The 69,917-nt window shown below is 55.9% G+C and overlaps 2 long non-coding RNA genes across 4 annotated transcripts; both read right to left on the reverse strand.

Annotated features, from left to right (window-relative positions):
• Window positions 1-9,761: 9,761 nt before the first annotated feature.
• LOC124965215 (uncharacterized) lies at window positions 9,762-16,892 on the reverse strand. The gene is made up of 3 exons (XR_007105121.1): window positions 16,711-16,892; window positions 15,976-16,301; window positions 9,762-14,651 (listed from the first exon to the last, which is right to left on the reverse strand). It is a non-coding gene; the product is annotated as an uncharacterized LOC124965215 (long non-coding RNA).
• A 4,329-nt stretch (window positions 16,893-21,221) lies between these two features.
• LOC124965214 (uncharacterized) lies at window positions 21,222-30,313 on the reverse strand. 3 transcript variants are annotated; one of them, XR_007105119.1, is made up of 5 exons: window positions 30,227-30,313; window positions 24,200-24,443; window positions 23,982-24,127; window positions 23,073-23,823; window positions 21,222-22,386 (listed from the first exon to the last, which is right to left on the reverse strand). It is a non-coding gene; the product is annotated as an uncharacterized LOC124965214 (long non-coding RNA). The 3 variants fall into 3 exon arrangements; XR_007105118.1 differs by lacking the exon at window positions 21,222-22,386 and having other exon boundaries at window positions 22,688-23,823; XR_007105120.1 differs by lacking the exons at window positions 21,222-22,386; window positions 24,200-24,443 and having other exon boundaries at window positions 22,688-23,823; window positions 30,227-30,306.
• Between the last annotated feature and the right edge of the window lie 39,604 nt (window positions 30,314-69,917).

Genomic DNA, 69,917 nt, shown 5'->3' on the forward strand with positions numbered 1-69,917 from the left:
CAGAATGGAAGGAGAGAACTGTCCAGAGCAGTTCTCAAGTGCTGCAGGACAGGAACGCCCTGTCCGGAAGTCACCGACCTCGCTCGTCAAGGCCAACCACAAGTGTGAAGGCTGGGAGGTCCTTGACTCGCCCAGGCCCACTGTGTACGTCAGGGGCGAGTGAGGGATGGGGACATAAGGTCTGATGGCCATCGCTACTGCGGAGTGGCCAGGGACCCTGCTGGCCGGACGCTGAGAGGTTTCCTGGTTAAGGGACTTTTCACTTTAAAAACAGGACTCCCGCCCAGGTTTCCTTGAATGAAATCCGTAACCCTGCCTTCAGCTAGCAGCTGCCACCGCCGCTGCCCACAGCCAGCGGCCCACAGCGCAGCATCCTGCAGCCACACAGAGGGCCTTCCTCAGCATGAACTCACTACGTCCTTGTCCTGCCCAGTCAGACTGTACACTGCGCTCTTCAGGGGCAGTCAAGCGGGCTCCTGCTCGTAGTGAGGAGCCTGAGATGGATACCCCCAGACTCGCAAAGCCAAAGACGTGGGGCATTTTCTGTCCACTAACCCACAGCCCCGCAGGCTCTGGACCCCGTACTAATACAATTAGCGTCTTCAAGTCGTTGCAGCATTAAATATCGAACAAACGCTGTCCTAAAAAGAAAACCCCAAAGCTTCCTTTTTACCAGTAACTCTCATCCCACAGAGCACGCATCAGACTGCTGCTCTGGCAGGAGCCACGGAAGCCCTCGCAGGACGTGGCTCTCAGGGAACTCCTGCCCACTTGCTCTCTGCCCCTCCGGACGTGGCTCCCGAGGGCTGTGTCTGGCATGTTTGTGGTTTCATCTTCAGTGCACATATGCTTGATGATGAAGCCACGTGTCTCTGCCAGGAAGTCGCAACAATCAAGACTCTGGGGACCAGGATGGGACACAAGGCCTGGTGTGGAATTCTGTGCACCGGCCTCCTAAGAGTGGGGTCGGCACTCAGGCGGTGGCCCTGCCCAGGCCCCGGCCCTCGGTGGACAGGAGCTGGCAGCTGGTGTGTGCTGACCAGGAGGTGGGCACTGTCATACCTCGTGGCTCTGAGAGCCCCACAGAGGTGGAGCAGGTATGAGTGACAGGTGGCTTCCCCTCTGCCTCACGGCAGCTCCAGAGCACGGGAGCTGACACAGTGTCTTCCTGCTCCTTCTGGGCTGGGCGACAGGACTCCTGCGCAGCGACGCATAGACTGCCTGAGGACGAGGAGCCAAGCCTGTGCCTCGGGATGCCTTGCCCTGCTGGGGAGCCAGACTGTGTGCCAGCGGGCACTGCCAGGTTGTCCTGGAGACCAGCTCTCGCGGCTAAGGCCACAGGAGCAGGGTCTCCACAGGCCCCCAGCTGGTGTTTAGAGATTGTGCCAATAACTTCCTCTTGCAGTCTCACCCGGAGGTGAGCCATAAGTCCTTCTGGAATGTTCCTTCTGTGGATTCTCAGCCCCACGGGGGATTTACGTGGAGACGCTCTTGACGTTCTTGGGAGAAGTCCCTCAGTGGTGGTGCCGCCTCTGGTGCATCATCTGCCCACATTTAGAGTATGTGAAATGGGGTCCTGAACCCAGAGAGCCGGAGGAACTCTGTCCTCCCGAATAGCACAGGAGCCAGGCCCAGCGGGTGCTGCAGGCCGGTTTACCTTCCTGCCTGCCGGCCTCTTCCCGCCCTGAGAGCTGTCTTCATACCCTGAGGAAATGGGTTCCCAAGGCACCGGCAGGACCAAGGACTGTAACCAGAAGCTCCTGCCAAGTGCGCGGTGGCGTCTCTCCTGCAATAGTAGGCAGAACTGCAAAGTGTGCGTATCGTTATCGTCTTGCCATGAACTAACCATTTCTGCGCTCCTCTGGGGCCTGTCTGGAGCGGCTGCGCTGGGGACTTTCCTCTCCACAGGGAGTGACGGATTCTCCCTGGACTGCTGGCAGCAGAGTGAGGACAGGCTTGTAGGGTTCCAGAGGAAGAATGGGAAGGCGGGTGGGGATGAGGGGAGAGGACGAGGGGGCTGTTAGGAGGAGGATGAGGGCAGAAATGTTTTGAGCATTGAGGCGGAGGCAGACAGAAGTGATGCGCACGGAATCCTGTTCAGTTTCATGAAAACCCCGATCTACAGCATTGGTCGGTGACCCCGACAGACAGTGGCCCTTTATCCGCCCTGGCAGAGACTCGGGGGCTGGGGACGATGCGTGGCACTAACCTGCCCCTGGGCTCTGGGCGTACCACTGGAGGACTCGGTGTGGGAGACTCACAGATCCCGTTCCGGTGACGCTCGGCAGTGGGAGGGTCTGGCCCCTGGGTGCGTTCCGAGCATTGTCTGTTGTGTCAGGGTCACCGGCGGGCAGGGTCCTGCCATGCAGGGGGCTTTCTCTTCTTTGCCTGTGGTTCTGCACAGGTACTGCAGGTGCGGTGCCTGGGGACCTGGGATGGCCAGGGCGTGGGGTTGGGGAGTCGTTCCCAGCTGTCGCTCAGACCTGCACGGTCCCAGGTGGACCGGGTGTGCCTGGCTCCCAGGCATGACAGCAGTGTGTTGGCTCTGGGTCAGAGGTGCCTCGGTCCTTTTCTGTCCCAGAGTTTGGGATGGCCTATGTGAAGATTCACGGACCCTCGCCTTGAAATTTTCCGCCTCCTCTGCATCCCAGCCAAAGAACAAATCAGGTCGTGGTCCCAGGCAGCGTAGCAGATCTAAATCATCCTGTTTATTTTGCTGAAAGTTCCAAGGGCTGGGAGCAGGAGCCTCAAGCCTTTCAAGCTTTGAGCTAGGTTTGGCCACACTCAGGACGACCTTGGCCAAGGTCCTGTGCTCCAGGCTGCACAGAGCACACGGCCCTATTCCCTTGAGGGTGGAGGGACACACTGTCCAGCTGGATGGCCAGCCCAGGACCTCTGTGGGCTTGGAGACCTTTCTTTCAATGTGGGCAAAGGATAGAGAAAGAGAGGAGGAGAAGGGGTAACAGGGAGGAGGGTGAAACCCTGGACGCTGATTCTCTGAACCCCAGTGAGAAGGAGCGCAGTTGAAGCAGTTAGCTCCTCCAGGGAGAGCACTCAGCTCTGAGAGGCAGCGGTCAGTGTGGACGGCACGTCATGGGAGGGACAGGAGCCCTGCCTGTGTGGCCTTCCTCTGCCCCCTCTGGCAGGAAGGGGTTGCCACTAGAGTGTCAAGTTGGCCCCAATGGGCTGGGCTTGGGGCCTGGCACTTTTAGCCCCGGTTTAGCTTCTGGTTATTCAACCGATGGAAATTCTACTAATAGAACCTCCCTGTTTTTCTGAGCACAGGTTAAACAAGTCTGCACATTTTCTAAAGGGAGAAAGTATGGAGCTGATGGGAAGTGAAGGGGGAAGAGACAGGGAATTCTGGCAGCTTCCTCCACGCCTCCGCCTCAGCCCTTAGTGCTGGCTGTAGAGAGAAAGGCCAGTCCTGAGCCCCAGACCCTCAGAGGTCAACCCGCCTGGTGGCATGAGTCCACTGCTGTGGTGTGCATCCCAGCCAGTGCAGCCTTGGGACCGCGTTAGTCAGCCTCCCGTTACTGTGACAGAGCACCTGAGAAAAGCCGACTGAAGGAGGAAAGATTGATTTCAGCTCAGTCTCAGAGGTTTGTCCGTGTTCCCCTTGTTCCTGGGCTGCAGGCCTGAGGCAGGGTAAAATGTCACAGCAGAAGGCAGAGAACAGCTCACTTGAGTCAGCCATGGTAGGAGAGAGAAGAGGAGGAGGACATGGGAGAGGAGGAAGAGAGGGGAAGAGAAAGAGGCAGGGAGAGAGAGACCCGCCAGGGTCAAGATGCAGTCCCCAAGGACATGCTCCCAAGGACCCCTCCCCAGGCGAAGTCCCACCCCCAGAGTTTCCAGCAGCTCTGGGCAGTCATCCAGCTGAATCCATCGATGGACTGGTCCACTGGTCAGGTCCCAGCCCTGCTGGTCCAATCGCTTCCCCAAGGTGCCACCTCTGGATACTACCATGTTGGGGACCAAGCCTTCAACACATGAGTCTCTGGGGACATTCCAGATCCGGACCATAACTGGACTAAACTTGTTCAAGGGTCTGTGGTGGCTCTCATGTGGACGGCAGCCCCCCAGTATGCCTGCTGGTGGCTCCTGTGGACAGTCAGGTCCTCAGTCTGCCAATAGTGGGCTTTCCTCCCAGATTAGACTGTGACTTGGCTCAGGCTGTGCTCACGGAGACGGGGACGGTGCTTGCTCACACCGAGACACCGCTTTCAGGCGGGCTGCTGTCCTGGGATTCCAGGTGCTGGGAACCCAGGGAAAAATCTAAAGCAAATAACTCTGAGCAATGACTTGGGCTCTAAGGAGGTTATGTAACTGAGAGTGACTCTGGGGGTAGGACCAAGTGGCGGCCGCCAGCTGGGCTGGGGTCTGCCCCTGAGAAGGACGCGGGAGCAGAGCCTGAGGGCAGGCACTGAGGCGAAGCCTCCGGGCTGGGAGGCCGCTGCAACTCAGCATGCAGGGCTCCAGCTGGGGAGGAGGCCAGGCTGGCCACGCCCCCCCATCGGTGCCGAGGCGGGGCTGGGCGGGGCTCAGGCGGAGCCTGAGGACTGGACACAACGGGATGGGCCAGAGCCGGGCAGCGACGCGGGGGCGGAGCGCGGGCAGAGTTGCGTCCTGCGGGCAGCACTGGTGGGCCGGGCTCAGGAGGCTTCTGGAGGAAGGGGTCTCAGGCCCAGAGTGGTGATGGCAGGGCCGTCGGAGCCCTAGGTCGTCAAACCCGTCTCTATCCTCGCCAGCTGTCCTCCTGGGCACTCGGAAGCAGACGCAGGCTGGTTTCTGGGGCCCCTGGTGGGGAGCGAGGGGTGAGGTCCAGGCAGGCGCCCCTCAGCTGGCTTCTAGGCTGCAGTCTGCAAGTCATGGGAGGCTGCACTGCAAGGAAGGAGGCTGGGTGCCCGGGTTCGCATCTCTCCTGTCCCCGCACTGAGTGAAGGGATGCGAGTGAGGGGCTCCTCTTCACCATCCAACGGCCAAGTCCAGATGCAGCAATACCGGGAGCTCAGAGGGTTCCGAATGCCCTCCAAGGGACAGAGACAACCGCGTGCGGTCAGCAGAGCACCATGCAAACGTGTGGACCAGCCGTCACAGGAGCCTGGAGGACCGAGCTCAACTCGCTGGCTCCTGTAGCTGTGGACGAGGCCACAGACAGCAGTGACTGACTCATCCTTGCCCCAGGGGACCTGGGCGTGTCCTCTCCGTCCCACAGACCTTCCCTCCAGGTCTGGCTGGCTGCCTCCACCCAAGGAGCAGGACGCACCTCCTATGCCTGGCGGTGGCCACCTGGGCCTCTGCCATGGCTGAGTATGTCACCCCACAGGCCGTGTGTCAGAATCTGCGTGCTCAGGTGTGCTGCTGGGAGTGGTGCAGCCTCCGAGGGGAGGTCCTGGGGCCACTGGGGCCCAGGAGCGGATGGAGGGACCCTGGCCCCGTCTGTCCTCTCTGCTCCCTGGTGGTGAGGTGCTGGGTCTGCCCCACCACCCGCCCCACTGTGACGAGCGACCTTGCCACGGCTCTAGGGCAACAGGCCAGTGACCGTGGGCGGAGCCTCCACCATCGGGAGCCACACTCGCCCTTCCCTCTTTACAAGTTGGTTGTCCAGGCATTTGTCACAGTCACGGAGCACTGACCAGCACAGTCGCCGTCACAGTCACGGAGAGCTGGCCAGCACGGTCGCCACCACTGTGTGGAGTCTGTGGAGTTCTTCAGGAGAGTCTCCCTGCAGGCTCAGAGGGGTCGTCCCCAAGACGCTGGGCATCTGTCACGCTGCTGGGTCCAAGGTGCTCTTCCCAGGGGCGCCTGTCCCTGCCGCACGCAGATCCACCGCTATCCTTCATCGAGGCCAGCGCTCAGGGTCCCGCTTGCCAACCCTTGCGCATTCCTGGCCCGAGACTGTGCCTCTGCTCTTGGCTGGGGCGGAATCGTGTGCCCCCGTCGCTCCCCATGGACAAGCTGGGGCTCTAACTGCGTCCCTGAGAACGTGATCTATTTGGAGACAGGGATCTTAAAGAGGTGATCACGTTACAGGGAGGCGCGTGGGTGGGCGTTAATGCAATGGGAATGGTGTCCTTAGAAGTAAAAATAGAGTTTAGCATGAGTCACCATGACGGCTGTTTTAATGGTTTAATTTCTAGGGAGTCAGACTTCTCTGGCTTCACTTTTTCTAGGCATCTACAAGACAGGAAAGGACATTGAGCGGGTTGGAGAATTCAGTGGGGAGAAACGAGGAGATTGGTTATAATTGGGTGTGAAAAGATGGATCAGGTCCTTTGCTCCCCGGGAGAGGACCGCTCCAGGTGTTTGTGAGCGTCTGGTCTGCTCCACGCTCAACCCTGAGGCCCATGAGCTTCCCCTGACCTGGGTGTGCAGCGGTGCCCAGGAACCTGCCTCCTGACGCCCATCAGGAAAAGCTGTCTTCTGCTGATGAACTTCCTTGTGATTCTGTGTCATTGACTGGGGATGTGTTTTCATTCTCCCACCACCAACCCTCTCGATGTGGCACTCTGGGAAATAGCATGATGCCACCGTATGGAGAGCTCTGGTTGTTTGGAGGCAGGCTGGAGACTCCCCTTGGCCTGCTCAGGGCCTCACCCCAGGAGGCTAAGCTGCAGGATGAGAGGTAGCTTAAGCCTGGGAGCTGTGCCCTAGAAGTGCTACCCACAGTGCTGGGATAAAGCACACGGTCATGAGGCGCTGTCGTGTCCCTGGGGTGGGCTTGGGTGGGCCTGAGAGCATGCAGAAGCCTGGGTCCCATCCCCAGAGGGACAGGATCTTCTTGGAGTTCGGGTGGTGACCTAGGGAGAAGCTGCCTCACAGGCCTGGCCACCTTGCTCCCTCCCTCTCTCCCCAGTCCCTTTCCTTCTGTCAAGTGCAGTGGCCAGCTTCTTCCGACTGGTTGCTGGTCCAGGCCAGCCCAGAGAGGGCCAGTGGAACCTGGCATCTCCTGCCCAGGGCCGACTTGCAGCTTCTAGGAGCATGTGACCCTCTGGCATCATGCCATCTGCTCTTCCCCCGAGGCTCCCAGACTGGTCACAAGCCTGGGCCCACGCTCAGGCTGCCCCGGGAGGGTGACCCGTGCAGTTTGCTCCACATCCTCTGAGTCTGGGGACCAGGGTGGCCCATCCTGTCTGCGAGAGGGATCCCCTGCCCTCCTTCACTTCAGCCTCTGTGCACCACGTGGCCTTTCTCTCCTCCCCTCTATGCTGGTGCCCAGAACTCTGCCAACCTCTGCCCGGCACGCTGTGTGCAGTTCTCCAGCCCCGGGCGCACGGCACTCAGGAGCTCTCACCCCGGCTCCACCCCCGTTTGGATGTCTGGCTGGGCTTCCTCCTGTGCTCTGCAAGGTCTCACCTGGAGCTCAGCTGCTCAGTGTTCTTAGACCCGGGGGCCAGGGCCGGCCTGCCTCCTCCACCCTGGGGCAGTCCTGAATTCGCAGAAGGCTCCCTGATTCTGTGCCCTCCAGTCCCACTGTGCTCAGCTCCCAGGGAAGCCGGGTTAGCCCTGAATGGTCAGGGTGTGTGTGGTAAGAGGGTTTCCCTCCATGTGTCCATCTGTTGTCAGAGGTTTTTATATTTCCCTGGTCATAGTGTGAGTCAGACAGTCAAGAATCCCTGGAACCAGCTGGTATGGTGGTGCAGGCCTCTAATCCCAGTCCCAGTGGCTCAGGAGGCTGAGGCAGGAGGATGGCAAGTTCAAAGCCAGCCTCAGCAACTTAGCAAGGCCCTCAGAAATTTAGCAGGATCCTATCTCTAAATAAAATGTCAAAGAGGGCCGGGAATGTGGCTTAGTGGTTAAGCGCCCCTTGGTTCAACCACTGGTGCCAAAAACCAGACCAGACCAAACCACACCAAAACAAAACCCTGAAATCAGGTTCTCCTTTTCAAGGGCACCTCATCCACAGGCTCTTCCTATGCCAGACTGCGTCTTGCCAAGTTGCTGATCCCCTTCTAGGCAGTGTATTGGAGCTAATCCTGCTTCGGTCGCCCCCTGAATAAAGTCAGTCCTAAGCTGGGTGTCAGTCATTTTCCATTGCTGGGACTAAATGCCTGAGAAGAACGACTTAGGGGGGGAAACGCTTACTTTGGCCCATGGTCTCAGAGGTTCAGTCCATGCACAGCTGGTTTTGTTGCTCTGGGCCTGGGCGAAGCAGAACAAGAGGGTGCGGAGGGTGTGGTGGAGCAAAGCTGCCCATCTCATGGCTGCTGAGAAGAAGGAGAGGGAGGAAGGGGCTGGGGACAAGATGCAGTCCCCAAGAGCATGCTTACAAGGACCCTCCCCTCGGACTAGGTCCCAGTGCCTGCGGTCTCCACCACCTCCCTGTCCACTCGGCTCTGAACCCGTCCACGGCTGAATGCATGGTGACTAGGTTCCAGTGCCTGTGGTCTCCCCCACCTTCCTGTGCACTAGGCTCTGAACCTGTCCACTACTGAATGCACGGCGACTAGGTCCCAGTGCCTGCGGTCTCCACCACCTCCCTGTCCACTCGGCTCTGAACCTGTCCACGGCTGAATGCACGGCGACTAGGTCCCAGTGCCTGCGGTCTCCACCACCTCCCTGTCCACTCGGCTCTGAACCCGTCCACAGCTGAATACAAGGCGACACCAGAGCACTCATGTCCCAAATGCCTCCCAGAAGCCCCGTCTCGGGAAGAGTCTGCGCCGGGGACCAAACCCTCAACACAGCAGCCTTTGAGCGACATCCCAGATCCAAACCCTGGCGTGTCGTTACTGAGCTGCCTGTGGCTAGAGCTGCCATTACTTCCTGGGTAGCACGCTAGCCTGGTTTTGGTTCCAGTACGGTCCTTGCTCTTCATGCCAGGGGCCGTCCTGGCATGGGGGGACTAGGCTAGCATGACCGGCTCAGACCTCAGCTACCCACCTGGTCAGTGCCAGCATCCTGGTCTGCACTTCCCTCCTTGGAGACCTAGCGTGCTGTTTCTCATACTGAATCTCAGATGTCTGCGGATACCATTGTCATTTATAGGAACAGGTCCACATAGATGGAGTGGGCCCGTGGGCTTTGTGGTCTAAATCTGGGTACCCTGGAGATGCAGCCCACTTCTGGAGGATGCAGCCGGGTTTGCTCTTCCAGGGGCCCCGGGCATGGAGAGGTGGGGAGCCCCGGCCTGGTCTTCTGAGACTCGCACATTTGGTGATGGCTACCACAGAGCTTGGGCGCCTCAGCCCTGGCCCCTTGACGGCCGTCCGTGCACAGGGACACTCTTCTGCTGCTATGTGGGGGATGTTTGGTGGCAAACGTTCCCTGCACTTACCCCTAAGGCTCTTGACCAAGCCTCCCTCGCACCTGACACAGGCACTCAGAGAATGGAGACTAAATAAGATGGCCTGGCCATCCTCCCGCCCACTCGTCCCCGCCTTCCGGGCCCCTGGGCAGAAGTGGCCTGGTGACGCCCACGCCTTCCTTCCCCTCCCTTGGCCTTGGCGCGGCTGGAATGGGGTGGGAGGTGGGCACGACCTCTGGCCCACTCCACCCAGGCTGCCTCTCGGGTTGCAGGACGTCACCCAGGCAGGCAGGTGGCTCTCTCTGGGTCAGAGTGAAACGTGACCTGTTTCCCTGCATTGCTCTCTAGTGTGCTTGCTGACCCCACCCGACCCGGGACCTCTCAGACCCCTGGGCCATTCTCATTCTGAATTTACTTTCATTTCAGCCAGGAGAGAATGGGCTTCCGGAACACATTTTCCCGTCTTGTTCTAGGTGTCTCGTGGACAATGATTCATGCCGGGCATTGAGGGGAGATGGGTGTCTCTGGGAAGCCCCACGTCTGTCAGCAGCGCCTGGGAAGCAGCTCACACCCCCTGTCAGTAACCACGAGAGGGAGAGAAGTGGGGGAGAGGTGATCTGGAGCCCGCCTGCGCCCCGAGGCTGAGCCGCCCGGCCTGCCTGCGATGTCCGGGGCCAGCCAACCGGCTAACACGCGTTCCTGACTTCCTTCGGGACCCATGGCTGCCTTTTCCCATGAACGAGGACTTCCTCTCAGTCCGTTTGGGCTCCCATGACACTAGAACCATAAATGGGGCAGCCGATGAACAAAGGAGGTTCGTTTCTCGCAGTTCCTGAGTTGGGGAGTCCAGGACCCAGGTGCCCGTGGAGTCAGTTCCCCACGAGGGTGGCTTCCTGGTCCACAGACGGCACCTCTGGCCATGGCCTCAGCTGGCCAGGACGGGCAGCTCTCAGGCACCAATCCCGTTTATGTGGGTCCCTTCCTGACCTGATCTTCTCCAAAGGACACAGCCTCATACCACGTCGTGGGCTTAGGACTCCAACTTATGAACTCAGGGGGAACAGGAGTTTCAGACCACAGCAGGCCCAGAATGGGAAACTCCAGCCAAAATTCCAGGCATGTCCTATTTCCAGTAACTTCTAAGGACATGACTTCCGTCACAGACGCTGACCGGTGGTGTGTTCCCAAGCAGTCCTCTGCTCTGGTTTTCAAGAAGCAGCACACGATGCACGTATATCCAACACATTCTAGTTTAGCTCGTACCATGTATGTGTGATCTGTAGGTATGGCCAGGAAGATACGTTAGCTATCAAAAGTTATGAAAACCCCAACATGATTTGGAGCTCATTGGGTAATTTATTCTAAAAAGGGATGAAACCGAGGCCCAGAGGAAGGTCAGAGCGAGCGATTCGTTAATCTGCTGCGTCCTGTGAAGCTTCCAACGACTCCAAGGAGAACACGGACAGGCGGTGAGCCCCTGCCGGGCGAGCAGGGCTCCGACGGCCACTTCTGAGAATCTGAAAGGTCGTGGCCTGGGACCGGCTCCTGCTTCCCGGGAAAGCGCAGCCTGTCACGTGAACGGCAGCATTTGCACAGCATTTGCTGCAGTTGGATAAGCGACCCCGAGGGCCACAGACTGCAGGCTGTCCCCGCCTGTGGCTCTACTGGGAGGTGGTGGTACCTTAGGCAGCTTTCTCTGCCTGCACGTCCAGCCCTGATGTCCTGCCTTTCCACAGGCCCAGAACCACAGGCCAGCCACCAAGGACGGCATCCTCCGGAACTCTGAGCTGGATAAAAACTGCTCCTCCTCCTCAGCTGACGGCCCGTGGATGTTTGCTAGTGATGGAAAGTTCCCTGGCCTTGTGTTTTAGGCCCTGGTTCCCAGCAGTGGGGAGAAGCCGGTGGCGCTTACCTAGAGAACAGAGGCTGCTCCTGGAAGCGTTCGTTCTCTAGAGAACCAGAGGAGTACCGGGAATGGTGGCAGAGCCGAATGAAGATGCGGACACAAACACGGTCATGATTTCTTGGACCTCAGGCAGAGCGAGGAAGCCCAGACTCACAGATATTGGCCATTTGTGGTGTGCTCCCAATAAATCAGCCAGTGCATTGTGTTTCGGATGGTGTGTTGTTTTCTTAGATGTCCTATAGCTGAGAAAGTGGTCAATACGAATAAGCAGTTTTCTTTTAGCTCAGTCATGGAAATGAGCCGGAAACTACTCCCCTCTCTTCTGACAATGTGTGCTGAACAGACAAGGCAGCTCTAAGCTCCACCACCTGGAAATTCCTCACCAGCCTGAGAGCTGAGCTGCAGAGCTTGTGGGGCTGAGGTCGGTAAGGGTGGGAAGGGGAGCAGGACCTGTTCCCACACTTCCAGGAAAGTCCCTCACTCTTCCCAGGGGACTTGTGGGTCTTTCTCCACCCTCAGCACCGTCTGCCAGTGAGCCCAAGGAACGTGGCTCAAACTTCCTGGGCTCGGGGTGGTTCTGGATGACCACTGAGCCAGGACAAGCCTGGAAACTTGGGGACACCTAAGGTTGGCCCCTCCCGTCTGCCCTCTGAGATTCTGTTCTCCCTCTCATTTTGGGAACAAATGTGATCACGTCTCTAGTCCTGGCCCAAAGATTCTTCCAACAATCCACAGCCTTAATGTGCCGCTTGATGCAAATATAAATGAAGGAGCCCCCAGTAGAAGTATCTGGGCCTTTGGGCCTGGGGAGGGGCCCAGCGCTGGGGAAGGAGAGAAAGAGACAGCGTGTCAGCCAGAGATCAAGGGGAAGCTTGCCTCTGCAGAGTTCCAGAAGAGTCCCTGCTCTGTGAGGAGAGGGGTCACAGCACTCCCGCCTCCTGCAGACTGGGGTCAGCCTCTACTCAGGCTGCCCTCGGACCCCTGGCTGCCTGCTCTTGGCTTCACACCTCCCTGTGGCTCTTGACCCCCAGGGAAGAGGACAGAGGCCTCAACTCTGAAGAGCGAGGCACAAATCCACCCAGAGAGGGTGTCAGACCCAGGGTGCTGCACCAGCCGGGTTCCGAGTGTGATGTCTTGCTTCTCTGGCTTCCTCCTCCACATTCCAGCACCGCAACAAAGTGGGCCTTTCCAGGGAGATTCAGAAGGATAGAAGGATAAGAGGACGAGGTGTCTTCTCTCTTCCACGGTGAGGTAAGGAGGCCATGCACATTTTCTTGTGTCTGGATACTGTAACCATGTTCTTGGGAAAACAAAAATGATCCACGCATGTTTTGATGCCCGCAAAGAGCAGTGAGCCCAAGAAAGGGCCCCACCATTCCAGAGCTCCGTGTGACAGAATTTGCTCAGGACTCTGTCTCCCCTTTGACCCAGCAGCGGCCTGAGTTTAGTTCATGAGCATCTCTTGAGTCCCAGCCAGGTCCAGGCACTGCGCTGGGGAAGCCAGCCTGAGCAGAGGTGGCTTGGGATCTCCTGTTGTACACCAACCACACGAGACTGGGATCCTGCGTCGATAAACAAACCACAGCTTTGCATTTTCGGTCAATCTGACTTTCTTATCCTGATGAGTCTAAAGTGATTCTCAGCGACTTCCTCAGGGGACAATGACAATCCACAGGTTGCTAAAAACTCAAGTGAATGAAATAAAGTTTTGGCGGGTCAAACGTCCATCTTCGGGGGCCAGGATGGTCACCTGCTCCAGTCAATCCGACTTCTCCCATGCAGAGTCCTTCAGACAAGAAAAGGAGTCCTTTGCCTGTGTGTTTGGCACCTGGAGACCTTCCTGGCTGCGTGGCGTGGCTCAGGAGGGTGCCCTCCAGAGGCTGCTCCGGATGGAGAGACTGAGGCCGGGCAGACGGAGGCTCACTCAGGCGCACGCTGCTCAGGCAGCCGACCTGGCAGGGCGCATTCACGCGGTGGAGCCCAAGCCACCCGGGGTGACGGGTGACCCAGTGCACCAACCTGAGTTCCGAGGAAAGTCGGAGGTTATGGATTTCAAGGTTGGAGCGAGACACCCAGGCTTCCTGCACACACGCCTGTATTTTACAAAGGAAGGGAAAGAAGAGCTGTCTGGACCTGCGACCTTGGAAGGGAAGGCAGGGTCATGCCCTAAGGTGACTTCAAGGATCTGAAATAGTAATTTCGCTTTCTTAAAATTACTCAAGTTCTTAAAGTGGAAATGGATTTAAAAGTCAGGTGGGACCAAAGAGGAAATGACCTACAGAGCCGTCTCTGCTTCCTGTGGGTCAAGGTCCCGCTGCCGTGGTCTGTTTTGTCTTTGGGTATCAGAGCCCTGGGGGTTTATTTTCTTTTCGGTTGCTGATTGACTTGTTTTTTGGCTGCGCCGGGTTCAGAGGCGCTCCGCTCGCCTGTGGGAAGGGCCCGGGAGAGGGTGGCTTGCTCTCTGGGTCTGAATGAACCTCTGCCAGAACTTTGCAGCCCCAACCAGCCAGCCGTTTCTTTTCAGAGTGTGATTATTATTCCTCTGACCACGTGGTCGCGGTCAGCCTGAGAGGCCTGTGGCTCTCCTCATCCACACAGTGGTTCCGCAGGTTCCGTGCCCTCAATGGCCTCTCTTCTGCTGGTCCCAGGTCTCTGGGCTGCTCCCGACCGGGCGATGGCAGTGGCCATAACTGAGCGCCCCTCTGGTTTCCACGGAAGGGCAGAAAGCGCGGGGACGTGCCTCCCAGAGAAGCTGTGCTCTGGGCTTGGTCCCCAGGACTAAGAAGTGAATCCCATCAGGACGTGCTCTGTCCCCGGACAGCCTTGCCAAGGTTAGCTTCGGAGTGTGGCTGAGCCCCTACCAAGTGGGGAGGGCTTATCTGCCTCCGCCTGGGCTCCCGGCCTTCAAATGGGAGTTAAAAGCAGCGCTCTAAGTGGATTAGGCCGTGAGATTAGCTGGAGCATCCTATGCTGAAAGGCCTGGATTTTACTCTCTCCAGAGACCTGAGGGTTTACTAAGGACCTGCATCTCCAAAACTTCCCGGCAGCTGCCACGCAGGCACTCCTGCTGCTGACAGCTGGAGGGGAAGAGAGGCCGTCCTTCCCCGCTGCCTGGCCCCTCCAGAGCCATCCCCTGCTCCCTGCCCATCGGTACACCCCAGAGGGTCGGCAGGGAGGGGGCTGGCACCCCACAGGCTGACTCCTGGCCTGCACCTTCCCAAGTCAGCACCTTCCCTACAAGATGACTGAGCCCCGAAATCCTGAAGGAGGTGCTACTCGCCTGTGGTGGCTGAGGAGCCAGAGGCTCTGCTGCTGGGATCGCTCGTGCCCCCAGCATTGGGCGGAAAGTTGGAGAGTCGCTTGACTTAGAACCTGGATAAGATGTGTAGCTCAGCCAGGGCCCTTCCTCACAGGTGGTGTGTAGAGGTGGGCTGGATGACAACAGGGGTCTGTCTCGTCCAGGGCTCCTCTGGCGAGGCTTCCTCGGGGGTCTCTTTCCTGGTGAAAATCAGAAGAGGAAAGAAGTGGCGTCTTGTCCCCAGGGAGGAAATGTGTCTGGGGACAGATGCCACCTGCCACTTGCCACTTGCTACGTGCTGAGGGTGGAAGAGCCCATTCTAGTTGCTTCCCCTCCACCATTCCTGCGTTAAGGGCGGGGCATGGACGCGCTCCTTGCATTCATCAGGGTCCGCTGTGATTTAGGCATTACAGGGACGTCCCATGCCATCAATCATGTGTCCTTGCAGCAACAGAGAGAAAGCTGACTCCATTTAACGGGATGATGGGCTCTGAACTGAGAATTCAGGGAACTTGCTTCGGATCACAGAAAACACGTGACAGAGCATCATTCGCACCCAGGACAGTCAGATCCCACCCTGGAGCGGCTGACTGCTGGGAGCCCCCACTGTGCACTCTGCAGACTCAGCAGAGGGTTTTCCACTTCACTGTGGAATCCACCTTTGGCTCAGGGGAAGCCTGGCCCCTCCGGCTCCCTGCCCTGCACATGGTGGCCAGCTGTGCTCCTGCCCGGAGTAGAGATGGAGCAGGGCCAAGAGCCCACATCAAAGGCCGGCGGGAAGTGTGCGCCGCTCCTTCCTGGCGCTGGCCGCCAGCGCCTGTTTTCTGGGCCGCATAAAATTAACCATGGAAAAAGGATTGGGGGATCTCATTGCAGAGACAAAAACTGTTTTCCCAGCTTAGTGCAATCCAATTACAACCGGTGGGTTAGGTGGGCAGGTCGTGCATGGGGGAAGCTGCAGAGGGTCCTTTACGGCAGGGTCAGATGGATTTCACAGGGAAATAAAGGAATCCCCGAGCAAGAGTTAAGACTGCCTGAAATAAAACTTTGCAGAGAGCAAAGTGCATGAATTCTGAGTCATTCAGCTGTGTCGCATGAAGGGATGACTTAACCAATTTTTCAAAAAATTATAATAACGTAAACTATAATTAAAAAATTTCTCCAGAGCCAGGTGTGGTGGCGCATGCCTGTGATCCCAGCAGCTTGGGAGGCTGAGGCAGGAGGATTGCAAGTTCAAAGCCAGCCTCAGCAACCTAGGCCCTAAGCAACTCAGTGAGGCTGTAAGCAACATACTGAGACTCTGTCTCTAAATAAAATATAAAAAGTGTTGAGGACGTGGCTCAGGGGTTAAGTGCCCCTGGGTTCAATCCCCAGCACAAAAAAGTAAATGAGTAAGTAAATAAATTCTAGGGCCTGCAATCATTCGGAAACAAAACCTGCTGGGTATCCACCTCGTGCTGTGCATGAGTGGGGCCCAGGTCCCCAGAGCTTCCAGTCCAGCACAGGGGAGGTGGAGACATTTACCCCGTCACAGTCTCAAACACGACCACGGCTGGAGAGCACATAAGTGCTGCTGAGATAAAGACAGGCAAGCTGGTCCTCCCCAGGGCCAGGATGTTTTAGCTGAATGCCACAGGATGCCCGGGTTGTCAGCAGGTGGAACAGAGGAGGGGGTGTTTCCAGCTGAGAGAGACGTGTGCAAAGTTGTGAAAGTAAGCGTGCTGGCGTGTTGGGAACTGGCTGAGGTGCCGTCCTGCGCAGGAGCCACCCCTGCTCACTCTGCACACTGTGCAGAATTCCAGCTTGTTAAATGACGCCACAAGGCTTCCTGAGGTCTTAGGATGCACAGCCTGTGGATTTAAACAAACCCGAGTTAGAATCGTAGCTCTGCCACACCATCCGTCACAGGCGTAGGAACAGCTCTGCTGAGAGGTGCTGGCAGGTCAGGCTGCAGCCGGGGGCTGGGGTGGGAGGGGGTGACACCCTCAGGCAGGGAAGCCTGTGGGCCTGCGCAGAACCTGCACTGGGGGGCGTTCCACCCTGGCCACCTGCTGGAGTCACCCCACGGGCTCTAAGGACTATTCATGTCCATGGCCACTGCACAGGGTGCTGACCAGTTGGGGAGCCGCTGGTTGTGCCCAGGTGCTGGTTTGCTTCCCACACTCGGGGGTGCTGGGGCGCACTCAGGGCTGAGAACCCAGTGGGTGCTGGCGAGCCCCGGGAGAGCCCCCGGGGAGGCACAGCCCGCTTGGGACCTACCTGAGTCCGTGGGGCTTGAAGTCTGGAGGAAGGGCTGAGTGCGGGGATTTGCAGCAGAAGAAGTGGGAGACAATTAGAAAACTACTGTCCATGCCGGAGATGCCGAGGGAGCTGCCCGGGCCCGGACCAGGGCAGCAGACCGGAAGGAGGCAGAGTCCACAGGAACTGAGCAGCTTCCAAGGAGGCGGAGGAGCCAGGGGCGGCTCCCAGCTTACTGCCTGCATCCCGGTAGGACGGCCAGATAAAAGGAGAGATGCAGTTAACTGGCATTTCAGACAGACGAGGATGATGTCTTTTCATATAAGTATATCCCACGCGATATTTAAACAAACTTACACAAATAAAATAAACCTCCCTAGATCTGATAATCCTAGCTCCTGGGTTTAAGGTGGGGACATAACTAAACAGAATGCAGGACCAGGCAGCTCTTCCAGGTTGGTCGAGGACGAACCCAGATCTGGACCTGTTTTCCCTGCAATCTGTGCTTGGAGGGATCCAGCGGGCGGCTGGGGACCCAAGTTGGAAGCCTGGCGGGGCTCTCCAGGCTGAAGCCATGGGTGTGTGTCCATAGGAGTTGGACCCAGGGAACGCGGAAGGATTTCCTCAGACCCACTCCGAGCAGGGAGGGAGAAAGGGTAGCGCGGGGACCCAGATCTCTAGGAGACTTTGGCCAAGTCATTTACATTCTCTGAGTTTGAGTTGCCCCTCTGTTAAAGGAAAATAATAAAACCCAAGTCCTGGGTTCAGGAGTCATGTTGGGCGAAGGACCTGGGTGTGGCCTGATTCTTAGGCCATGATGAGCACCACCCTGACTGTCATCAGTGTCATTAGACGTCACGCAAACCCTCAAGCAAAGACAAATCAGTGTGAAGAGGAACTCGTCAAAATATTAACAAAATGATATTCTTATTAAGAAATGAAGACAAGTGGCAATGAAAATAACCCCAAGCCTCAAAATGTAGATCACTTCCTACAGTTCCAATAGCGGGAGAAACCAGAGAAGTCTTCTATGACAATAATATCAGTTTTTATTAATTATATTCACCCGAAGATGAAGAAAGTTTTTTTTTTTTTTTTAACATCCCCAATGTCGCCCCATGGTAATCTTGAGTTTACTTTCTTTCTCTTTCACCTTTGGGAAACAGCTGTTTGAAGCTGCAACATTGACTTTGCACAGCAGGAGACAGAGGTCTGTTGCTCAAACGCCCGTGATGTGCGGTTCACAAGCTGGACACGCATGCACACACCTGACCCCTTCAGATTGTGCCTGGACATGTTCACCTTGCGGTGAGTCACCGCTGTGTACACACGGAAAGAAGCGGGGCTGCTTGGGCTTTTCCATCTTCTCCAGCAGGGTTAGAAAAACCCATATTTGCTCATCTCAAACAAGTATTTCAAACTTCTACTTGAGCTGTATTTTCCGTCTGTACCCTGAACAGGTGACTTCCCTCACCCATCCTATCTGTCAGTCATCTTGCTGAAATTTATTAAATAACCTCAATGTACCCAATTATCTAGCACCACTGTGATAGATGAATTCCTATCAGGAAATACTAAAGGAAATACCAGACTCAGATCCAGGATTGACAGAGGGGGGTGGATGGAGGAAAGAGGCTGATTTTAATGTGTGAAAACAGTGTCAGGACCCTTCCTCGGGAGAATCCCGGGGAGACTGGTGGTGGCTTCTCCACTCCCTGGTCATCTGATACTCGTTCAGTACCCGCTGGCTTTGAAGACCCAGCAGGCCTTCGGGTCTGGGAGGCAGAGAAGGGGGTAGTCAGGTAGAGAAGCAGCTTCCTGCGACGCAGCGGATGGGGCCCAACTTAACGGAAAGAACAAAGTGCTCAGAGGAGACCCTGGATTTATTCTGCCTGGGTGGGACCAGAAGGCTTATCCTGAATTTTCCAGTTGGTTGCTCAGATAGTCTTGAATTAAGAGGATTTGGGGGCACAGTGTGCGCACACACACGCACACACACACACACACACACACACACAGGAACCCAGGAAGCCATTCTGTTGCCTGGTTATAGGGTCCAGGGCTCCCTGGCAGAGGGAGCCGTGCAGCCCCCGGTGCCAGCTCCGAGTTTGGCTGGCCCCGGGACCTGTCAGCAAGGATGCTGCCTGCAGCAGGCGCTCTGTCGGCTCCCAGCCAGAGGGGCCCCTGGGCATCGGCTGGCCCCGGGACAGGAATTCCTCCTCCGGGTTCTGCCCCCGCCCTCACCTGCTCATTGCTAATGAGGGTCAGCTGGGGCACCCGGAAGTCTTCGGGGCAGAATATTTGATGCCACTAGGTGCTGGTGTCCTGTCTTCTGGGAGAGGCAGAGCCCGGCATATCCCACCACAGAACAGCGGCCGCGGGGCCAGGCGAGCTCTGCAGGCAGGTCTGCTCTCCAGCTAGGGAGCACCACCCCTAGGATCACCACTAGGAGACTCGGCCCAAGGCCCAGTCCTCAGCCCAGTCACCTCAGGAAGTGACGGAAGCTGAGAGGGCCTGTGGTCACTCCTCTGCTCTCACTCTGTGGCCTCTTCCTCTACATATTTTATTTATTTATTTTTTTGAACAGGACAAACAAGCAAACAAAGGCAGTCAGGGCAAAAGGCTCTGAGCCTGCAGCCCCGGGGAACCTGAGCCGTGGATCTTTTTGGAGACCGGAGTTAGGATCATGCACAAAAGGAAAACGTCTCTGTTTTCGGTGGAGAGGCAGGTGGGCAGCCCCAGCGTGCAAGTTCCAGACTTCGGGGTCAGGCTCCCCTCCCTGGACATGGCGGCCCCTGCAGGGCCTGCAGGCCATCCTGCTCAGTCCTCCCCCACGGCGTCTGGGAGGTGCCAGTGTGGGATGGACCCAGGCTCGTCCCTGTCCCTGGCGTGGCCAGCTACACCTTTGCTGCTCTCTGACACCAGCTGGCACTCCGGCCTCTCCGGTGCCATTTTCTCTTTGTCACAGGGAAGCAGTTTTCCTTTGGGGGTGACTTGCCTTAGGACAGACCCTGCCCCTGTTCACCTGGTCGAGAAACCCGGCCAGCGCGACGGGAAGCAGGGGACGGCAGAGGGGCGGGCAGACGGAAGAGTCGGGCCGAGTTCTGCCCCAGACCCCTGTTCCTGCTTCCGTGAGCCAGGTTCCACCCCTGCATCTCTGATGCTGCACACTGTCCCCGGCTGTCTGTGGGGGGCTGGTTCCAGGACCCTCAGGTGGAATCCAGATCCAAGAAGCTGAGTGCCCTGCAGCGGTGGGTGCCAGGCGCGTGTGGACCCTGGCCCTCCCCCCGGCGCGTGGCTCTCCAGGTGACTCGCTTCCTGACACTCAGGTGCCCTGGAGGAGGAAGGCTGCAGATGTGGTGCTTTCCACATGCTCTCGGTCCTCGTTGGTTGACTCCGCAGACAGAAGCTGCAGATATGGAGGGCCCAGTGACATGGCAGCTCCAGCAGCCTTCCCCTGGCCAGGCTGCTCACCAAGCCTCAGCATCCCTGGGCCCACCTGCTAAAGGCTTGGCCCCGCCTGGTGGTGCCGGCAGAGGTTTCAGGCTTGGGCATTTGCCTTCAAAGGGGGTTCTGAGACTCTGGTCTCCCCTTCCTTCTCTCTTTCATTTCTGGCCATGAGGTGAGCAGTGTCCCCTGCCACAGACTCTTTCTGTGATGTGCTGCCTCTCTACAGGCCCAAAACAGTCAGACCAACCAACCAGGGACTGATTCCTCTAGCTGTGAGTAGAAAGAAACCTTTCTTCTTTGTAAGTTGACCAATCTCATACATTTTGTTACAGTAACAAAAAGCTGCCCAACCACTCTCCCAGGCAGATGCTATAGAACCTGCCCTGAAGCATGTTTAATTCTCTTCCTTCCTACTTGGCCTCTGACCACAGGGAATTGTACAGAAAGCTTTTGGATTTGGATGCTATGGTTGCCCTAGAAATGCATCTAGCTCTGACTATCCTGGAAAGGGCAACAGAACAGCCCTCATTTGCTCCATTGAGGTTGAAGCCAGTTAATAGATTTCCTGCCTTAAGGGTTAAAAAGTATTGGCACACCAAGTACAATTAAACTGAATTCATGCCCAGCACCCGTGCGTGGTTTGTGTCCTGCTGGGAACGGAGGGTTGTTTCATTGAAAGGTGGGGGAGGTTCTCCCCGAAGTCTCCCACTTGGTCTCCTGCACAGTTTTCCATGGAAGAGCTGACTCTCGGAACCACCTCTGAGGGGCCGGGCTGCCCGAACCCCAGTCCTTTTCTTATAAGCTGAGGGATTCCAGATTTTAGGGGGTACAGGTAGTTTGGCAAGTCTTTCCAACTCTTCCAGAATTCTGTCCACTGTTGACACAGACTTGGTTTTCAGACTTGTTAAGTCACGGGGACACCCTGTGCACCTGATCCCCGAGGTGAACAAACGCGCGTTCTTACAGTAATACTTACAGTATTTCAGACCATCAGACTTCAGGCCTGTCTTTTTCTTACTTTGCTCATTTATTTTAATGAACAGATAACATTGCACACACTCGTGTGCACATGTCGTGTGCTTGGAAGTGTGCACACTGAGAGGGCTCACTGAGTCAAAGCACACTTGCCTCGCTGCCTGGGTCATTCTTTGGCAGTGATTTTCTCAAAATGTACTCTTAGCGATTTTTAAAAATACAACACATTGTGATTAACTGCAGCCACCACGTTGTACATAAAGTATTTGTCTTGTGCTTCTGTTGAACATTCCCTTCTTCAAATTTTACTCTCTGATTTTTGCTGGAAATAAAAAGTCAATCTATTCATGTAAACTAGACATATAAACAAACCCACGTCTATAATAAAGAAAAAAAATACATGGAAGTCAGGTGATCTGGAGAGGCAGGGGGAAATGGGCAGTAAGTGGAGATGTGTGGGTTAACAAAAGCAAAGGATAAAAAGTCGACCTGAATGGAGAAGGGTGTGGGGCAGAGGCGGGAGTAAGGATTGAAGGGGGTATGCTGGTGTATACTCTATGCATGGATGGAAATGTCACACTGAACCCCATCAGTGTGTGCAGCTAATACATATCAGTGAAAAATGGCACCAGAGTTGACACCTGAAAATTTAGGATTGAAGAAGATAAGATGAGGACTCTGTATCAGTCAGGACAGGTTAGGTTATGCTGCAATGACAAACAACTCCCCATCTTAGTGGATCAGAAATGTGGAAATTTATTTCTCATTCCAGGAGACCGCAGTGTGGTCTGGGTGACCCTCCTGAGCAGTCATCTCTTATGTCAGGAATCAGCAACGGGCCCAGGGGCTCTCTGTTTTATAAGTACGGTTTCTCAACAGACGAGCTCATCTATTTATGCATAGTCTATGGCAGCCTTTGTGCTACCAAAGCCTGAGGCTCATCTCACTCCAGGGTGGCTCAGATCACCCTGAGGAGGCTCAGCCCACCCCAGGGAGGCTCAGATCACCCCAGGGAGGCTCAGATCAATCAGAGGAGGCTCAGATTGCCCTGAGGAGGCTCAGCTCATCCCAGGGAGGAAGGAGTGGTGAAAAGTCACACGAGGTCTGGTGACGGAAGAGGAGTTTTCCTACCAATGTGGATTCTGACAACGGCCTCAGGTGGTCCTGGTGCAGGCAGAGCCCTGAGGCCGCCACGCCGCTGCCATAGAGGCAGGCGCAGCCCCAGGAGGCCAGCGGGAGGTCTGTCTGGGGGGAGGGCTGCCGCAGGGCCTTCTGTTGGGGGGGGGGGAAGGAATGCAGTCTGCAGAGGCCAGCGTGCCGCCCTAGGGAGACGCCTGCCAGGGAGGCCGAGCCCCTGAGCAGGACGCATCCCTCTCCTCCCGGGTCCCTCCAGGCTGCTCCACCTGAACCAGGCAGGGACAGGGGACAGGGGATGGGGACAGGGGCCTGTGCAGCCACCTTCTCCTCCCAGGTCCCTTCAGGATGCTCCACCTTGGCAGGGTGGGGACGGGAACAGGGGACAGGGGACAGGGGCCTGTGCAGCCACCTTCTCCCCTTGGATGCTCCACCTTGGCAGGGTGGGGACGGGAACAGGGGACAGGGGACAGGGGCCTGTGCAGCCACCTTCTCCCCCAAGGTTCCTTTAGGATGCTCCACCTTGGCAGGGTGGGGACAGGGGACAGGGGACAGGGTCCTGTGCTGCCAAGGGAGAGAGAAAGAAGCAGGTGAGACACAGACTCAGAAGGCTCAGGAGAGCAGAGAGCCAGAGCCAGAGGGAAGATCTTCAGAAAAGAAGACAAGGAGGAGGAATGGGAGGGACAGACAGAGGGACCCAATGGGGCCAGGGAGAGACAGACAGAGACGGAGGGAGGGAGGGACACCCTGCCTGGGGACCCCGGCCGCCCTTAAACTGGTGGCGGAGCCCTGGCTGGCTGGGTGCCTGGGGGCCCGTGGTTCACCTGCTGGTCCCGCGTGTCCCCAGGCACGGCCTGCGTGCTCTGCCCAGGTCTGAGCGTGACGTGGTGGGGGGCCCCTGCTCGAGGGCCAGGAAGGCGAGAGCAGGACGCCCCCTTCTGGACCCCTGGGCTGGGCGCAGGGGAGGTGGGCCTCCTGGTGCCGCCTCGCGTGAAGGTTCCGCAGCTTGGCGGCCAGGAGCAGCTCCTGGGGCTCCGGTCATGCTCCACCATGAGCTTTAGGAAGATGGCGGGCTTTCGTTTGAAGAGGAATCTCCTCAGCCACGGAAAGTCAAGCATTTTCCCAAAGACCAGCCGGAAGCACGGGGAAATCTTTTGCTCTGATTCTGGGTTTGGCGCCGTTCACTGGGAACGTAACCCGCAGCGGGGTGTGGCTTTCCTGGGGGCCTTGCTCAGCCCAGTTCTCCCACGCTCCCGCCCGTGTGCTCTTCGGGCGGTGAGCAGAGGGCACCTTCGAGGTGGCCGCAGCTTGGGGAGGCTGCTGTGCTCAGGAACCCCAGCGACGGTCCCAGCCTGGATGCAGCACCAGGGACAGGTTGGGCCAGGACGCCTCCTGGCCATGTTTGAACCCAGAGACCAGTCACCCCGGGCGATAGCTTGGGGGTGATAGGAGGACAGGGCTGACCCCGCGCCCTGGCTCTCCCCTTCCCTGTCCCTTAAGAGAGGCAGGAGTTCTCCCTCAGTCGGAAGGTCCGCAGGCCCTGGGTCATTGCAGAAAACCTGGCTGTGCTCTGTTCTGTGGCGGGAAGAGAAGTGCAGACCTGTTCTAGAAACATCCCCCACCTGGGGGCCGGGAACCACGGGGCTTTCTGGTTAAAACACCCCTGAATCCAAGCAACCCTATCACACCTACTACAGGAAGAGGAGAGAAGACTCCACCTACTGACGTCTTACCAGGAGGCAGGGCCCACGGGTCCACGTGGTCTGTAAGTCTCACGGTCCTCACGGCCCTGACGGTCCAGGGTCGATGGTGCAGCTGAGGATGGCACAGTCCACAGTGGAGATGGCCACAGCCAGGCAGTCTGGGGGTGCAGGACCCCCTGGGAGAGAAGGAGAGCAAGAGGCTTGTCCACACACACACACACACACACACACACACACACACCCCTTACCTCTGGCCATGGGATGCCCTCTCTGCCCTGGGTCTCGGCCAGCAGGAAGGCCTCTCCAGATGCAGGCCCTTGACCTCTGATCTCCGAAGAGAAATCCCAGCCAAAGCCAACCCCTGGCTTTCATGCCAGTTTGTGGTGGTGTTATCAGCAGCAGAAGATGGAGTAGCGAGGGCGGGTCCTGGCCCTTCCGCGGGGTGGGGCCGGAGGCCTTGGAGGGCAGCCCAGCCTCTATCCTGCCTCGGACCTGTTGGAGAAGCCGCTGTTCAGACTGCCCAGGAGTAGAGTGAAGGGCGGTCCTCTGCAGGGGTCAGCCTCTTCAGACGGGGTGGGTTTCAAAGAGGCGGAGAGCGGGTCTTAATCCTGGCTAAGTGGAGGGAGGTGGTCCTGACCATTTTCAGCCCAACTTTTTATCAATAGTAAAATAACTTGCAGAAAAATCGGCAGCCTGCGTGAGGAGCTGGGGCCGCGGGGTACGGTGTGGGAGGCCAAGGGGTACGGTGTGGGAGGCCGAGGGGTACGGTGTGGGAGGCCGAGGGGTACGGTGTGGGAGGCCGAGGGGTACGGTGTGGGAGGCCAAGGGGTACGGTGTGGGAGGCCGAGGGCTCGGCTCCCCGCCTCCCTCCTCCTGCTCCCAGCTGAGGCAGCGTCCTGCATGTCAGTCTGTGAGACGCCCACACGGCAGGGGACACGGCCAGTCGCCCTCACTTTCTAGACCAGAGGCTGGGTTTAAAGGACGATGGTGAGTCGCCAGACCAAGAACAGAGGTGGCAGGGAGTAGAAAATGGCCCCCAGCCATGACCAGCAGCCAGGGCAGGCGTGTCTACAGCCAGAGCTGCGCCAGGTGAGTGAGGACCGTCCTCCTCCCTGGGGCACAGAGCCCTCAGGCGCTCCCGGCACCAGGGCTCCAACTCGAGGCTCCCTCCTGGGTCTCCCCCTGCTCCTGTGTGCCTGGCCCGCCTGCTGAGCCAGGCCGGGGACCCGCCCTTCTCGGCCCCACGCGTGGGTGGCCACTTCTGCCGGCCACTTCCATGGGAAGGACACTTGACCGAACCAGCTGGGTGGTGGGTGCCTGAGAAGAGGTGGCCTCTGCTGTCCCCAAAGCCCCCCACACTGTGCTCCAGCAAGGGACTGTCCCAAGCCAGGTCCTGGCTTCCTTTGCCCACGCCTCCCAGATGAGACCCAGATGCGAAGCGAGCCTGGGGTGGACCCGGGCAAGCCTGGGACCAGCTCACCGGAATGCGGGAAGGAGGGGACGCCCAGCGCCCGCCCTGCTACAGCGCTGGGGCGGGTCCCACTTGCCCGACTGTGAAGCGAGCGCTCCTCTGCCCTCCTCTGTCCTTCCGCCAGGCTCTTTGTGGCACTGTGATCTCGCCACAGGAGAAGAGAGGCTTGAATCAGCAAAGAGCCCTCTGGGCGACAGGAATGCTCCCCACCCCCCGTGCTGGGCCTCACGTCCTCCCCTCCCCCATTCCTGGGCCTCAGAGTCCCCGTCCCCAGGGGCCTCTGACGTGGGGGACGCGACCTGGGCGACGGATGCGAGGCAGATCCTCGGGGCCACTTCCATTTCAACTTCTGGCAGCCCGAGGGAAACACCTGCGGTGTGTAGGCCACACGCGAACACGCCACCACACGTCCCGTGGGAGTCCCAGGTGGGCGTGGGGCCGGTGAGGAGGGCTTCCAGCGCGCTTCTCAGGCTCCTCTCAAGTGCCCACGTCGGGCAGAGGAGCCCTGTGGAAGCTGGCCTGGCCACACCTGGCCAGTCACGGTGCCGGTCAGTCATCCCCCGAGGCTCACGGCTGGGGCCCAGGGCCGGGCGGGCCCACTGCCACGCGGTGCCTGGCCAGCAGGGTGCTATGGAGGGGCTCCCCTGCGCAGACCCTCCAGGCTCCTTCCTGCCTGAACTGAGGTTGAGCTTGCCTGATTCAGAGCCAGGTTGAAATGGGCTTCCTCCCGCCTCTGAAAGGGCTGCAGAGGCGCCGGCCCTTCCTACGCCTGCGGCTCAGGTCTCCCTAAGGGCTCCTTCCCCACCAGCCTCCCCTGCCCCGTCGGCCCTGCCAGTCACTTCTGCCTGCTTCTGCTCTTAGGCCGAACTCGCGGTGCCTGGACCACAGGGCGCTGGGGTTGGACCTTCCCAGCCAGCACTCGCCTGGCCCAGGCTCTGCCTTTCAGGCCCACCCAGCTGGCTGAGGAAACCGCCTCCTTTCCCTAGAGGAACCAGTGAGGAAGAGGAGTCACCAGAGCATCCGGAGCCATCTCACGCGCGCCACAGCCAGCCGTGGCATTCTGGAGTGTGACCCGGCCGGCCGCTCCAGTGCGGTCAGGGACGGGCCTGGGGCCTCCTCAGCACCAGCCCCGAAGCACCTGGTACGATCTGGCTCTGTCCTAAAGCCCAGTCGGTTCCTGTGGGGTCAGCAGGACTCCGGCTGCTGCTCAGATGCTGGCTCCCGCAGGGTCCTCTGGACGTCTCTGCGTGCAGGCGCGCTTCGTAAATCCCGGCCAGGGCTTTGGCTTCCTTCTTCCCATGGGAGGGGAGAGGGAGGCGGAGGGAGAGCGCGCTGGGCGGCTCTTCCCAGGGCTGATCTCAGGCTTGCCTTGTGGCCGCTGCCTCAGGAGGGGTCCCTGCCATGCCTTCCCTGCTGGCTTTATTTCCTGAGAAGCAGGTGGGGAACCAGACGGAGGCGCTCCCTCTGTGGGCCCAGCACCCCGCGGCATGTGTAGGCGGGGTGTGGTTTGACTGTGCCCCTCCAGTAGGGGTGGGCCTCAGGGTGATGACGTGGGGCCTCCAAGAGGTGGGGCCTGGTTCCCAGGGGACACTTCCCTGGGGAGGCGGTAACACTGTGTCCTGGAGCAGAGGAGATGGTTGTTTTAAAGTAGGCCACCCGTGCTCTTGGCACATCTCTGCCCTGTTTTTCACAGCCAGGGGACCCTGCTGGAGGCTGACCAGATAGGACGAAACAAACCTCTTTTCTTTATAAACTACAGAACCTCAAGTATTTTGTTATAGCCACAGAAAATAAGAACAGCAGGTTAACAGATGTCACCTGGACTGGAGGCAGGGAGGCTAAAGGTGTTCTCTGCAAAACTGACCATTTCTCCATTTTTCTGGGATGTTGGATTATGGCAATCTCTTAACAATTGATTTCGATTTAACTTTGCACCTAGGAATCTTGGCATCTTGGCTATGGAAAAGCTCCGAGGGACACTTTTGTAAGATTCAGGAGGAGCACAGCCTGGCACACCATGTGTGCTGAGCCCGTTCTCCTTGAGAACAGCGAGGCTGGGCCAGGTGAGCTGGGAGGCTGGTATGAGGACCCGGCAATGACCTCAAATCCTCTCTCCTGCTGGTCTAAGCCAGGCACCATCTAGAAGCAGCATGTGTTCTGTCTTGTTTCTCTCCTGCCTCTGAGAAGAGAAACCCTGTGCTGTGGTAGGCCAACCCCAATCTGGGTCTCCTCTGCAGTTGGGCACTACCAGCCTTTGGAGGAGTTGGAGCAGACACAACATCGAGGCAAAGTAGCCAGGGATCAGGCTTCCGGTGAGCTGGAACTGGGCTGGACTCATGGCCCTGCCATCCATCAGCTGTGGGATCCTCGTCAAGCCTAAGCCTGTTTCCTCATTTGTAAAAGGGACCTAATAGTACTTTGCATCACAGTACCTATGAGGACCCACGGATTTGCAAAGAAAAAATCATTCAGTGCAATGCGTGGCCAAGAATAGGTCCTTGGTAAGAGAGGGTAAAGCTCTTCGTATTAAGGGTGAAGTTAATAATAATATCTATATTATTACTCATGTGAAGGAGCGGCTTCTCCCACCGTATACCATAGCAAATAAGAGGGAATCCAGTTAATCAGTCATTAAAATCTCGCCGTTTCTAACACTGACTCGCAGGCCTCCACCTCACCTGCAGAATCTTGGAGATGTGCCTGACCCACAGAAAGGGCTCTGGGCAGAGCAGACCCTGCAGAGCGTGCCAGGGAGCGCGGACGGAAAGCCAGAGCTCTGCCTGGCCAGCGTCTTCCAGAGGGAGCCCAGGGTGCTGGCAGGGTGCGGCTGCCCGGAACAGGACCAGAAAACGCAGGGATGGCCATGCCCGTCTGATGGCCCTGGGTCTGGGGAGTCCTCTGCTCCGTGTGGAAAGGCTTCCCCTCAAGGCGGAGGGGAGGGAGCGAGAGCCGCCACGGAGCCACCACGGAGCTGCAGGGCTGCTCAGCAGAGACTCCTGCAGACCTCAGCGTGAGCCTTCCCTGCAGCTTTGAGGGATGGTGATAGAAGGTTCCTACTGTCCAAAAGCAGCCCTGAGCCGCTCCGACCTCCAGTGTGACGCCGACGGGGGAGACGGGCACGTTCCTTCTCAGCTCAGTGATCTCCAGGTGCTCCAGTGAACACTGACGCAGGCCTTCGGGTCGCCTGGTGAAGGCTCCCAGGTCCTCCATGGCTGCGGCGGAGGGGCAGCTGCAGCTCAGAGGCTGAGATTGACTTAGCCTGCCTCTGTCCGCAGTGCTGTGGCCACGGCCTTGGGGGTGCTGCCTGGCCTGGCCTCTTCCTGGGGACTGTGGACACACACCTCCTCCTCCATATCCAACCGTATTGCAAAGTATATTTTAATGGGTGCTTTGTGATTACTTGTAATGGTGGGATTTGTTCTTAGGTTCCTTAGGTGCTCACGATGCAGCCATCTGGTTTGGGCAATACCAACGGCGTAACATTTAGTGAGACTTGATCAGAAGGTGGTGTGAGCAGCAGAAAATTCAAGCACGGAGAAGCCTGTGAGCTGCCTCGGGGACGGGCAGCATCCTCCCTGAACAAGGAGCCCAAGGACAACCACCTCAAAGCAGTACAAACAGCTCCAAATGTGGAGTGGTCCAACCCCCGCGGCCCAACCCAGCTGTGCCTGCGGGGCGAGTGGAGATGGGGAGGGACACGGGCGCGGCCCGCAGTCTGCACGTCAGCCCAAACCAAGAGGAGGAATTAAAAAGGTAGGACCCCTTTGCCACCAGGGGCTATGTGAAAACCCTTGCCAGCCTGTTCGGGGTCCAGGAGACAGTGGCCGGTGGCATTATCTCTGCTCTCAGAGGCAGCTCAGTCGACTGGAAAACCCAGTGCGGCCACCGCTGGATTCTCGAGCCTACACAATAGAGCTTCAGTCTTGGCCTGCCAGGCCCGCAGAGATCTATTTCACTAATTAGTGAGTCTGAGGAAGGCCTGGGAAATGCGAGCAGAAAGTATTTTCCAAACAAAGCAAGCAAATTGCCTTAAGTCCATGCAAAGGGGTTGGACGGATTTGAGCTTTTCATCATTTGTGCTTTTGTGAAGTGAGAAAGTGTGGCAGAAACTGCCAATTATCCAGGCGTCCATTCTCCTTTACTCTCTGAGTAACTGAGCCTCCTAGGTCTTTTCTGGGCTCCTGGTCTCCAGAGAGAGATCACATTTTCCAGCATCCCATGGAGCTGTGTGGCCAATAGGAGGGGCGTGGAATTGAAATCGCACTCCCTGGAGGAACCAACCCATGTCCCCGTCCCTTCCCTCGTTAGGGAGGGTGCAGCTGGGTCAGCCAGCTGGGGGTGTCAAACAAGCCCGGGTCTGCATCCCTCTGGGGCCTCGTGAACGTGGCTGGGCAGTGCACACCTGCACTGTCACTCATCTCTGGGAAGCTTGGCCGTCCCCTGACTCTCGGATGTGGGCCACAGATCACGCCAAGGCAGCAGGGCCCAGACTTCTACCAATACTGTTCGGTCACCTGGTGCAACTTGGTTATTGCAAGCGTCCTGAAAAATTGCCTACCCACCTCACATCTTCAAAATCTCAATTGTCACACCTGCGGTGACACTTTGTTATTTAAGACGCTGGTAGAGAAGCAGGTAGAATCAGACACATATGATCACACAGGAAATCAGTCTCACTGAAATACAAGTATCGATATCATTGGTTTCCTGTGGAATTTTATGAATTGATTTTTTTGCACTTAAAAATGTTGTTTTGAAATGGAGCCACACACACACACACACACACACACACACACACACCTACTTTGCCCAGGAGACTGGCGAGTCGGGTGAGAAAGAAGGCCTGGGTCCTGAGGAACATCACGATGGGCCGCTCTGGAGACTAGCAAAAGGGAAAGTAAAACTGCCATTTGGAGGAGTTTCTTAACCTGTGTCCTCATATTGCAAGCATTAACCTCAGCCTCAGGAAGTCTGGGAAATGTAGTTTTTGGCTTCTGAAGGTCTTCAATTAGAGCAAGGTTTGCATGAATCCTGAGGAGACTAAGGGTGGCTGCTGGCGACTGGTTTGCCTGCCATGGTTCCCTCTTCCTTCTGGCTGGTGAGGGTGAAAGCACCCTGAGCTTCGAGGCCATTGTGTCTTGCAGCTAAGGGCTGGAAGTGAGTCTGGGGCAGAAGCAAGGCGGAGCTCTTTCCTGGCTGTTTGCAGCAAGCCAAGTCTCCAGAGTGGGTTCCCTCTGCTCCCCGCTCCTGGGCACCTGCTCTGCTGCCCGGGCAGCATCTCAGACTTCCTGAGCACCTTGTGGGGGAAGCAGCGGAGCCCTGGGGGACCTCGGGCTGAAGCTGCCCTGCTGTGTCCAGCCTGCTGTGTTCTGGAAGCTGCCCCAGCACCCGGCCAGGACCAGCCCGTCCGACAGCTGGGATTCTGCTGTGTAAGTCCTTGCTTGAAGTATAAAGCGTGCTCCTGTCTCTCTCGGTCTGTCTCTCTCTCCCCCCGTGCTGGGGTGGGTTGCCTGGACACAGGTCCCTCTGCATCCCGCTGATGAGGTTAGCAATTGTCCACACAGGGAGAAGTGCCACCGTGCAGACCCACAGAGCCTGGCCTTCACTGCGCCTCGGTGTTTATGAACCTGCCCGTGTGTCTCACAGGGCAATTTCATTCTAGCGGGTGAGGATGTGGGGCACCCCAGGTGAACCACGTGCTGATGTCACCCGCAGGTGACGGAGGGCGGGGGCATTCTGAGTGGACTGAGCCTATGGACTCCCCAGGGCAGGCCCAGTCAAAGTTCTCCATCCAGGCGGCTCGGCAGCAGGACGGCACTCTGCCGTGTTGCTCCTGCCACCTGGGGCTAATTGTTTAGGTATCAATTCTGCTTTTTTAATTTTTCAAGAAGGTCCCTCGTGATGCAGCAGGAGCTGTTAGGAGCAGTTAGGCCACGTTGGAAGGTCAGACTCCGGTGAATGCCCTGTGGGGCACGCTCTGAGGTGAGCGGGCCTCCCTCCTCTGGCCTCGGGCCTCCTGGAGGCACAGGACACAGAGGATCCTGGAGAAGTGCCGCCCTGGCTGATGCTCCTGTTTAATTTCGGTTGACTGGTTTAGCCCTCAGGGAAGCTGCCAAACACTGTTTTCCCCAAATCCTTTTTTCCATGAACTTGGAGGACACCTCCCAACCAACCGGGAGCTGTCAGCTGGGGAATTCCAGAATCCCTCTGGGCTGCGGGCCACTGGCGCGCGGTCCTGCTACCTGGGCTGACGCAACCTGGTGCCACTGTGGCTGCCCGGCCTCAGGGCTCTGTCCTCCTGGCTACTTCCAGGCGTCGCTGGAGACCATCACAGGACACTTAAGGGTTGGGAGAGGGTCACCTGAGCAGGGCAGAGCGGCTGGGCAGGGCTCTCAGCTGCGGTTTCTGCAGACCTTGGTGTCTCTTCCTCAGGACTCAACATGAAGCACTCACTGTGTGTGTGGAGTGTGGAAGACCCAGGGACCTTGTGGGGACACGCTAGGAGAGACCCAGGGGGACCCTGTGTCAATACCAAGAATAAGGATGGAACAGAGGGGGACCAGCCAAGGCAGGCACAACAGGAGGGGGTCCAGAGAGAGGCCTGAGAGGGTCCTCACACCTCCGTGCCTGCAGCTGGACGCAGAGGCCTTTCTGTGAGATGGCAGGGCCGGCTGGCGTGGGGCCTGAGCCCCTTCTGTCCCTCAACTGAGCCATGTCCCAGGAAAAGGCAGCGTCCAGACAGAAGACACAGGCACACGGGCCAGAGGTAAAAAAATTAAATTTTCAGCTTTTCCTCTCGAATAAAAGTCATCAGTAAATTCAGGAGCAGCTGGTGCTGGGGACCAGAGACCATTGCCAACCATCCTAAGAGAAGCCATAGTCCTAAGGAGGCTGGCTTTGCAGAGGACACTTCAGGACTGCCGGAGCACAGCCCTGGGCTGGCTCAGTCCAGAAAACTGGGCACCCTTCTCTGCCCCAAATCCTATTTTCCGGGTAAGGCTGTGGCCCTGCCTGTGACACCTGCCACTCACTTACAGGTTGGTAAAGGGACCCATCACCAGACACTAGATGGTGCTGGGAAGGAGGTAACTCAGGGTGGGAGGGAGCCCTGGCTAAGGACAAGGGACAGGTGGTCACCCAGAGCTGCCGCACAGACGGTGCTGACCAGTCCCCAGAGAGCTGGCCGAGGACTTGGCCTCACCCTGAGGACCAGGGGTCCAGTCCCTTCCTGTTTTGATGATAATGCTGTTTTATTTGCTGGTGTGTGTGTGTGTTTAAGAATTCACATTTCCTGTACCCAGGGTTTCCAAAACCCCTTGGCACGTGCGCTGTCTGGGCGGAAAGTCCCTGGAAGGGTCTTCCTGCCCACCTCGCCTGCGTTGCCACTCTTGCCGTGCAGTGGCTGGGAGGTCTCTGGTGGGAGTGCAGTCGTCCCTCCACCTTGTGTTCCAAAAGCCAGAGACCAACCGGAGGCAAAGAGCGAGTCCTTCAGGGTGAAATTCCGGGAATTCTGAGATCAAGTGAGAAGGAAGAGTCCGGGCGCCCCTGCAGGAAGCAGCACACGCCGGCCAGGCGACATGACGTCCCAGCACAGAGCGCACGCCCAGCACGCTCTGCGCCCCAGGGTGAGAGGGGAGCTCTGCCCGCAGGTCATCGGGAACTCTTCATTGGCTTGGTGAATGGCTGCCGGGCAGGAAGCCCCGGACATGAAGGTTGGCCATCCGGCGGAGCCAGGGGCTTGCTCAGCTTCAGTGCCTGGTTTATCCAGCGCCTTATCAGACCACGCCTCCTGGGCGGGTGTAGAGGGAAGGCTCCCCGCTGGGTTCTGGCCCTGCTCCTTGGCCCTCCTACCCCGCCCCGTCCCATCAGCACCTGGCAGGCTGCATCCTGCTCTCCAGCGGCGCCCACGCCCACCCTCTCTGTCCAGCTTATCAGGCCGGCTGACCTTGCAGACCTCCCGCAAGCCCGGGAGGAACCTGAGACAGAGGGAAGGGGTGGGGAGGAAGCAGCCCGCTGACCAACGCCTCCTGGAACCGTCTGTCAAACTTTGAAAGCACCATCGTGCGAGGATGGGAGATTGTAAGAACATTCCGAAGATGAATTTTCTCCACCCGAGTTTCCCTTTGCTGGGGGAAGTAGGGCGGGTGGAGCCGAAGGAGAAAGAATAATGTTAAGAGTTGAAAAAAAAACAACCCACCACCTCCTGGGCGTGTCAAGTGCGGGACTGACTTCAGAGCCCAGCACAGCGAGCAGCGCCTCGCCAGCCAGAGGTCCTCTTGGCAGGCCTGCTGCTGGCCAGGCCCATGGTCACTGAGCTCCCGCCTTGACCTGGTCCAGGGCCTGGGGTGGGGGGTGTCTTCCGTCGGCCCAGAAGGGTGTTCGGACCTTGCCCACCTGGACCTGGAAGAGGTAGGAGGCTCTGCCAAACTCACCTGCTGTGGTTGGGAGTGCACTGGGGGACCCTGGAGCATCCTCTGTGATTAACGTCTCGGTCTGCAGGGTGGCCCCTGGGGAGGTGCTGGGATCTTTGGAGGGGGGTCTTGTGGGAGGCCCTTAGCTCACTGAGGGACTGCGGGCCCAGTCTCTCTCTGACTCCTGGCTGGCAATGTAAGTCCTTCCACACAATCAGGCTTCTGCCAGGAAGCGACTGCAGCCAGGAGACCTTTATCCCATCATGCTACTGACTCTCAAATGCAGTGAGCTAAGTAAACCTTTTCTCTTTGTAAGTTATCTGCCTTAGGCACTTCATTGTAGTAAAACAAGGCTGACTTACATCTGCCCAGAAAGCTCTTGTATTCTGGGCCATGTGGCTCCCCTGGAGACCATGGAGTCTGAAATCCTGTGAACTGTGCTGTCTCAGGTACGCACCCCCAGACGGTCCCACTAAGACTTCCCGTGAAGAGGGAGAGTTGATCCCTAGCCCTAAGTTGGTTTCCAGTCTCACTAGTTCCTAATTTCTGGGAGCTCTGGTCTTGCTGAACTGGAGGGAATATTTTGGCAATGTGCAGGGAAGGTAGATTTGGAAAGGAAATGGAGTCAGTTGATTTGAGTTTCAGGCCAAGATCTGCAGCACTGTCTTTTGGCTCTGCCTCTTCTAGTGACTTCTTAGGAAAGCTATGCTGGTTTCCTCCTCCTGCGAGGAGGGAGCCTGTCTCAGTCTACTTGAATGACAGTCGCCTCTTGGAAAGGCAGTCCTTAAAATCGCTGTGTCCATTCAGACAACTCCAGGACATCTCGTGTCTGCCCAGTCCTCCACGCCCCCAAAGACTCTGGGGTTTCCTGTAGCCATGCCATGGCCACAGCTGTTTGAATCAGCCTCCCTCTAGTTTTCCTTTCCTCATTCAAGCGAATCCTAAAATCTGGGCAGAATGGAGAAGCGAAAGAAGGGCCCATACGATATAGAATTTCTCCTTTCCATTCATGATTCTGCAGCTCCAGCTACCACAGAATACCCACCTGGCTCTCAGACAACCCATGAGCACTTTCCCACCCGAACATCTAGAGGGCCCAGCCTCAGCCCGAGAAATTCTGGAGTAGGTGGTAGAATTCCACAAGTCTATGAAATAAAGTCAGCAGGCTCCATGTGAAATTTCTACTCCCAAAAAAGTTTTACAACAGCCTCTCTGGAAACATTCTTTGGGGAGTATGTCATTTACTAGGAAGCCCATTCTGGATAATGCCATAAAAAGGCTTACCTTAGCTCACACGCCAAATCCTTAATCAAATAACAATGTATAGCTGGAGTCTGCCAAGACGTGCTGGATTGAGGCCACCACGATTTCTCCCTGCAGGACTGTAAGAAGATGGAATCCAGTGTATTCCATACGATATGAATGAATGAATTAGGGAGGGAAGAAACTCAGCCAGAGTCTGCTGTGAGTACCCAAGATGATAAAAAGGCTGCTTCTTCATATTAATATTTTATTGCAAAGGGGTCATTGCCAATTGGCTCGTCTTGCTGTGTGAATGAACCAAATGCTGTCATTCTAACCTCAAATGTTGCTGCTTTTAAGAAAGCCCCAGCACATGCTCTCCAAACCAATCATGGACCAGTTGTAAATGGTGCTCAGCAGGCAATTTTTACAGGCTGGGATAGGCCTGGCACAATGCCTGTACTAGAAGGGAGAAAATGAAGAAAAATGGTATCTTCCGTGCAAATGCTCTTGCAAACTCAAGATGTGGTAAACCTAATGGAACTCGACTTCAAACTAGAATTCTAAGGTTTTCTAAATGGAAGAGGCAAGTGTTGCGTAAGAATGTCCATGCTGTGATTTTTCCACTAGTTCCATATTTATGAGAAAATGGTTTAAATGGTCTAACTCCTGCCTGTGTAGTTTAAATTTCTCAATATGGCTTTTGGAATGTTGGCAGGGGAGTGTGGTTTACTATTTGGAGGGACATTTGACCGAGATTCTAAACTCTTGAGACATAACCACCAGGGTCCCACAGAGATTCTGAGGTTTCTTGGGTTCTGATTAATAGGTGAAGAGGCTGCTGAAGATCAGACTTCATCTATCCAGCCATCTACCCACCACTATCCATCCACCATCTGTCCACTACCCATCCGTCTATCTAGTCACTATTCATCCAGCTATCCACTCTCCACCCATCCATCCACTCTCCATCCACTCTCCACCCATTCATTCACTCTCCATCCACTCTCCACCCATTCATTCACTCTCCATTCACTCTCCACCCATTCATTCACTCTCCATCCACTCTCCTCCCATCCATCCACTCTCCATCCACTCTCCACCCATTCATTCACTCTCCATTCACTCTCCACCCATTCATTCACTCTCCATCCACTCTCCACCCATTCATTCACTCTCCATTCACTCTCCACCCATCCATTCACTCTCCATTCACTCTCCACCCATTCACTCACTCTCCATCCACTCTTCACCCATCCATCCACTCTCCATTCACTCTCCACCCATTCATTCACTCTCCATTCACTCTCCACCCATTCACTCACTCTCCATCCACTCTCCACCCATCCATCCACTCTCCATTCACTCTCCACCCATTCATTCACTCTCCATCCACTCTCCACCCATCCATCCACTCTCCATCCACTCTCCACCCATTCATTCACTCTCCATCCACTCTCCACCCATCCATCCACTCTCCATCCACTCTCCACCCATCCATCCACTCTCCATCCACTCTCCACCCATTCATTCACTCTCCATCCACTCTCCACCCATCCATCCACTCTCCATTCACTCTCCACCCATTCATTCACTCTCCATTCACTCTCCACCCATTCACTCACTCTCCATCCACTCTCCACCCATCCATCCACTCTCCATCCACTCTCCACCCATTCATTCACTCTCCATCCACTCTCCACCCATCCATCCACTCTCCATCCACTCTCCACCCATTCATTCACTCTCCATCCACTCTCCACCCATCCATCCACTCTCCATCCACTCTCCACCCATTCATTCACTCTCCATTCACTCTCCACCCATTCATTCACTCTCCATTCACTCTCCACCCATCCATCCACTCTCCATCCACTCTCCACCCATCCATTCACTCTCCATTCACTCTCCACCCATTCATTCACTCTCCATCCACTCTCCACCCATCCATCCACTCTCCATTCACTCTCCACCCATCCATTCACTCTCCATTCACTCTCCACCCATTCACTCACTCTCCATCCACTCTCCACCCATCCATCCACTCTCCATTCACTCTCCACCCATTCATTCACTCTCCATCCACTCTCCACCCATCCATCCACTCTCCATTCACTCTCCACCCATTCATTCACTCTCCATCCACTCTCCACCCATCCATCCACTCTCCATCCACTCTCCACCCATTCATTCACTCTCCATTCACTCTCCACCCATTCATTCACTCTCCATTCACTCTCCACCCATTCATCCACTCTCCATTCATCTATCCATCCATCCATTCAGCCAACATCCATCCATCTGTTCAGCTACCCACCAATCATCCACCCATATATCCACCCACTACCCATCCCTCTCTATAGCCTCCATTCTCCCATCCGTCCAGTGACTCACCTATCATCCACACATCCACCATCTATCTCAACATTCAATTGTTCATTTATTCATCATTAAGAGAAAGTTTGAGGAAAGGATGCTTAGGACTTGATCTGAGAAAGATGTGTTCCAAAGGAAGTTAAATGTGACTCTTAAGGAAATTGAGCATGACACATTCACAAAAGAGATGGGCTTCAAGGGATGAGGACCACAATTCCCCAGCTCAGCAGACTTCCTGGCGTATGGTTCACGTGTTGAACATGAAGCCAGAAGTTGGCTTAACACCGAAATGGACCAAGGCCTGTGACGTGCAGACCAATTGAGGATCAAGAGGGCGGCCACGTGAGTGGGAAGAAGACCTGTGACAGAGGCCACGAGTCCAGAAGAAAGGTCTTCTGATTGTTTTCACCACCGATTGAGGAGTGGTAAAATCTCAAAGGATCAGGAATGTGATCACCAGGCAGAAGGAAGCTTGCAGCTTCATCTACCAACCTCGTGTCAATGTTGACATGAATTGCTTCACATTAATTAAGTAACCAAGTCCTGCACCCAAAGATTTCATAAGAAATGTACACAACAGCAATCCTATCTAATTCAACTGATTGCTTAAAACCAGTAAAATATGTAGCAAACAGGATGGATTATTCATAAGATATCAATCATAGCCTTTCATATCAATCGGAGTTGGTCTGAAGGTTATTAACTCATTCAGCAAACATTTACACACAGTGGAAATTTTCTCTGTATTGCACGGGGCACCTCGTGCTGCTTCACCTAGGGGAAAGCCCTGGGAAAAATGGCCAGTGGTTTCCAAGGTCGCTCTGGAGTGTGGGAAGGACGAGGAGTCATGTCACATTAACAAAGTCACTGTGATGGCTTGGATAGGAGATGTCTTTTCAAGCTCCTATGGCAAAGCAGGAATGGTCAGAGGTGACCTGATTAGATTGTGAGAGCCATGGTCCAGCCCGTAGATCAATGGATTAGGGGTGGTGACTGTAGGCAGCGCCCGTGCCTCAGGACCCCGCCACGCCAGCAGAGGCCTGTGTGCGTCACGGAGGGAGAGGGAACGTGCATGGGGGTGGCCGGCTCTGAAGGTGGCCCTGAAGGTGGCGTTTGTGAACCCTAGCACATGTCATGCAGGTTTGATGCTCACGGTTCACGGAGAGCAAAGCCACTTGTCCCAGGTTCGCAGCTAAAGAGCACAGGACTCGGGAGAATCAGGTACGCTGGTTCCCAGCAGCGTTTCAGCCCACGCGGTACCCGATCTGCACTCCAGCCATGGGAACGTGCAGGGGCTGCTCGCCCAGGAAGAGCTGAGCTGGAGACAGCCCCGGGTCAGTGGCGGGGACCAGGAGGTCCTGGTGCCTGGCTGAGGGTCTCCTCTGACCATAGGCGCATGTGGACCCAGACACAGTTGGGGACAGCTACTGAAGAGAAGTCAAACCCCTCCTTAGAGATGGCAGGAGGAGCCAGGCCACAGTCCTCTTTAACGGCGTCTTTGTCTGTAACCAGACTAATGAGGAATCTCCTCTTTTTGCTCCTGCTTCATGTTGCAGCTTAAGTTCTCCTTCTGCTTCACCATGACTGAGAACAGCTGGTCCCTTTCCAGTTCATTAGACATCGCACAAGATTCACTTTTATTTACTTTCTCCCTTTTATTCTTTTCCAGGTTAAAACTCTTTCAGTTTCTTGGCCTCCAAGCAAAACCTGTGGCCACTTTGAGGGTGCTCCCGGAGTCCCTCCTGATGTTGCCAGAGGAGCCGGAGTTGAGCCTGGGGTGACCGGCTGGGTCCTCCGGTCACTCTGCCTCTAACTGGGTGGCCCTGGGCGAGCAACTCTAAGTTTCTGAACTTGAATTTTCTGATCTGCAAGAGAGGCGAGCAGGGTAATGATGTCTAAGTTGCTTTGACTCCGGTTTCTTATGGAGCCTAATGATTCTCTTCCTCGCTGTCCTTGACTCTTGGCTTAGAGCAGAGCACCTTAGCCCGAAGAACGTTCCTTGTAAAGTTCTGAAGGACCACTGATGACTTTGTTTTACACTTCCTGGGCACCGAGTTCTTGACTCTAATCTTCAAGTCAAGAAAAACTCATCTGGTTTAGATATCCGTGCTCGCTCTGTGTGTCCGTGTTTAGCTCAGGATCTTTCTCTCTCAGTTGCAGGTCTTGAAAGGGGTAATAGAGTCGTATGACTCAAAAGTCAGATATAAATAGTACAGATGGGGAAATCTGCCTCCACTCTCCCTCCCTTCCCCACCATGCTGTCCACAACCCAGCTGTGCCAGGGCAGTGGGGCAGGTTGCAGACAAACCAAAGAAAGTGCCTAGGACTGGGGAGATAGCTCAGTCGGTAGAGCGCTTGCCTTGCAAGCACAAGGCCCGGGTTCGATCCCCAGCACCGCAAAAAAAAAAAAAAAAAAAAAAAGAAAGTTTCTGGAGACAGCATGGGAGACACAGTTTACTGGGGCAGCAGAAGAGATCACGGTTGTCCAGTGGTGAGGGTTGGCAGCGCCCCGTCCCTCACGTGCTTTCCGGGCAGGAGTGCCTCTTCTCCACCACGGTGTCTTGTCCAGGGGCGGCTGTCGGGAAGAGTGAGCGTCTCCTTCCTCGGTGCCCTGGGACCGTGCCTGTCCCCCTCAGAGAGGGGTGCTGTCCGTCAGGCGCAGCAGCAGTGCCATGGTCAGCGTTAGCTGGTGAGCTTGAGTGACCAGCACCGAGCAGCAGCCTCTGCTGTGGGCAGAAGGCAGCTTCTCCAGGAGACGGTGGCCTACCTGGTTCCCAGGTGTCCCAGGGAAAGCCAGCATCCTCCAGGACAAGTTGTGTCTGGACTGTCCGTTCAGCTCGCTCTCATCGCTCCCTTACCTTGTGAAGCTTTGGGGTCGGAAGGGGCAGCCAGGGACGTGGTGCCTTACTGGCACCCTTGGCTTTGGGTGATGGTACAAAGTCTCCCCATGACTTCCTCTTTATGCCTCACTGCTTCTTTGTGTTTCTTCAGTATCAAGCCAGCGTTGGTGAGAATGAGCGAATGTATGGTCACCCTTCATGCGGACTTCCGCCTCACCTTCCCTTCCCCGCTGAAGCCTTTGACATCTTTCCACAGCGGTACTTACACCATGTCTTCCTAATTTTCACAGCTGTCTAGTATTCCATTGCACAGGGGTACCATGATTTATTCAACCAGTCCCCTACATGGGGACACCTGCCTTGCTTCTGATCTTGTTACCGCAAACAATGCTGCAATGACGGTGCGTCAGTGTGTCACCTGGTGTGTGCAGTGGTTTCTGTGGGCCTCTTCCAGAAGCACAGCTGCCTGGTCAAAGACCAAATTGCGCCTGAAATCTCTCTAGGAGTTGCCAAGTTGCCTTCTCCCACTGTACCCGGGGTTCGGGGAGAGCCTGCTTCTCTACAACCCTCCCCGGGGTGTTGTCGAATCTCAGAACTTTGGCCAAACTGGTAAGCCAGGAATCCGAAAGAACGCGGTACATTTGGGATTTTATTTTTTTTTGTTAAGAGTGAAGAACGTGACTCTTTGAAGGTCGCCAAAGGACTCGCTGGAATGGCTAAGTCTTAAGATCATCTTTGCTGGACGTGCTCTCTGAACCCCAGGTGCTCACCCCCGTGGTGCCTGGGAATCACAGGAGCCTGGATGCCCCCGGCTGAGGGAAGTGGAGCCCGGAATCAGCTCCTGGTCTGACGGCTGCTCTCTGGGCTTTTCCTTTTACCAGCCATTCTCTCTTTGGCACCGGAAACCAGCTTCCTGTATGAGCTGCAGCCCAAGAGAGAGTTGGAGTCTCTTTTGCAGGAGTCACGGCTTCCTGCTTGGAGACAAAGTGGCACACAGATTTGTCTCGTTGTGGTTGGTCCCAGCAGGTCCCCCGGAGGACCTTCATGCTAGGGATCCACCACCTGCCACCTGCTACGGCCATGCCTGCTGGCTCCACGGCCCTCCTACCACACCTCCAGCCTCACTAGGGCTGAACCGCTGCGGGTTTTCAGGGCCTACAGAATGCACCAATCATAAGTGACACAGGGATAACGGACATATTCCTTAAGGTGTCTGTCTACTCATAGAAATAAGCCCGTGAAACCTGTCCCCCACAACCTCAGAGACCTCTAGCACAACCGAGAACTATAGCTCAGGACCTTAGCAAAGCCATGGAACTTCTGCTGTGGCTCTGACCCAGCTTCCAAAACCGCGGGTGGCGGGAGGAGCTAAGACTCCCCCCCCCCGCCTGGGGCACTTTAGGATTCTATCCAAGTGGTACACAGGCTCTCGGGGAAATGCATGTGCTGCTCAACCTGAAGAAAAAGCGACTTAGCTCTTCCTCTTTTAGGCAGGGGACGGGAACTGGTCTCAGCATGTGGGGTCCTTGCAGGGGACCAGGAGAGGGGTGGGGAGGGGCCGTCTTAGGGTAGAGGTGGCTCCATCCCACAGCCCTGGAGCTGCAGCTTCCTAGCAGCTGCGGAGTTGCCTGGAGAGGGCACAAGGGGGTAACAGGCTGCAGTCCTGCGGCCCTGTGACCAGGACACACCCTCCCTGCCCCAGGGATGTAGCAGTGGGCACGTCCTCTGCACAGACCTGGTGCCACCTGGCTTCAGCCACCCGGAAGAGGAGTGTTCTTTGATGGCAAGGACTCGTGATCATCTGCTCATTGGTGGCCCCGTGATGTCCCCTGGGCCAAGCAAGCAGCACAAATTGTGATCCTTTTCCATTCTCTTTCTATTGTGTTAGTGACTTTAAGCTCTGTTCTGACCACTTCTAAGACTTGGAAAGTGAGGTGGAGAATGTTCAAAGAGCAAAGCTCTCAGCTTCACTGTCTGGGATTGCAGGCTTCAGTCACGTGAGCAGCCGGAGAGGAGAGGCCCTCTCCCTCTCCTTCACCCTGGAGGAATCGTGGTCTTCCACAGATGACACGAAGCAGCTCAAGTAAGCCGTGGAGACCCTGGGAAAGCAAGAGCCACAGTGCGGAGGCCGCTGAGAACCACTGTCCCAAAGCCGGGCCGCCCCTGCTGTGCTGGGCGGGGCTGCTTTCCCTGTCACCCACCCCCGCCCACGAGTGAGGACCACAGGCTTCAAATGACAGTCCTGCGAACTCAGGAGTTGCTTTAAGAGCACGCGCTATGTGACGTTGCATCTGGGAACAACACCAAAACAGGGAGTTTGTGAAGCCCGTGTTCTAGAAGCCTGGGGCGTGATTCCCTCTCCACCCCCAGACTCCAAAGAGAGGTCGTTGCAGAAATCCTCGCTTTACGGCTTTGCACTCTGTGAAGTTCTTTGTGGGGAATGAAAGTTACCAGACGAGTTGGTCATTCAGCATCACAAATCCAAAATAGCCGCATTCTCCGGTTTTATTTATTTTTTTACCTGATTGTTTGGGTTCCCGCGATGAGAAAATCAAGCACTTTCTGGTGTTTCCTGGCAGTGGCTGGAGAAGCGCAGGCCCCGTCTTGTCCCCTCTTGACCTGTCTTGACCTCCCTCTTCGGCGCTGCTCGGAGACAGCCTTCCCTTCCGAGCGGCTCCTTGGCGGCCAGACGAGCTCTTCCTGTGGCACCGCCACCTTCCTCTGGGGTCACGACAGATGAGCGCTCTGGAAAGAGCTGGAGAACCAGGTGTGGAGGGCTGGGGGGCCGGGCTCCCTGCCTGCCTCGCGGGGGAGCCACTGAGGCCATCCCGCCTCGCATTCATCCAGGCTCACCACCAAACCTCAGCACGCACAGCTGATCATCTCAGAGGAAGCAGGGGGAAGCCTGATCCCCAGCTGAGTGGAGGAGTGGACCCGGCTGAGCCACCTCCATTACAGCCAGGGCAAATGGCGGCCCGAGGCCGGCTGGCCCTCAGCACCGCGGGGCCCTGCGCCCAGCACATTCCGCATGGCCTCCCTGGGGAGCCCCTTCTCTTTCCCCAGCAGTCCTGGTGGGAAGCAGAAGGGTGTGGACACTCTCCAGAAGTTGGCCACGCCCTGGTTTCTCAGGGTCTCTCTGAGGAAAGCAGAGTATCTGGCATTTGCAGCATGGCTCCAGGGCTCTGACCACCCAGCTAGCTATCCAGGGCTTCAGTTAGAGAGGAATTTCACACAACTAGGGCACGGCGGGTTTTAAGTACGGTTTCTTTCTGGAGAGAGCTGGCCGTCCTTGTGGAGAGACATGCCTGAGCTTTCCCAGGGAGGAGCCAGCCCTGGACCCAGCCCAGCGGAGCCCCAGCTGGAGTCCCTGCAGAGGTGAAGGCTGAGCCTCCCCATGGTCGGTTCCAGAATTGACCAGCTGCCTAACAGGAGCCTGTTGGTCCAGCAGTGTCTCCGTCCCTGGCATTCGCATTGCAGGGCGCTAGACCTCGTTTGCTCGCTGTCGTTAGAAGCCTCCCTCCCCGAGGGGTCAGTTGGTGGGAAAGAGACAGAGTCCAGACTCGGGAGCCGCAGCTGGTGACTGATTGGCTTGGTCTGCCCGGCCAAGGCGCAGGTCCATGGGGAGCGTGAGGACCGTGACCTTGCACAGGTGTGGAGTGCTGGAGAGGGCAGGCCCCAGGCCCCCGCCGGAGCTGCCTCCAGTGGCCCCAGGGGAACCGGAGGCTGGCGAGCACCGGGCCCCGAGAGACCACTCAGCCAGGGCCCCGGGACGTGGGGAACACAGGTGGCTCTCAACAGAGGGCGAGGGCATGAGGGTCCTCGGGACATTTCTGACGAATTTGGATTTATTTTATATCACTGACATGAGAGGAGCAGAAGTTTTCATTATGGATTAAAATTCATAAACACACAGAGAGCAACAAAAAATTCATAAGGACTAGAAACAGTGCTGAGGACACAGCCTACCTCGTAGGGCACTTGCCTAGCACACGGAAGGACTGGGGTTCGAATCCCCAGCACCCTGGGGTGGAAAAAAAAAAAAAAAAAAAAAGAGAGAAGACTAGAAACACCATATGGAGTAGTTAAAATGTCTCCAGCTTGGTTAAGGTACATGTGACAAAAATTGTAAGCATGTAAGATGTACAACCTGAAGCGGTGAAGTGATTGACACGGTCAGGCTGATTGACATTTCCATTACCTGTACGGCTGTGGCTATATTCCTCTTCAGCGGTGAGAACATTTAAGAGAGACTCAGCCAATATCAAGTTAAATATGGCATGTCACCATGCTGTACAGTAGGTCTCCAGAGCTCTCTGTCCCTGCATGAGTAAAACTCTGTATCCTTTCCCATCATCTCCCCATCTCCCCCGACCCCAGCCCTTGGGTGATTACTGCATGAATCTCCACCTCCGTGGATTTGATTTCATTAGATCCCACGTGTAAGTGAGGTCAGGTGGTATTTGTCTTTCTGTGTCTGACTGATTTCACTCGTAGTCATCTGGGTTTTTCAGTGTCATTGGAAACGACAGGCTTTCCTTATTTCTTAAGGTGTTGTTAAGGTTTGGATGTGAGGTATCACTCAAAAGCTCATGGATGAGACACACAAGAAGGTTCAGAGGAAAAATGAAGGGGTTGTGAGCGTCTTAACCCAATCCGTGAATCAATCACCTCACAGGATTGACTGAGTGGCGACTGAAGTGGGCAGGTGGCTGGGGGAGGTGGGAATTGGGGTGTGGCTTCGGAGTGTGTGTTTCCTATCTGGAGAGTGGAGTCTCTCTCTGCTTGCAGATCATCATGCGAGCTGCTTCCCTCCGCCACACTCTCCCCACACGCTGTTCAGCCTCATCTTGAGCCCGAGGAATGGGTCTAGCCTTCCATGGACTGAGACCTCGGAAACCGTGAGCCCTCAAATGGACTTTTCCCTCTCTACAATTGTTCTGGTCTGATCCTTTAGTGAGAAAGCTGCCTAAAACAGGTGGGGTAGTGTTTCACCTGCACGTCTAGACCACATGGTCTCTAGCCATTGGTCCCTTGGTAGACACTGTTCCGCGGCTTGGCCATTGGGGTTAGTGCTGCGGCGAACCCTGGTGTGCAGGTACCTCTTTGAGATGCTGATTCCTTTTCCTTGGCTATCCACCCGGCAGAGGGATTGCTGAAGCACGTGGTAGCTCTGTGTCTACATTTTGAGGAAACTCTCCTTTTTCATAATGGGTATATCAATTTACACCCCCACCAAGACTGCACAGGCTTCCCTTCTCTCTACATCCTCACCCCACCAACAGTTTATATTTTATCCCATTGACAATGGTCGTTCTGACAGCTGTCTCCGCGTCCGGGTGTGCTCTCGGCATCCTGTAGCTCTGTGGGTCACTCCTGGGCGCTTTGCTCTGCTTCCTTGGTCCTTAGGGACTGGATTTGCATTTCCCTGCAGACCTGCGAAGTTGAGGGTCTTTTCATACGTCGTTTGACCATTCGTGTGCCATCTTTGGAGTGGTATCTGTCCAGTTCTTAATGTCTCTGTCCATTTTAAAAGGGTTAGATTTTTCCATCGAGTTCTCTCTGGTGAGTTCCTTATCTAGTTTGGGTATTGACCGTAGAGACCCTGATGAGACACATGGTTCACAAGCACTTCTTCCGCTCTGCTGCTTCCCTTGCTGTGAGCAAGCTCTTCTGTTTGGTGACATCTCACTTGCTACTTTTACTGTTGTTGCCAGTGATTTTTGGGTCATATTCCAAAAAACCACTGCCCAGACCAACGTCAGGAAGCTCCCTGTTTTCTTTTTGGGGCTTTATGGCCTCAGGCTTCACGTGTCCGTCTCCAGTGCCCTTGGAGCTGATTCTCGCACCTGGTGAGAGACTGGGGCCTGTGACCGCTCTTTGGCACGTGGGTGTCCATTTTCCCAGCACCACATGGGCAGCTGTCTCCGCGTCCGGGTGTGCTCTCGGCATCCTGTAGCTCTGTGGGTCACTCCTGGGCGCTTTGCTCTGCTTCCTTGGTCTCTAGGTCTGTGTGTGATACCAGCGCCACTCTTTGAGGATTACTGTAGCCTGTGGTGTGTTTTAAAATCAGGAAATGTGATGCCTCTAGCTGTTTTTCTTGCTCAATATTATTTTGCTACTCAGGGTCTTTTTGGTTTCCAGGTGAATTTTAGGACTGTTTTTCTATTAATTGAATTATTTTTGAAGTATGGACTTTGAACCCGTGAAGCATTGGGTCTTACTCTGACCCCACCACTTACTGATAGTGAGAACAAGCTGAGCCTTTGTTTCCTTGTCTTTAAGAGGGGAAAATGCTACACAATTTGCTAGACATCTGTGGGCAATAAATATGAAACTATCGTTTGATAGTTTTTCAATAAGTGCCAGTTCTCTTCCCCTTCTTTTAGAATACTCTTAAATTGACTTCCTGCTTAACTAAGTGAAATCATCTTTGCTTCAGTTCTTGTTAAATGAAAATATTTCTGAAAAATATTAGTTCATTAATTCCTTCACGAATTCGCTCTAGAGCCTGACCTCTGTTTGTCCTGCTGTGAGGGTTTTTCTTAGGAACCCTGCTGTGAGCGTCTGAGGTACTGGACATTGGGTGGGTGTGAACTGTAACAATTTGTTGCCCATTTTCACACATATTTATTTTTCTAAAACACATGTGCATAAATAAAAAAAATAACGATTTCGGAGTTCCAAGTTTGCCCTCTGTTGAGTGGCCCTGTATGCCCACCTGGGTGCTGGTGCTCTGTGTGTTTGGTCATGCCTGGACATAGGCGTCATTCCATGGCATTTGCAGACGTGCTGGAACGTTGTGCTGCTGGGCGTTCCGGGCCGTAGCGGAGGAGCGTGGCCGCTTCAGATTCTGCACAGCAGTGGCGGCTGAGCCGCAGGAGCTCTGCCACCCCCAGAGCCCAGAGAACCCCGCCCACAGGAGGCCCCGATCCGTCCTCTTTCTGACCAGGAGCAGAGTGTGTGCAGGAAGTGCCTGCTCCAGGGGCCCCGACAGGAGAGCGGCCAGGAGGTCCCAGGTCACAGGACCAGTGGGGGCCTGAGTGCGCACGTGTGTGTGTGTGTGTGTGTGTGTGTGTGTGTGTGTGTGTGTTCTCACACACCACGCATCCTGGGCCAGCGCGTCAAACAGGTCTCACCGGAGTCCGGCCAGGGGAGCTTGGAATAAGTGCCTCGCATGGGCACCGGCCCGGCAGAAGCAGCGGGAATGACGTGCCTCTGATAGACCGCGAGTGCCAGATTTTGAAACGTCAGGCTGATTTTGAACAGTGTCCCTCCCTAAGAAGACCAAGACGGGCGGAACCTTGCTGTCCTTGAGGACAGCCGAGGTTGGCGGCCCGGAACAGGGCGGGGCCTGGCAGGATGTGCCTTGTGTCCTCTTCACTGTCTGCTCCCCTCCTTGCGCATCTCCTGGGCACAGAACCACCATCTACCCACTCCTCTTGAACTGCGGCTCGCCCTTCACCTGGCCATCAGTGCCAGTGCTTCTAACAGGGTGCCGGGCCTCTCCAGCCCCTGCGGACATCGATGTCCACAGTCCTTTATGCTGGACCCCAAGCTGAGCCGCTGAGCATGGACGCTCCATCCAGGGCCAGCTCACGTCCAGGAAGAGCAGCCCTGTCCACGTCCCCTCCGGAGCTCTCCTGAGTGTGGTTTAAAGTGCCGGCTCATGCCTGTCTCCAGGTGAGGTAAGTCTCTGACACCTGTGGAACGTAGGTCTAAGTGGCAGGCAGGAGGCCACCTGTCCTGCTCTGGGGCTGGTTCCAGCAGGAGGAATGGAGACTGTGTCTACAAATCATTTAGTACTGATGGACCATGTTCTGGACCAACCCTCCCTCTGACTCTAAATCCGGTCTGTCCTGTTCAGTGTAGACCGGCACCAGGGCTCTCGGCCACCGGAGTGGAGGAAAGAGGACCTGCGAGGGCCCCCGGCATCGGCCTGGCCACCGCCCCATCGGGTGTCTCTGACGTGGTGCTGGGGATCTGAGGGTGACTGCTAGTCTCCTGTGGGATCCGTCTCCAGGGAGGAGCAATGCCCGTGGACTGCTCTTGGGTTTCCCGAGGGATCCGTTAATAGTGAGGCCCCCGGTGTGCGGGAGGGTCTGGAGCCACTCTGACCTGTCCAGGAGTCCCGCCACCTCGTGGCTTGACCGCTCCATGAGCTCACAGCCCGGTGAGCTCAGTGGTACTTCCTCCTCCTGGTGACCAGCATGACTTCCCTCAGACTGCAGGGACCTCTGACCTTCAGCCCCACATCCCTCTGTCCCTGTCCACCCCAGCCTGTGGCCTCTCGGCCTCCTCTCTCCTGGCAGGAGCCACACTCTCCAGGGACCACGGGGCTGTCCACTGACCTGTCCCCCTGCCCATCTGCCTCTGGACCTACACGAGTTCTTCCTGATGCTTGTCGCTAGAATTACCCACAACGTCCTGGAGTCTGTCTAGAGTGATCATTTCTCGTTTGAAATAATTTCTTTGTGATTTCTTCATCAGGCACTTTAACATAATGATTCAGAGTAATATCTGGGTCGTTAATAAAACTTGCGTGAACTGTACTCAGGTGAGAAGACCTCGCTCTACACTGTCGAGGGCCTCTAGTCTCTAAGTTTGTAGACTAATTCATTGAGAACCCATGGCAAGTCCAGAGTAGGTGCTACGTAAAATCTAAAATCCAAGAGGGAGAAGCCATATCAATACACGTGCGTGCACGTGCTTGTGTGTGCTTGTGTAAAGAAAGAGAAAGAGATTTGTGCACACTCAAATATGCCGAGAATCAAGGAGTGAGAAAGACAATAAAGAAGTAAATGTGGTGACTCACTGTGAGAGAATTAGAAAACCAGACCCTAAGGTCACAAAATTCAAATTAATTTAAAGAAGACCCAAGAAGACTTCAGGCTTCATGCAGGGTCTGGGTAGTAGCTGGGTCTCAGAGAGGGTGAAACACAAAGCTCTGATGGAAGAAGACAGACAGTCAGACAGATCACGGGTTTTCTAGTCTTCTCAACATTGAGATGTGGGAGAAGTCCTCCCGTGGTCACGATGGGGAAACTGAGACTCGGGCAGAGGACCTGCCCAGGCTTCGCACAGCTGCTCCTGGTCCTGGCACAGGTCCTGGTCCTGGCACCCTGTCCTGCATCGTGCTGGTCTCCCAGCTCTGACAGCCTGGACTGCTGTCCCACACACATTCTCAGGGTGGGGGCTGCGTCCTGCCTCCCTGGTGGACCCTTTGCAAATGATCCCCAACCTCCATCAGGCTGCTGGGTCCCACCCCAGCCTGCTGGGCCCCCTCCATGTTCCAGTAGCCAACTCAGATCCCCTGGATTTGGAGGTCGCTTCTCCGGCCTCCACACGCCCCCTCAAGAGAGACAGCAGGCATCGTGGGGCAGGGGTGGCCTGGTGGTCTGTGGCTCATCCCTTGGCTTCCAGCACCAAGCCCGAGGGACAAGTTTGCTGTCCCTCATTTGCTTGCACAAGCCAGACCACGTAACGCATGAAATTGCCCAAGAGCCATTGAAGTGGAGAAAATGGTCTGTTTTTTTATTTTTTTTCTAAATTAAATAAAATACGACTTCATTTCCTCCTCTGCAAACTTAAGACAAATTCCACCTTGGCCATTTTCAGGACCTTCTTCCTGCCCCCTGCTCTCTCTCCACCCTTAGATTGTGCAAGAGCCGGAGCCTCGTTTGGGCCATCCCCATGGACAGTTTGTCAAGCTTTTGACCCATTTGGAGGCGAGAGTTCTTGGGAGGCCCCTGACTGGGCCAGGGAGAGCCCCTCAAGGCCCATGAAGTGGAGGGGAAGGAGCTGGACTCCAGGAAATCGGGCACGGCGACAGGGCACAGCCACCTCAGAGTGGCCACAGAGCTCCAGTGCTCCCGAGACCAGCTCAGTCCTGGTTTCCTGTAGGGGTGGAAGTTCCCCATGTCCACACTGCCCTTTGTGATGCCACTAGTCTCGTGAGACTGAGGACCCGAGTTGTCATTTTCTTAGTGCCATTGAATTTAAATGTGATCAGCCATAGGTGGCTGGTGACTGCCGCGCTGGGCAGGGCAGGCCTGTACCCCTTTCCCGCTCCAGGATCCAGGGGCCGACAGGGCCTGTGAGAGCTGACCTGCTCACTGAGCGGGGCCACTGTGTGTTCTGGAGTCTCCGGGGGCTCAGGGCACACCGTCCCCTCTCCACAACCTCGCTTTCTGGTTTCATTTGCTTAGGGTCAGCCAAGCTCCAGATGTATCCAATGGAAAATTCCAGAAAGAAGCAATCCATAGGTTTTAAATGGTGCGCCCTTAGAAACACCTACATGTGAGCGTGGCAATGAAACCTCCAGCATCCCACACCACCCCACTGGGACGTGGACTGTCCCTCTCTGCCCTGTGCACACTGTATCTGCCTCCTGACCCTCAGTCATGGGGCTTGGTTTTCAAAACTACGTTGTGGTCCCCCCAGCGCTTGTGTTCAAGGAACCCTTACTTGACTTCATCACGGCCCCAAAGGTCATCCTGTGCCCAAGAAACCGAAAGCGCCTCCGTCCCGTGAAAGGTGGAGTCGGTGACTTCGCAGGAGACACGCTGTGCACGGGGGCTGCCGAGCCCACCGCGGGGTGAGCGGACGGGGCCCAGGCTCCCGGGACCTCGGCAGCGCGTCACCCTGGCCGTGCTTCCTTGCTTGGTGCTGCTGCTGACCTCGTACTGCGCCTGATTCAGAGGCACGGGCGGTGGAAGCGGCGCCCACACAGGGCCCATCTTCTCAGTTCCTGGCGTCCGCTGGGTTCCGGGCACCCATTCCCTGCAGACCAAGGGGCTGCGGTGCTGTCAACACAGCCCGGCCGGACCTGCCTCCTGTGGCTCCCGGCCTTCGCAAGTACCCACGTCACTGTCCCACTCGGTCACCTCCTAGCCAGGGACAGCAGTGCCGAGCCCTGGACTCAGGGCCCACCCGCCCGGGTCCTTCTCCCCCTGCGGCAGTCGCTCCTGTTCTCTTCAGCCTTGACCAGCCCAGGCGTCCTCCTCCGCTCTGCTCCGACCACTGGGCCCCGCTGCCTTCAGAGGGCCTGAGCCTGGGGAAGGTCTGTTTTGATTTTCTCTCCGAGGCCCTGCCCGGCAGCTTCTCCGTTCCAGGTCTGCTCTTCCCCAATGAGTCTGTCACCGTGGAAAACAAAGCACAACCTTTCTCAATAGGTACCGAGCTGCATTAAATCATTAACAAATCATCTGGCCTTAGCGGCAATCACAGCGCTCTGGGAGCAGAGATAAGGGAAGAAATTATTTTCCTTTTTTTCATGCCAAGTTGGCACTTTGGTCAAAAGCCTGGGATCCTGGCATGGGAAGTTCCACAGAAACAATTTATTTCCAGCCTAGCCCAGCTGGGCAGGCCACAGACAGCTCGGCTCTCACCCCACACCCTCCAGGGTCTCCCGTCGGCATCCCAGGAAACAAGCCCCACCCCAGTTGTCAGGCAAAGGGCGGATTGGCCAGAACCTTTGCACAGTTTCTTAGAGAGATGGAGGAGAAAAGGCACAGCTCACACCTCCTGGTAAGTCGAGTCCCCCGTGGTCTTAGGTCACCCGCCCTGGCTTTCCCCGGCCTGCCAGCCTCCTCCTCCCTGCCCCTCACTCAGTCTTCAAACTCCACCCTCCTGAGCAGCTTTGTGTCCCTCACTCAGCAGAGCGCAGTCTCCCCGAGTTAACTTGTTGGACACGGATGCTTCCTCACATGGGCCCTGGGGAAGAGGGACAGAGCCACCACCTGCCACCCGCCCAAGGGAAACACATGGTGCTATCACTGCCGTGTCGGCCACAGCCTCGCCATCTGCCTTTGCTTCCTCTGAGCTGCCCAGGGTTATCATTCCACGTGAGGGACGCTCTCCTTGCTGGTCGCTGCTGCTGTGAAGTCATCGGAGTCCTGAGATCTAGTCCTTTGAAGGGGGCCTGGCTTCCTGCGCCAGCCTGTTTGTCCTCCCCAGCCATAACACAGTTCCTGCCAGTTCTCTGGCCTCCGTGAACTCTGGACTTTAAATGCAGCTGGGTGGAAGGAAGCTCCTCTGACCAGCGTGATTGTTCCCAGTCAGTTACCACAGGAGCGGTTCAAAGCAAACCTCCTTCTGCTCTCGTTTTGGAGTCCCGAGTGTTTTCCCATCCGCCTCTATTATCCCAAGTGCCTTATTTTTCCTCTTGATCCAAACCAAACACTGTTTATCAGTCATAGGAAGGACTTTGCAAGGTCTCTGCCTCGGAGCAGCATGATCCGCAGGGCTTCCTGTGCAAGGGTGGCCCGACTCCAAGACAATGGAATCAGCCTGCAGGGTGGATCAGAGGCCTGCACCTCGAAGTCGCGCCAGGGCCCGCGAGGCAGGTCTGGCTTGTGCAGCTGATCCCCAGAGAGGGCCTCAGATTGAACTTCAAAGCCCAGGGGCCATGGTCCGTTCTCAGCAAGGATGCAGATTAAAGGGAGGAGGCTCAGGAAAGAAGAGGCGAAACCATGGCTGAGCATTTGGGGCTGGAGACATTTACCCAGGCAAATGTCCCTTACCCAAAGCTCAGGGCCAGGGGTGTTTTAGAAATGGCTTTTTCAGATTTGGGAATATTTGCATACACAGAGATGTCTACACATAAAATTCATTTGCACCTTTCATATATACCTCTGCCCACAGTCTGAAGGTGATTTTGTACAATACCTTTAATAATTCTGTGCTTGAAACAGTCTCACGGTGTGAAGTTTTCCACTTGCGACGTCAGGTCACTGCCAAAATGTTTCGGGTTCTGGAGCGTTTTACGTCTCTTGTTCTGAGTGGGCCTGTACTACCTGTACCTCTAAAGCCACGTCGAGCACAGAAGAGTTGGAGCGAAGCCACACCCTGACGGGAACTGACGAGGTTGGTATGGTCCTGTCCCCGTCCCTCGGCGATGGCCGTGGTGTGGACAGTCTGCTGGCACGTGCTGGGCCCCCACCCACCAGGCTCTCGAATCTGTCCATCAGTCACCAACTGGGATGGATCTGTCAAGTTCATCAGTTCCGTGTGAATGGAGGAGGCCAGACTCACAGTCTGTGACCCTGTGAACGCTCACTCCAGGGTCCTTTGAGTGCCTCCTGGACAGGACAGAGCCCATGCGTGTTAGCTGGCTGATCAAGTGAGGGGTGTCTGTAGGCCACCCCATGCCGCAGGGATGGCACTGGCCCTAGGGAGACAAAGAGCCTCCACAGAGTGTGTGCCTTGGAGCACAAGCAAACCAACACCATGACTCAGCCCGCAAGCGTGTCCTGCAGGAGGACCCTCCGAAGTGCTCACTGGGCCACTCGAGGTGGGCCTGGTGCCACCTCAAGGGCCCAGGCTGCTTTATAGAGGCGCCTGATCTCCCTCCCCAAGAAGTACACTTGGCCCAGCAGAGAAGAGGCGCGGAGGCAGGGAGGCTGGGAGACTGTGGCAGGAGGGACTGCCTGAGGGAGAACTGTGCTTGGGAGCGGAGGCCATTGCCCGCCAGGCCTGGTGGATCCCCAGCCCTGAGCCCCTGCTCACACCGGGCGCTCACAGATGCCTGACGTCAGAGCAGCCAGCTTGTAGCTGACTCTGGGACTTGTGGCCTCGACTCAGAGACCAGCTAGCCAAGCCAGTCGTGGCCCAGGGTTTAGAGTTGGGAATCGATGCCGTTGCCGGTTATCTGGGGGAGCCAGAGGGGAGCTCGGGTGCAAGGAGGGGCTGAGGCATGGGTTAGGCTGAGCCACGGTGTGCAGGGTGGTGCTGGAGCGTGAGCCACAGGGGAGCCTGGAGGGGGCCTGGGCAGGGATCTTCGGCCCCTTCCCTGCGGCCCGAGGGGACCTGCGCTGGGCACCACCCCCTGGCTCCCATTCTCAGGAGGCCTCACTGGCCCAGTGGACTTCTTTACTTTCTTTTTGATTTTAATCTTATAAGTTAAAAAAATCCTAACTGTAAGGTAGACTGTCCACAGACACCATCTAGCCACCACTCAGAATTAGCAGGTGCCAGGAATGTGTCCCTTTGCCTCAGATACACACACTACCACAGACACAGAAATGGCACCTGCACACCGAGGTGCTGTGGCCCCTCTCTGGGCCCTCATCCGCTTCCCAGCAGCAGCCTGTCGGGATTTGGCAGGATCGGGAGTGCTGAGTGAAGGGCCAGGCCTGTGGCCGGGTCGGGGGTTCTCCACCAGCTTCCAGAGGTGGCCCACCTCCTGGAATCGAGGGACCCAGGAAGGGAGGAGGCTGAAGGTGTGAGGGCTTTTACTGTGTGGCTTGTTGTTGATATCAATCTGCCATGTCACTGGGAACAAGGAGAGGCTGTATTTTGGGTGAGCTGGTTTTGCAGTGGGTCCGGTGCTCCCCGGGTCTCAGCAGGCCCCGACCCCAGTGCCCCACAGAACCAGAGTCCAGGGGTACTCAGGGTGCAGGACTTGCACATTCTCCCAGAGATGTTAAGCCATCTCCAGGTCACGTGTAACGCCGAACACGACGGTCGCTACCTTCCAGGTGCTTGGCCAGCGCCCCTGCACTGCTGTTCTCAGGCCTTCGGGACTAGAGCAGTGTTGTCCGGCAGGTAGAGGGTCTCGGCCGCCCTCGGAGGCCTGCTCCCCAACCCCACTGCAGTCCTTAGGCCTCAGAGCCTGAGCCACCCCCTTCCAGGCTGCCTGCTCCCAAATCCCGTGGCTGCTTCTCTCATTAACGGCTCCGAACTTGAGTTCCTTATTTCGGACACCTGGCAATTTCTATTTAAACTTCAAACATGTAGAGAGACCAGAAAGGTTATTTTATCACATTTCCCTAGCATTCCACTTTGGGGCAGGAAGTGGGGTCCAAGGTGTTGTGGTGGACAGAGGCCTGGCGTGGCCCAGGTCTTGCCTGTCCTGGGCACTGGCACATCCCCTTGATGAAGCTGGTCGCAGCAACTGCCTGAACCTTGCGATCGGAAGGGCGTTCACCAGAGCAGACCTGGTGTGGTCAGGGAAGGACCAGGGAATGGCCCTGTGTGCGGAGCGGCTATCTTTGGAGTCCGATTTGTGTGTGACAAAGGCATGGCGTGCGGTGCTCCAAAGGAAAAATAAAAGAAAGAGCCTGGTGGGGTGGGGCAGGGAGGAGAGAGGTCAAGAAGCCCGTCTCTCGGCCGCCGCGGTGGTGCCGGCGGGAGTCCAGGAGGCCGCGCTCCAGGAGGTGGGAGGGTGGGCAGGCCGGGAAGCCAAGGTCAGGACTGGCGAGGGCCTGGTCTGCTGGCCCCAGCTGTTTCCTCTGTGCGATCTCATGTCGCATTTGCAACACCCCTGGGGCAACATATTTAATTATCATCTCTATTTTACAGATCAGAAATTAAAACCTGAGCGAGTGAGTACCTTGGTAACGAACCATCAGATCAGTAAGTGGTTGAGTCCAGTTTTGAAATTAAGTCTCTGACACAAAAGCCCATCTCTGCTCTTTTCTTCACCTAATGCATGATTTCATTATTATGTAGTTGTTTGGGACTGCGATTGGACTGAGGGTGCTTTACCGCTGAGCCATACCCCCAGGCCTTGCTAATATTTTATTTGGTGACAGGGTCTCCCTGAGTTGCTGAGGCTGGCTTTGAACTTATGATCCTCCTGCCTCAGCCTCCCGAGTTGTTTTAATATGAATTGGGGAGAAGTCGTACATGGAAGGGAGGAAGCAGGAAGAGTAGGAAAGGACCCAAGGTTACACCATCGCCGCTGAGGGTGCCAAGAGCTGGAAGGGGTGCAGGATGTAAGGGAGGAAGGAATCCATCCACCTTATGCAGCCAGCTCCACCGGACGCGTGGAAACGTAGGGCTGAACCACAGGGACTTGCGCTGGAAGCAGATCCTCTCAAGTCGGTGGCTCACTGCTGACTGCAGAGGCCACAAGAGGATGGAGTCTTTTCTAGCTGCTCTGTGAAGTGAGGGTGCAGTCAGGGCCGTAGCACCGAGACTCTGCTTGTGGGAGGAGCCAGGTGAGGAGCTGAGAGGATCCCGCGGAAGACAGGCAGAGAATCCTCGGGAACTGAAAGGAGAAAGGCGTTTCAAACAAAGAGGGAGCTTTCCACGCTAAGGCAGCCGAGGAGATGGAAGAGACTGGAGGGCGGAGGCCCTGGGTCTGCCAACCACGAGGTCATCGATGACCTTTGTGAGGACAGAAGAGGACTGAGTTCTGCCCGGGGCAGGCTGAAGAAAGACTTCAAAGGAGGGCTGACATTTGGGTTGGACGATGAGGCATGGGTGGGCTTGTGCCAGGCAAAGAGGGGCAGAGGCATGGCGCGTGCAGAAAGAGCCTACGCGCAGGGCGGTGCCGGGACGCAGTCCAAGCCTTGGATCTCCGTGGGCAACGTCGATCGGCAGCTCACTCCCATTAGGCGACGGGTCGCCCTCTGCATTTCGGGGAACCGGTGGCCTCTCTTCCACTGAGATTGGGAAATGTGGTCGGTGCCTTCCAAAGAGACACAGGGTTCGACACTATGAAAACTGACTTCTCCTAGAAGAGGGTCAGCGGGAGGGCTCTGCATGGTTGCCGCACAGAGGGTGTTGTGCTTTGGAAGTGTGCTGCTTCGTCCGCATTGCAGGGGCCCCCGAGACCTCAGAGGCTTGAGGGGATCAAAGTATGCCTCCCGTGGGTCAACGGCTCTCCTGGGCAGAGCTCCACACCATGACTCAGCTGTGTGCTCCTTCCACGGGGGTCTGCAGTGTGGGACCAAGTCACCCACCATGTGAGAGGGAAGGGAGCCTCAGGGGACCACACCAGATACTTAGCGGCCCAGGCTGCTGGTGACCGTGCCGTTCACATTCCACACGCCGAGTCTAATGGAGAATTTGGGTCAGCACGCTGCTGTTGGTGAGCACCAACCATATCAGACCACTGATCATTTGATTGTCAAAATATTGATTATGAAAATACTGTTTCCTCTATAAAGTGTTGATGGTCTGACGCGTTGCCCGTTTCTTGCTTTATGGTGGAGGGATGCTTGGCCTCTAACGCAGAGTCTCATTCCTTCCTGTTTGGGGGTACCGAACCCAGACCCTTATGCTCAAGGGATAAGCGCTCTACCACTGGGCCACACCCCCAGGCCTCTGTCTGTTTTTTAAACACATATTTCATGTTATCAGATGGCAAGCGGCAGAAGTGCAAGGTTGAGCGCCACAGAGCCACTTCTAGGTGCTTGCCAAGTGTGCTGGGTTCTCAGTGTGCACGCAGTTCAAGAGACTGGAGCATGCACCAGTGAGGGTGGGGGGAAGGCCCACGTCCGCCCTGCCACCGAGTGTGACAGAGAGCAGATTCAAGGTCACAGTGGTGCAGGAGCCAGACCTTATCTTTGCACAGTCGACCGCGGCCACTTCAGATTTTGTTAGTGATATTAGTGGAAATTTAAGAAAGAAGAATCTGAGTCCTGAGTCCTCCCTCTCCTTTCTTCGTTTCCTTGCTGTCTGTCTCGGGAGTCCAAGCTCTCTGCTGCCCCTGGAGGGGTGTGACTGACACTCCGCAGGGTGTTCCTCCGAGCTCTGTATGACGGGCTCTCTCCCGTTTTTTTGGGTCCTTGCTTGAATGCGTCCCCTTAGAGCGGATGCCCCAGAGCGCAGTCTGGAAAGCGCCCCTCCTGGCCACACCCCACCCCGCCCCACCCCACGCGCATCCTCGCGACCCCTGTACTCTTTGTTATTTATGTTTTTGTTTGCCTCTCCTGCTGGGATGCAAGCTTCCACAGTGACTCCTGTTCTGGAATTTCCTGGGGGCTCTTTTCCTGAATCGGTGCTTAGGAGTGAGATTATTGAATCACAAGAGCCATCTGAGGTTCTGGAAGTGAGACCTTCACATTGCTCTCCAACACTAGCAGTGAGTGTGTGTGCCATTCACCCACACGCCCACCTCCGACGGTACCAGGTTGTGTCGCACATGCGTGCGCACACCCCACCCCCACACACGGACTTGGCAAGACAGCTACATTTTCAAGGATTAACTTACAAATGATTAAAGATGAATAAATACTTTCCATGAGATAAAACCCTGCATCTTGGGTTCTTCAGGTCCAACTTCCTCCTTCACTGGTGCTGGTTCGGTCTTGGGCAGCCGTCCGTCCCTGGCACAGGGAACTCCCTCTCCAGCAGCACCAGGCAGGAGGGAGCTGCAGCCCTCCTCCGACTCGCCTGCCTCCTCTGTCGCCCACCTGTCTACGGCTCTGGTCCCTCGGAGCCACACCTCTGGCTGCCTGGAAGTGCCGAGGCCCGCGGGCTGCGTCCCGGCTCAGGGTAAAGAGATTAGATCTAGAGAAGAGGAGAGGCTCCCTGGAGCCGGAGAGAGCGTCACATGCAATTCCGGCAGGTCTGCGGCCCTGCCGTTTTACAGCCAGTGAGGAGGAGAAAGGTCTTCTCTGGCAAGGTTCTAGTCCCGGAGGGAAAGGATGGGAGAGAAGATGAACAAATCAGCGCAGAAATGAAGAGCATTAGAACGCCTTGCCCGGACCACAGGGACAAAGGCTCGGAACTGGAGGAGGCTTGGGGCCCCTCCTGGCCCGACACCTAGAACTAGGGGACAAGGAAACCGAGGCCAGCCCCAGATCAAGGCTCTCTCTCAAGTTTACAGCTTCTGTGGTTCACATAAGGGATGCAAAGCAGGCCGATGATAAAAGATGGCCTTCGAGGGGCCTTTGCCTCCCTGGTTTGCCCACATACCCGGCGCTGGCGAAGGCTTACAGAGGCCTGGCCTCCAGCTCCCGGGAGCTGAGGGCACAGAGGCTGGTGTCATGTGGATCCTTAAAGCAGCAAGCTGAGCTGGGACAAGGGGCCCTGGTGGGCAGGAAGGGTTGGGAGACTCGACAGGGCTCTGTCCCCACCTGGCCTGGAGCCTTAGGACGTCACTAAGGGGACCGCATTGCCTCCCCTGTGCTGAGGAGGGTGGACTGTGCCGGGGAGGGAGTCCGCCACCTCTAAGAAGCCTTTAACCACTGAGGGTGGGAGCCCCTGGCGCCAGCTTCGGGCTGCACGGCTCCCTGGGAACCAGAACCTGGCTCGGAAAAAGCACCCTTCCTTCTGCTTAGCTGCAAAATCCAACATTTCTATAACGTCAGGTTGATTCACACAACTTCTACAGAATTCAGCTTTGCTGTAACTTCACCTGGAAAAGGTTCTTCTGGAGGTTTGTTTTCAATCGTGATGACAAAAGCCAGGTGGTGGCGCATCTCACTGGAGGAGTCCAGAGGCCCCACGCGCCGTCGTCGGACGCCAGAAGCCCTGCAGCAGCGTGGGGTCCGGTCCGGCCCCTGCAGCCCCCACAGGCCACCTCTTCCCCTCCATGGTGTCTCCTCTCCGTTGGGGCTGGAGGTGGGAGGGGAGGAGCCTCTGAGACACCCTAAGCCCGTCTGGGATCGCCAGTCGCCTCTGCGCGTCGGCTCTGCCTGGACGGAGGCCTGGACGTGAGGGACACTTGGGTTGGAGCCAGGTCTTGATGTTTCCCTTGGGCGCGCCTGGTGCACAAGACCCCTTGAGAATGTCACAAGGTGCTGCCGTCCAGCCCTGCCACCCCATTCCCTCAGGCAGAGAGATTTGCCCCATAGGTGCCATTATTCTGCCCTAGTTTTCAAATCCTTGGGGGGATAATCATAAGGGTACTTGGAATTTTTTCCTGTCCCACAAGACACTTAGGTGAAAATTCTGAAGCTGTGTATATTTCTAGCTAGCAGAAAATAAGCTGGGATTGCCGGACACTCGGGAGCCTCCTCATGAAACACAGTCCTAAGGGGAAGCTTCCAGAAGGCCCACCCGGGTCCTTGAGCCTGGCCAGCAAGGCTAATAGCGTTGCTCCTCTGTTATGAACACCAGAGTACTAGAGCATTGGGTGTGCGGATGTAATTCTGCCCCCCACATTTTACTGATGTGATCAATATTTTCCTAGCAGAGTTTGCATCAATTAGCAGTTGGCAAGTTGGAATGCCCTGGAGTTTTGAAAAGATCAAGTTTTATACCAGATAAAAATCTGCTTGGATTTCCTGGATTTTACCATTGGAACTCCATGAGAGTTGAGCGTTATTTGAAGCACGGAAATGCTGTTGAAACAAATTGACCTCTTTCTGAGGATAGCTCAGGAACCTCGTCAAATGTAAAATGTCCCTGTGGCCATGAACCCGCCCCACTCCCATCCCCTCCTCACCTCTCTGGAATGGGTTGCGTACTCCAGAGAGAAGCTGCTCGGAAGTCGTTTTTGGTTAAGAGGCTCCTCTTCCTATGTTTCCTTAGGTGCCCCCAAACCCTGGCAAGCATCTGTCACTCATGAATTGAGTTTAGTGGCATTTACGTTAGGATCACTACAATTCGATACTTCACGAGGCCTGTTTGGGGGTGAGGGACACAGGGCTCTCAGTTTGTGTGAACTGCCAGGTCCCTGGAACAAAGGAACAGCACTGTTCCTGCTGATTGAAACTCACCTACCACTGCAGAGAGGATCCCCAAATACAGCCGAGTCCTGGCTGAGACGCATGTCAATCAACACCTGGTTTAATCTTTTTAATAAAGATAGAAGGCAGTTGCTGTCCTTGTCATCCCCACTGTGTACGCCTGGAACCTGAGTTTCACAAGAGTAAGAGGCTTGCTCCTGCGGCAGATGGCAGGTTAGAAAAAACTGCCTCATACAAAGGGCATCTTCCAGAGAAAGGACTCTCTGGAGAGATGGATCCAAAGGATAGAGAATCCCAGGCTTGGGAACTGACTCTTCTGCTCATCAGCTGTGACATTCTCTCCTTTCAAACTCCCTTTCCTCATCTGTAAAATGGGGACAAGTATACTCCATTTGGGTTAGGCCATTTTCTATTGCTGTAACAAAATACCTAAGGTTGGGTACTTTATTTACTTAAAAAGGTTGGTTTAGCTCAGTTTGGAAGCAAGGAGTTCAATGGCATGGCAGTGGCTCTGGCAAGGCCCTCCCTGGCAACACCAGCTCTTGGCAAATGGCACCCCAAGAGCATGAGTGCATGTGAGAGGTAGAGATGGTATGGGGAGCCGGGGAGCCAGAGACACCAGGAGGGGCCAGACCTGCTCATTCACAACAGTGCTTCCTGAGCACTAAGCAGGCTTCCACGAGCAAGCACCTTGGTGACCTCATCTGGGCCTCAGAGGCCCAGAGGACACAGATGGGGGTTTTGTCCTCCTGGACCATCACAGCTGGACTCCTCACCCAGCTGAAGGAGGCTGGGAAGCACTGACCACTAGCCAACATGTTCCAGAGTCAGGTGCCCCAGAGCAGGGGAGGGTAGCCAAGTCCTGCTCCTGGAGTGACCAAAGCAGCTGATGGCCAGTTATAAGCAGCTGCGCTTGGGGGTGGTGGGCGGAGGACTGACCTTGGGAGAGGAACTGTGAGCACAGAGGCCTTTGGTGGACGTGGTGAGTCAGTTCCACCCTGGAGAGAGCAGACTCCTGGCTTGGGAGGTGACGCTAATGCTGGATGCAGACCGTCATGGACGTGGTGGATGGCGGCTCGCTCTCTCTCACTTGATTTTTTTCTTTCTTTCTTTTTTGCTTTCAACTCTTTCCAGCACTCAGAGAAGTCCCCAGTTCATGAGTCTGTGGGAAGCAGAGCCATCTCCCACTCAGAAGCTGAAAGTGGCAGGTCGTTGCTGTACCTGCCTTCCTGGGAGCTAGAGCAAAGCAGTGTGCACCTGGGACCCAGAGGCCCAGGACGGAGGGGAGCGGTGTGGCCGCAGGACAGCCTCAGCTCTCGGTGCTGCAGCCAGGACTGCGTGTCCCGGCCAGCCAGGTCTAGGTCTGAGCCTGAGTTTCCGCAGGCTCCGCTGCTGCTCCGGCAAGCCTATCGGCCTGTGTCGCAGTGGGCAGTCCGACTGGGCAGGGTCTAGTGTCATTCATTCAGGACGCTCTTCTCGTTTTCCTCTGCACCCTTCCCAGGGACCTGAGGGCTGAGCCGGGGCATCGCTGGGGTGGGATGCAGGGTCTCGCGCACACCAGGTAAGACGTTGCCTCTTGCAAATGTTGACTGATACCTTTTTTCTTCATTGGTATATTTGTCTCCTATTTGCCATCAAATACTTCCAGAAATCATTTGCGTTTTGAGACACACGACACTGAGAGCCCACTGAGCTCAACTTTCTCCTCTGGAGGGGACTAGGGACAATCTGGTCCCCCTCCCCCATCCATGCTTGGTACCAGCCAAGAACTCAGCTAAAGGAGCGTGACTCAGACGTGCCCGTGCAGAGCCACGGGGCTGTGCCACACACACTGGCCGCTTTGCTCTTCCTCGTGACGTGACATCTGGCAACCAGATATGGCAGACTCAGAGTTGGCTAGTACTTTTCATTTCATCGAGTTCACTAAGAGGCTGCGTTGAGATTTTTATAGTAATTCAAAATGGATTAGAAACTTTTCTACAGACATTTAGTGACTTTACCAAGAGAAATGTCCAGAAAAGTTCTGAGCTCTCAGGTCTCTCGACAAGGTCAAGCGGGTTCCAGGAGTCCACCCTGCGCTCTCATCTGTCACTCACCAGGCCAGGCCTCTTCCACCTTTGGCACACTGACATCCCACAGCCAGGAAGAAACTTGAACCTGGTCACACTCTTTCAAGTGCGAACCGGGCCTTGTGGACAGACCTCCTGATGCAGCTGGAACAACGTGCTTGCTCTTAGGAGAGGAACATGGTCCCTGCAACATGACCCTCCAAGGGACTCGAGAGCCAAGCTGGATTTTCCCTTGGCCTTTATGTTTTATGAGCATTGAGGAAATGTTGGCTGTTTACTAATTATCAAAGCTGTTTTTATGACTTCCCCAAAGGAAAACAAAAAAGGAAGGAATCCAAGAGTATCCCCCCAGGCCTGGGATGAAAGGTTGACCCTCAGTGCTCCGGGGAGCCGCGTGGTTTGTGGCATTGGAAAATAAAGCTCGGAATGCATGTTCAGGAAAGCAGGAAGCTTTGAAGTTGGAAGCCAAACAGGAACCGCTGTCGTGATCAGTGTTCTGCACGCTTGGCCTGACCTGACAGGCCTGTCCCACACATTGTCCCTGTGGCCAAGTGGATGGAGGGAACAGCAGGAGCCTGGGGGTGTCTTCTGGGGTCCCCTGAGCGTTCGACTTCTGATTCACGGGGGACCCAGAAAGTAAGCTGGAAGGCCACAGGCCACCTCTCTTAGCGTCTGGCTGTGAGCTCCACACGAGCTTGGTGGGGGCCCCAGAACCAGGAAAATAGATGCAGAGAACATGCCGTTACTGCTGGAATTTAATTATGACAATTTAAGACTGTTGATCAAGTTTAACTGGAGCAAAAACACTTCAGGCTTTTTAAGCTCCTGAGGCCCTGGGACTGGCACTCAGCGGAAAGATGTTTCCTTCATGGAAATTTTATTTTCACATTAGGATCTACATATTAGGTAAAAATGTCATCAATTGCCACCAAGAATTTGCATAAAACATTTTTTTTCCCTAGAGAGGATGTGACAAATCTCTGAGGTTGTCAGTTACCATAACCACTGGGTTCCAGTATTTATTTGCATTCTTACTTTGGTCTCCTTTCAATAGACAGGCCCTTTACGGCTTCCTTCCTGTTTCTATCAGCGGAAATTGAACAGTAAAAATGGTAAATAACTTAGCACTATCAGTTCCCAAGATTTAGATTCTTTCTTTTATATATTCTCTTAAAAGTCAATTCAGCTATGGAACTTTCTAAAAATACCATTCAGGCTCGCTCTTATTGTTCTCCTAGCTTTGTGTTAACTCGTTTGAAGAATCTATGACAATGTGCTATTTCCACTAGGTTGACATTCTCGAGTGCTCGTGAGTTTGGGTTCACAGCATAGATTGTTTTGATTTGAAACTTAGTTCATCGTACATGCTCTCCAAATGTAAATTTGCCAACGGGTTTCTTCCAAAAGTAAGTTTTGCATCTGGATTATTTTAACACTGGCCGCCATGTTTTTCTTCGCATCTGTGAGGCGTTGGATGCTATAGTCTTAACCCAGAGGCAGAAGGCAGAAGATGGTACCAGGGATTAGAAACCACAGGGTTGGAAGCTTTTTTCTGATGACTCCAACCTCTGCTGCAGCCGTGGTAGCAACCCACCATGACAGCCGGGCTGGAGCCCTGAGGGAATGGCCTGGTTCAGCAGCTATAACTGAATACCACAAACTGGACAATTCCTAAAGAGCAAGGTTGTCTTTGTCTCACGGTGCTTAGGTTGGGAATCTCAAGAGCTGATGGCTGCCCCTGGCGAGGTGCTGCTGGAGGGGACCGCATGCAGGCATTGCAAGGCCGGAAGGAGTGTCCCAGCTCAGGTCTCCCTCCTCTTCTAGAGAGACCACAGTCCTGTTTGATTGGGGCCCTGCCTCCATGGCTTCATTTAACCTTACAAACCTCTCAAGGTCCATTCCCACATACCCAAGGAAGGTTTCCACGCTCTTCATACCTCAGAATGGTGATTACATTTCAATGTGGCTGTTGGTGGGGACATTCAACCAGAGAAGTCTCTGAGCTTAAGACTGAGTTACCAGAGCCCTGAAGGCCCAGGTTGTTACCATCTCTTCCTGCTCGGACTTCACTTAGGCAGCAGAAGGGCCCAAGTCACAGAGTCAAAGTCATTAAGAGGACCAAGGGGAAAGTAACCATTTGTAAACCAACACCATCTACAGGACGCTTCGTTACTTATGGTGTACTTTTATGTGTATTCTCTGATTTGGCCCCACAAAAATCTGAAAGGTAGGAATCATTACCAAAGGGAAAGGCAGTGAGTGGCACACGCCTGTGATCCCAGCAGCTTGGGAGGCTGAGGCAGGAGGATAGAAAGTTCAAGGCCAGCCTCGGCAACTTAGAGAGGCCCTAGGCAACTCATCAAGACCCTGTCTCTAAATAAAACGTAAAAAGGGCTGGGGATGTGGTTCAGTGGTTAAGTGGTTCAATCCCTGGTACCAAAAAAAAAAAAAGAAAAAGAAAAGAGAAGAAAGAGAGAGAGAGAGAGCAAACAGCACCCAGAGCAGTGCAATGGTTTGCAAAAGGTCCCAGCTGGCGGTAACAGGGGGACGTGCTTGTTCACCATTTAAACGGACACCTTAAGAAAATGGGGGCGGGAGCAGGAGGGACTCAGAGGATCGCTGTGACTAGTGGGCCAGGGTTCCCGGGGCCAGCTGCCCCGAGGCCTGTGTTCGCAGGGCCTGCTTTGGCAGGTAGCAGTTTTAGATAAGCCCTCTGGGGGGAGATGCCGAGGACCCCGACCTCCCTGGTCCGGTGACCAGCTCGGAGCCTGCGGGCGAGCCCTCTGCAACCAGGCCCTGGATGTGCTTTCTCCCTTCCTCGGGCTGGTGTGGGTTTCCTTAAAAAAATCAGTCAAACCTGCTGTGTTGGAAGGGGTCGTGCACGTCTATGATCCCGGGGACTCAGAAGGCTGAGGCCGGAGGATTCCAAGTTCAAGGCCAGCCTGGGCAACCTAGCAAGACCCCGTTTCAAAATTTAAAAAATAAAACAAAAGGAGCAGTGTTCCAGGACAGAGTGCGAGACGTCAGCGAGCGCTCTGGGCCTGGACAGAGTCGCGCACCCCTCGCCCAGCCTGCCGGTCAGGCTCCTGCTCCCCGACGCTTCTCTCTGCCCGGGGATGTTTTCTGGGGCATCTCTGTCCAGGCTGCAGGCTTCAGGCCACTGCGTGGTTCCCCACTTTGGAAGGTCCTGCCCACGGGTGAGCTTGCTGCCGGTTCCTGCCCGCGCCCTCACGGCGAGCCTCCTCTCCTCCTGTTTTCGGCTCGTCCGCTGCCCTTTGGTGTGGGCTGCACATTCCTCATGTTCGTGACTGATCTCTACAGTTATGCACAGCAGATCTCTCCTCCTTTGGTGTGAGTTTTCCCTCTTCAAACTGATAATTATCTCATTTTCTGTTTGTTCCCTTAGCTTTCTAAATACCCAGCTACTCGTTCACAGCTAGGAAGACACCTGACTGTGCCCAGGTTTCTTCGAGGCCCTCGAGGTGCAGGATTCTAGGCTGGAAGTCATCTTGCCCCCATTTTGAAAGTGTTGCCTCACTGTGCGGCAATCGAGACGCCAGATGACATTCTGTTCTCTGAGCTTTTAGACACGGCAGGCTGTGGTTTTCCCTCTGGGAATTTTCCGGATATTCCCTGAAGTTCCGTGAGGATGAGCCAGTTGCTACAACAGGGCCACGTTGTGTTCGCTGGAAACACACCAACAATCTCAGTTAAAAAATGTCTGTTGACAGAGCCTCAGACGACAGCACCAGTGTGGGACGGGAGAGGCAGAGGCACCTGGAGTCCCAGCGTGGCAGGAAGGAGGGAGGCCAAACACTCGCCTTAAAGGACCTCGCCAGTGGGACCAGGAGCAGGTAGTGGTGACCACCTGGGCTGACACTGAAGATGGAGCAGGCATGGCCGGCCCAGCGCTGCACGGAGGTGGACGGCACAGGAGGCTCTGTGCCGATTTCTAGGCACTATGTGGAACCTCTAGCATTCGTACCCAATCCCAGGAGAAAAAAGGAAGAAGAGCAAATTTATTGGGAATAATGTCCGACTAATCTGTAAGAATGGGGACTTAAAATACAAAGTTAAATTTAATAGTAGAAAAGGCAAGAAAATAGTATTTCTTGCACATCTAAAGGATGGACAGAAATTTTACTTGCTGTAAACCTGGATGTGGTAGTGACGTGAGAGGCTGAAGCAGGAGGACCACGAGTACAAGGCCAACTTCAGCAACTTAGCGCGATCCTGTCTCAAAGTGCCAAGGGGATTCCGGCTCTGGAACCACATTGGCCTCATGCATTTGGGTTGAGTCTGTGGGATCCAGTCCAGGCAACGGCCCAGCCTGCCTGCCCTTCTGGGATGGTGTAGAGTGCAGGAGTCGCCAGGGAAGGGGTCCCTCCGCCTCAGCTTCCTCCCCGGCGCCTGCCAGTGGCACAGCCTGGTGCAATGGGCAGTCTGTGCTGGGAACCGGGGTTGCTGATTTTGCCACAGGGGACCAGGGGTGGCATGGCAGGATCCCACTTGCCAGCTCAGTTCTCTCAAGGGCCCAAGGCGTTTCCCGAATGTCCTGCCCCTGTGGGCTTCACTGGAGCACCCCCGGAGGGGAGCAGAGACGCAGTGGCCACAGCACTGGCCTGGCCCTGGGCTCCTGACAGGCCATGCAGCAAGATCTGTCAGGAAATTAAAGCTCTAGTTGAACAAGAGGACCCAGCTCCTTCTCCTTATGGAAGAGAGAGGCCAGGGGACGATAGCTCTGCACAGGCGTCCAGCTGCTCTCCATAACAAGCTCCTGTGAGGATGGAAGTAGGCGGGCCGGGGAGGGAGCCACTCCCCCATCACCAGCGCCTGTGTGCACGTGGCACCCAGCACATTGGCGGGTGCGTCCACTCCCGACCGCTGGTTCTCAGAAACTGAGGCTCCCACCAGATGGGACAGCCTGTGGCCAGGACTGCTCTGGTGCAGGGCTTCCCAGAGGACACGCTGGGACATGCCCACACACAGGCCGAGCCCCTGAGCCACAAGGGACATCTTAGTTGTTGGAAACTGCGTGATGTGGCTAACCGGGCGGGGTCTCGTGCATGAACTTCACAAACCAACAGCTTCATATTTCCAAGAACAAGTTGGCAGCCTCTTGGAGCCGGACTTCAAAGGCTTCCATTGGTCATTCCTGAAACAAAGTGCTAAAGGCCATTTAGCATCCTGCAGGCTTCAAAACTCCCGGAACCGCCTGAGAGGACGTGGGCGCTCTCCCAGCTGTGAGGCAGGGACCTGGTGTGGCCTGGCCTCAGCTGCAAGCCCCTGGGCTCAGAGCTCAGGGCCAACTGACATTCACTGCTAGGCCCTGGACACGCTGAGGCCCTGGACAGAACAACACCCTAAGCCCACTGCCCTGGGCAGCAGGACGCATGCTCACTTGGCGGGAGATTCCATACCTGCACGGAGTCGTTCCCAACCTTCCCCTGGGCCGGAGCTTTCCAGTCTGAGGGAGGAGCTGTCCTCAATCCCGCCAAGCCTCCTCCCCTGGTCAAAGTCACCTGCAAACACTTCCCGCCTCCAGGGCTTCAGAGAAGCTGTTGGAGCTTCACATTCCTGGTTTCCTGTGTAATCTCAAGATTCTAAGACTTGCTGGCCTTGGCTGGGAGCCTCTGGAGAAGCTGGGGTCATGCCATTAAAGTGGGGTGCTGTCCTCTGGGCGGCAGATGTGGCCATGTCTGGGCCCCTCCTCTGACTATGTGCTGCCTCGCAGCTGACCGTGAGTGCTGCGTGACCTGAGAGGGCTGCTCCTGGCTCCTGGGAGAAAGCCTGCCTGTGGGCCCACAGAGGCTGCTGCTGGCCCTGCGGACCTGGGCAGTGAACGGCAGGCGGCAGAGGCTTTCCTGCAGAGGCAAGCGAGGGCTTAAGGATGAAGGCCACGGATGGGACTGCTGTGTCCTGCAGTTCCCGCAGGAGTGCTTGCTTCCGACCTCCACCCTGCAGGACGGTCAGGCCAGTGGCCGCCCCTGCACAGCTTGCCCCATCTCTACACGCCCCCTGGAGACCTACCAGATTCCGCTCCTACTCGATTTTGGTGGGAAATCTCTCACCGAGTAGCAGATCTGCCCACCGCCCCAACCTGCAGTTGTTTCCACCTGTTGAGGTGGGGGTCCTTCCAGGTGCTTCCTGAAGCTCCTCCCCTGCCCTTCCAGGACTCTGCACTCCTCTGCTGACCACCTGGAGACTTGGGGAGGGTGGCTCCCTGAGTGGAACACCAGCCCATGGAGTCCCTGTGCTTCAGAAGGTTTGGGGACTCCCAGGTGAGGCTTCTGCTGCAGACCCCATTGTGGAAAGAGCCTATTGCCCCCACACGGGCAGGGCCCCTGGTGATGAGCTGTGGACAGACCCATGGAGGAGCCTGGGGCTCCTCGGAGCAGAAAAGATCCTCTCTGGACCCTCCTAAACTCCCAGGAATCTCGAGACCGACTTCCAATGGATAAAAGGTGTAGCTGCTGTTCATCTGGCTAGGAAGGGCTTCACCACGGGACAGCAGGCGGAGAGCCCAGGGCACGATGCTCCCTAGGCCGTCCACGCCAGGCATCTTGCTCCGTGCTTCCTCGGCTCAGGTCCAACGCTGTGCTCTGAGAGGGCACTCCTGCCACAAGACCCGCCCACCCTCTCCAGTGGTCCTGCTGTGGTCTCAGAAGTGTTTATGAGCCGTCTCATTGAGTCAAAAATGGGAAATTTTATCTGGCAGAAAACTTTAGAAGCACAATCAGGGACTAAAATGTAATTGTGAACTTCCGGTTCACCCATAAAGTGGAGAGAGAACGCGTGGGGAATTTTATGAACGAGGACTTGGGAGCAAGCACGGGCCCACTAGGGATGTGGTCTCCACCCTTTCCTGCTGTACATGGAGGATGGATGCTGCCGCTGTCCCTCCCCATGGCAGCAGCAGAATCCCAAGGACCAGGGAGGAGGGGTTAGGGAGTGAAAGCAGGAGCTCTGTGGCCACGTGCAGGCAGGCGCGACTGAGCCGGGAGCACTGGTTCTCGAGAAGTGCAAAGTGAGTTTCACATGAGCAGTAGGGCACCTCATTCAGAGGCAGCAGGGGCTTCCAGAAGGAGCTCATCTCTGAGCCAGCGTTTGACGCGTTTGGCGTCAACAATTGGGGAGACAGATGGCAGCCTGAGCAGAGGGCCCCAGCCGTCCCCGCTCCCTCCCTGCAGG

The sequence above is a fragment of the Sciurus carolinensis genome, chromosome 15 (assembly GCF_902686445.1).
Source record: "Sciurus carolinensis chromosome 15, mSciCar1.2, whole genome shotgun sequence".
Classification (NCBI taxonomy): domain Eukaryota; kingdom Metazoa; phylum Chordata; class Mammalia; order Rodentia; family Sciuridae; genus Sciurus; species Sciurus carolinensis.